At 32.9% G+C, this 72,089-nt stretch overlaps 1 protein-coding gene and 1 pseudogene across 1 annotated transcript; one reads left to right on the top strand and one right to left on the bottom strand.

The window, feature by feature from the left end:
* Positions 1 to 6,903: 6,903 nt before the first annotated feature.
* On the top strand, positions 6,904 to 7,761 carry LOC108462215 (protein argonaute 4-like; annotated as a pseudogene).
* A 28,894-nt stretch (positions 7,762 to 36,655) lies between these two features.
* Positions 36,656 to 38,386, bottom strand: LOC108463688 (protein VAPYRIN-like). The gene has a single exon (XM_017763582.2). The coding sequence runs from the start codon at positions 38,384 to 38,386 to the stop codon at positions 36,764 to 36,766; it is 1,623 nt and encodes a 540-aa protein (XP_017619071.1). The 3' UTR covers positions 36,656 to 36,763.
* Positions 38,387 to 72,089: the final 33,703 nt, after the last annotated feature.

The raw sequence follows: 72,089 nt of genomic DNA, 5'->3' as shown, positions 1-72,089 counted from the left end.
CTTGAGGAAGAGGGATGATTTTGAAAACTTTTGACTTATTTTTCTTGAAAGTTGATTTGGAAAAGGAAGAACTTTGAGGGTGCTTTTCTTGAAAATTTGCTAGGTGAAAATTCTAGGGTTTGCATAAAATTGGCCATTTGTAATATTTCTTTCCCTAATTGAAATAGGTTTTAAGAATTCATGTACAATTAGGACTATTTTAAAATCAAGACTAAATTGAAAAGAAAAAGAGGGTTGGGTTAATTTGAAAATTCAGCACTTCCATAGGGTGAAAATAGAAAAATAAAAATATTTTGGCTAAATGCACATACAAGGTTTTGAACTTGGAAGCTATGGGTAAGCTAAAATTTTATCACTAAACCAACAAACTCATTTTTATTAATTAATTAACAAAATTAAATAAGAATTAACAAAATAATTTTGAAAGCATTCTAAATTCTCTTACTTTATGCTTACAAAATTTAAAAGCTAAAATTTATTCTTATTTCTCCTAGGCTCAATTTTAGGATGTAATATATATTCTTTTTTGGACTTTTATAATTTATATATTTCTATTTTTAACAAATTTTAATTTTAATTTCTTTTTAAGAATGGTTAAAGATGAATTCATGTGTCGTCTTCTTATTTCTCCACGTGTCAGCTTCATGCTTGTCCATATCAACAAATTCTTTAAAAAAAACAGACCTATGTAACAAATGCCAACTTTAAGGATCAATATGATTAAAAAAAGAAATAGGAGCCTTTTAAAAATAAATGCCATGAATGGAAAAAAACCTTATATTTAAAATTACTAAAATCAAGTTTAACCCACTGCTTTCAACCAAAGCATTCGCGTGATTTCTTAGTACATAAATTTGGTAATTTTTAAATTTAGTCTCTGAAATTTATTTTGTTCATATGATTCTTAAAATTTGGCAATTTTTTTAATTTAATCCATAAATTTGATCTATTAAAGTTTGATGATGTGTCATTTTCAGATTCCATCACATAAAATTAAAAAAAACTAAAAAATACAAAAGTATTAAAAACATTAAATATTATAAAGAAATTACATTTTATTAAAGGTATAATGAGTTATTCGGTCCTTCAATTTTATAAAAAGTCATTTTAGTCTTCCATTTAATTTTTCATCTCTTTTAGTCCTTAAACTTACATTATTTGTCAAATCACCTTAAAATGAATAAAAAATTAATGTTATTAACTTTGGTGATGTGACATCCATACAAGAATCCACATGTATGTTACGATAGCAAGAAATTATTTTGAAAAAAATATATAACTTTTTGAATTTTAAAATTTTAAAAATTAATTAATTGTTAATGTGCACACTATATTAACAAAGTTAACAAACATTAACTTTTTATCTATTTTTGGCTGATTTGACAAATAACACAAAGTTAAAAAAAGCAAAAAAATAAATGGAAGGCTAAAATAAATTTTTTATTTATAAAATTAGAGGCCAGATAAATCATTATACCTTTGTTGAAAGAATTTTAAGTGATAAGGCACGTCATGATATTCGAATTCGTTAACTAAATTTAAAAAAAAAACTGTGAAATTCTGAATTTAATATGAATAAAAAATTAAGAAAACAATATACAAAAGTAAAAATTAAAAAATCATTGCAAATTTAAAAGTATTATTAGGAAGTTGGTTTAGACTAAGATTTGTGTATAATAGAATGTAATATGACCAACCCCGTCATTGTTGAAGTCATAGGTGTACTTCACCAATCACCACCAACCCCTAATCTTTCTTTTCTTCCCATACCCCCAACAACCACCCAAGTGTTGCGTTTTCGGTTCTCCTATCTAAAAAGGAAATTTCCTTTCCTTAACTTCACTTCTTATTTTCCTTTTTCTAATAATACAACTGTAAAAACTAAGGAATAAATGTATGCAAATGTCATGCCAAGATTTTTTTCTTACAAGCTTTTATGAGTTTAAGTTTCACTTGTATCTGTTTATGAGCCAAATTATTTGTTCAGGCTGAAAGTTATATTTAAAATTTGAAAGGATTTATGTAAAAACATTACATTTAAAACTAAATTTTGAGAATAAAATTAAGTCTATTTAAAATATAGATTAGGCTCAAATTTAGACATTCAAGGCTTGATTCTAACTCATCTTTTTTTTTTAAATTTGTAATGTTTTATATTATGTTATTTTTATATATTATGTAATAGACAACATGTAGACACTCAATTTTGCCTTGGCCCAGAAATAAGTTCCCAAAAAGAAAACGAAGTCCAAGTTCAGTCCAGAATTACAAATATAATTTGGCCCGATCGGAATGGCCCATTACTTGAAAAGATTTAAGGTCCATCTACAAGTTTGACTCATATGGAAATATAATCTTCAATAATATGCAATCTTAGATGTGATATGCAATCTTAGATATGATACAATCTTAGATATGATTGCAATCTTAGATATGATATACAATCTTAGAAGATATGATTTTGTAATCTTGGAGATTTAATTTGTAGATATCCTTTAATCTTAACCATTGATGTAATTGATCTATACTGTTGGATTTGGGGAGGCTCAAGTATAAATAGAGGTCTCTCCCCTCATTGTAAAAAAGACTTGACTACACTTGAGTTTTGGGAAGCAATAAGAATTCTTGAGAGCATTCACTCAAATTTGTCTCCCTCTTGCGTTCTTATTTTCTACGGTTTGTTCTTATTTATTCTTTGTTCATCTTCGTTTTCAACTTTTTTATTTAATCCCTATCTCCTTGATTTTTTAATTCTCTTTTATATTTTATTTTTAATAATTTTAGTATTATATCAAATTATTTTTTTAATTAAATTCTATATTATTCATTGTTTTAAAAAATATATTTTATTTAATTTAAAAAGTTTTTTTTCTTAAATAAGGCAATGTTTGGTGTTTAGAAATTCGGAAAATAGTGCCCTAACATGCTGGGTTGCGATTTTTTCGTTTGACTAAATAACCAAATATCCTTTTTAATAAAATTTCAAAATCATGAGATAATTTTAGTTACAAGGATTTAAAACATCGTGTCCTAACATGCTGGATGTGATGTTTGTATACTTTCGGAACAAAGGAATCTCAAGTTTCAACTTTAAATTGTTCAAGTTTCAAAATCTTTTCAAATTTTTTGACATTAAGACAAAAAATTATTCAATTTGGTACCAATTTTGGGCGTTACGAGGGTGCTAATCCTTTCTCGTATGTAACCGACTCCCGAACCTATTTTTCTCATAATTTCGTAGACCAAAATTAATGTTTTAAAACAAAATGTTTTATAAAGGTGATCCAATCACACCTAAAAAGGTTGGTGGCGACTCTCATTTTTATTTTTCAAAAAGTCGAACCCCGTTTTTCAAACCTCCCTTTAAAAAATGGTTTCGACAGCTTGGCGACTCCACTGGGGAGTATAAGAGAGTCAAGCCGAAAATTGATTATTTTCTGTAGTAATTTCGAAAATTTGGAAAATTTTTAAAATATGTCATTTTTACATGTGTTAGTTGCATATGTTTGTTATTGTTTACGCACACATTGCATTTGCATGACCGTTGTGGTCACACCCTTAAGTGGGAGTGAGAAGCTATGCTTTCGTGAGGTTTTCACCTCCGCATGGGCTAGTGGATTGCTTCCGGGATACATTCGTACCTATGTCTTCGTGAGATTTTCATCTCCGCATGGCCATAGGGAAATGTGTCCTCCTGAACTGAACTTGGTCCATATGAGCCTATAATTGGTGAGGATCGAGGAATCTGCTGGTTCAGGTACCCTTGCTTTAGAACCGAACTACATATAGTGAACTTTAAGTGCTTGCCCCAGGTAGTATGATGATGACATTTAGTGCCTACCTTTATAAGTTCTTATTTATTATATTTTTATATATGTGACACTGACTTGTTTTTCTTATTTTGCTATCATTGCATGTCATTTATCATTAAAAGGTGTCAATTCAAGGTTCGATTTCTGAGTTAGAAAGTTTTGTAATGGGGAACAAATATCTTAATAAAGTGGAGGACAACTCTTTCGTTTGTGCTTGGTCAGAGAAAACCCAGATAGAAAAAGGAAATAGTGTCATCGAAGGATACACATCAGAATTATGGGACTACACTCTCATTAGTTTGATACAAAATAACCTCCAAGAGTTAAAGGAAATATGGGATTAATGGAGTAACGAAGTCAATCAGTTGTTCTACAACAGTTATGGGGAATTGCAGTATTTGCTTGACATAAAGATAGATGAATAATTCAATGTGATAGATGAATAATTCAATGTGAGCATGGGGAGTACTGATGGACACTTCTACCATTACAGATGAAGATAGTCACCTCATGGATGATAAGGGTTTAAGACCTACAAAATTGAATTGGATGGAAAGAATTTTGCTTATGATGGTAGAAAGGCTCACTTACTATAGGACCGCTACCAAACAACAAGCTGGAATTTACTGTGGTACTTTAGGATGTTGTACTTATCAGAAATAATGGAAATGCAAGTCCTGATGACTGGGACAACCCAAATGAGAATGAAAGAAAGAGATTAAAGAAGATCGTATCGTTTAAAGACATTTAAAGTGGAGATTAGCTATGCTGTGAAGATACCCATGCAAGCAATTCGAAATGTTCTGTGGAGGCAGAAATTTAAAGACTCTCAAGAAGCACTGAGGATGTTTGATATCATTTTAAGGCAGTATGCTGCGAAGCTGGAAATCTTACTTGTTCGCTAATCTTTCTTTCAAGGTAATCAGAGCAACTTCACAGACATTGGAGGAGGTGTCTTTGGCTGTAGAGCTTACTTCATAGGTGAAGCTGTAATTCAAATTCAAGAGATAGCTGATCATTTACAGATACTGGTAGAAAGGGCAAGCACGTTGAGCACCAATATGAGCTACAGTTCAGATAGAGGTCGAGAGTTAGCTTTGTTATTGGATAGGGTTAAGACTCTGAGCCTACGAGCGAAAGCGTATTTTTAATCCATTTTATGAAAAGATTTTTGTTCCTTAAATAACGTTTTCTAAAATGAAACTGAATCGAGATCGATACCTTTTTGTATTCATGCATTTGCATTACATTACATAAAAAAAAAAGGTGTTGATTCAAAATTCGACCCCTAAATAGAATAGTTTGTCATAAGGAAACAAATTTCTTGATAAAGTAGATTATAGTGCGGTTGTCTGAATATAGTCCAAGTAAACACGACGAGAGAAAGCTGGTAGTCCATGGAGGAATACATGATGTAATTGCCAGAGATTCAAGCCAACGAAGGTTATCCAAGAGCATGACGAGAGAAAGCCGGAAGTCCACGAAGGAATAAATGACTTGATTTAATTGCCAACGAAGATTATCCAAGAGCCGGTACTTTTTGATGAGTATCATGGAGATAAGCGAGCAAGAGATCGAGGCTCAGATTAAGCAGCAAGGAGCTAGCAAAGGCATCTTTTGGAGAATTTACAAGATTCGACCATGAAGAAAAGATCAGCGTTTACTTGGACTATGAAGGGCAAGATCGCATATGTAATCTATTTTCATGTAAAGAAATCTGTTTTCTAGAAAAGTTATTCTAATGGAATTGAATTCAAGATCAATATCTCCTTTTCTTTTGCATTCATGCATTTGCATTGCATCACATCAAATGCATTTAAATCCATAAAAAGACCTTAATTAGTTAAAGTTATTAAAAGAGAAAGAAAAAGAGAGAGAGAGAAGAGGGTAGCGACTGAGTGAAAAAGAAGTTGAATGAGAATTAACGACATTCCCTTATATATCCTCGACTTTTGTGTCAGGAGGGATAGCTTACCCGGAGAAGAGGGTGTTTGGAAATGAAAATCATCCCATCAATGTCATACATGAGGAAGGGACTGAACAAAGAAACCTTGAGGGCATTCGCCTTTACGAACCAGGAATTTCTTTAAACAATTGGACTGCAGAAGAACTTCCTGTAATCTTTAGGAATTTTACGGAGTAATATTCAGAACACTCTTGTTGCTCTAAAGCTTAGGAGTAATGTGATTCCTTTTGAGAAGTGGGCTCATGTTCAGACATTTTTATTTTCAATAAAACATACTTTTATTATTCATCCGAGTAAATATTCTTTCATTCTGATTCTTTTGACCTTTGACATTCTTTATAAATTTTCATTTCATGTAAATAGTCATTTTTGAATTCATTCCTTGTATATTCTTTTGTGTGCCTATCATAAATCCCTAGATATCAATGACACGAGCAACGATACTACAGATTCAGAGTTCCTTTTGAGTGCGATATGTGTTTAGAGGAATCTCAGTACTTTGAAGGTGATAGAAATTGTGACTTGTTTCTGAATTTGTTGAAAATGGTTTTTACCCCATGAAGTGGTGGTAGGAAATATAGCCTTAGAGGAAGGAAAGATTCTGAAATTGGAATTAGCTGAGGAGACAAGACAAGACCTTTTTGAGACACTATTATGGGAATTCAAAAATGTGGTCCAAAAACACATACAGGAGGATATGCAATTGCCAGAATAAACATGAGGTTCTGGGGCACTGTTGGTCCACCATGAAAAGGGATCGCATCAGTTTTACAATGAATGCCAAATTTAAGGGAGTCAAGACTTATGGGGCATGTATGTTATGGGCCCGAGCTCGTCAAAAGTTTCAAGCTGACAATGACTCATTTTTGTGGACATCAACTGCTCCATTAGGAGGGGAGATAGCTTCATATGCCAATATTACAAAGTCAAAAGTCATCCATTTTAAAAAAAAAGAAAAAAATATTATATATAACTGCACAATGCCAAAAGTTTGCAGTTTTTTCAAAGGTAATGCGTCATACCACAGTACATCAAAGGTTGCTAGAAGAAAAGAAAAAGAAAAAAAATTATAGAAGATGACCGAGACTGGTAAAAATTGGCATAAGAAACTACCACCTACTCTCTATGCTTACGCTGGGGCAAACAACTTCAATTCCAGTTGTTTCAAAGGTTCCAACCATCATCCTTAGAATTGGTGCATTGTTTGGCTTTCCTGAGCAGTCTGATGTACCGTCAATAGTTGCGATGGTTAGCTCCAGGTGGTGGCCATTGATTTCCAACTATGGAGCATCAGGCCGTACACAGTCTCTGAAGCTTAAAATGATAGATTCTTTCTTCAAAACCAGTTTCTGACAAAGTGGATGACGGTATCATGAAGGAAGCTCTCTTAGACTTCTATACAAGTTCAGGGAAGAGGAAACCTGATCAAATCATTATTTTCAGGGATGGGGTTAGTGAGTCTCAATTCAATCAAGTTTTGATCAAGTTATTGAGGCTTGCAAGTTCCTTGACGAGAAGTGGAACCCTAAAGATTGTGGTTATTGTTGTAGGAAAAACCATCATACCAAGTTTTTTCAGCAGGGATCTCCTGACAATGTGCTACATGGTACTGTCATTGACAACAAAGTATGCCATCCAAAGAATAATGATTTTTACCTTGGTACCCATGATGGAATGATTGGAATCACGAGGCAGACCCACTATCATGTTCTCTTAGACCAGGCTGGGTTTTCAGCTGATGATCTGCAAGAGTTTGTTCATTCTCTATCCTATATGTATCAAAGGAGCACCACGACCATATTTTTGTGGCTCTATTTGCTACGCTCATTTGGCGACTTCACAGGTTGGGGGCAATTTATGAAGATTAGGGATGCTTCAGAAACATCATCGAGTTATGGTGGGATGTATGCTCCGGGAGTAATCTCTGTACCTCAGCTTTCCAGGTTGAAGGATAAAGTCAGCAATTTCATTATTGTCTGCTGAGAATCATTGAACCATCTTTTTGTAGGGTTTGGCAAACAACAGCCAGGACTGTTGCTGGGGCAATCCCTTTCATGGGTTTATGAATCAAGATTTTTCCTCCAAGCTTTGATGGAGTCAAGAATTGAATACCTCTAGTAAACTTAACTTGAAAGTATTCATCCTAAGCAAATGTACCAAAAATGGATGACACAGACTGATGACAAAGAAAGTTCGTCCAAAAAGATTTCATAAAGGAAACCTTGTGCTGAAAGAGATCCTTCTCATGCAAAAGGATGTCGAATTGGGAAGGGCCATATGTTGCGAAGAGGGTTTTCTCTAGAGGTGCACTGATTTTGAAAAGAAATGGATAGGAAGAATTTATCTGATCCAGTGAATTCGGACTCGGTCAAGGAGTACTTTGTCTGAAGGAGAAGGGAAACCAAGGTGAAAACCCGTAAAGGGCACTTTGGGACTTCTATTTCAAAAAATAAAAATAAAAAAGTAGAAAAAAAGAAAAAAAGAAAAGAAAAAGAAAAAAAGAGAAAAAAAGAAAAAAAAAAAGAAAAATGGAGAGGCCAAGGTGAAAACCCGTAAAGGGCGCCTTAAGACCAAAGGGGTTTTGAGTTGAAAACCCGAAAGGGCAGCTCAAATTTGGAAAGTCATGCAGTGACCTTGCTATACTGGATTCGACGAGAAGTGAAGTATGTTACATATCGAGGCATCAACGAATTACTTTGGATCTTTTAAACACATGTTGAACTCAAAAAGTCTTCATGGAGCTGGTGTATAGACACTCAAGCGGCGATATCTGGGGCATCTGATTTCTGTCCTATTTACTATCTTTGAATTCTTTTTCTTTGCAAATATATGTTCTCAGGTTAATCTTTTCACATTCTTTCCAATAATTTGTCCAAATCTAATTATCCTCAAGATCCATTTATTTGTCTCCCATTATTCATAAAGCATGTTGCATTGAAATAATAATAGATGAACTAAAATATCTTCACAAACGAAGTTTTGCATATTACTCTGGAAATTTCTAGATAATACAAGAAACTGAAACAAGATAATTGTTTCAGGAATTCTCATATGTATGGGTTGGAGATACTCGAGAGATTTTCTTCTTCAGTCCAAAAGGTGGTTGGACGTTTTAAGCAATATTGATCTTAAGAAAGGATTATTTCATAAACATCTTCAGTGGGTCATAACATTTGGGGAATGGTACGGTAGACCAAATTGATGGAGAAGATTCGAGGCATACAAGCAGAGTATGATTGATATGTCGAGAAGAATGAGGTGGAAAGCTCGATAGATGAATGAGTGATGACGTCCGAAATAGGAGTTATTTTCATAAACATTTTGCATCATAATATGTCTAATTAGGAGCATTTGACTCATTTCGATCATGGCATCTTAATTATTTGGCATAAGCATAAATTCCAGGAAATCAATTCTACAGGTGGATTCCCTAGTGGATAATGTAGCAAGATTGATTGAAAATTACAAAATTCAGTGCCTTAATCCCCTAAGCAGTAGGGTAACAGGTTCACAGATCTTATCTCCTTAAGCAGTAGCGGAGTAGATCGACGACGACTCGCCTTAACCCCCTAAGCAGTAGGGTAATAGGCTAAAATTACAGATCTTATCTCCCTAAGCAGTAGCGGAACAGATCAACGACGACTCGCCTTAATTCCCTAAGCAGTAGGGCAACAGGTTAAAGTATAGCAAATCTGGCCTTCAGGTGTTCATGCTGAAGCAGATCCAAGATGATTTGGCGTCTCTGTATTGTCAGAGAACAAATCAAAGAAACAGATTTGGCATCTCTATATTCGACGGAGAGCAGATCGAAGACATAGCTGATTTGGCTTTCACGTGCTTATGATGAAGCAAATCTAAGATGATTTGGCATTTCTGTATTGTCAAAGAACAAATCGAAGTTTGACGTCTCTATATTCGATGGAGGGCAGACATATAGTAGATTTGGCCTTCAGATGTTTATACTGAAGCAAGATCCAAGATGGTTTGGCATCCTTGTGCTTACAAGGAACAAATCGAAGACATAGCTGATTTGGCTTTCACGTGTTTACGTTGAAGCAAGTCTAAGATGATTTGGCATCTCTGTATTGTCAGAGAACAAATCGAAGTTTGGCGTCTCCATATTCGACGGAGGCCAGACACATAGCAGATCTGGCCTTCAGATGTTTATATTGAAGCAAGATCCAAGATGGTTTGGCATCCTTGTGCTTACAAGGAACAAATCGAAGACATAGCTGATTTGGCTTTCACGTGTTTACGTTGAAGCAAGTCTAAGATGATTTGGCATATTTGTATTATCAGAGAACAAATCGAAGTTTAGCGTCTTCATATTCGACGGAGGGCAGACACATAGCAGATTTGGCCTTCAGATGTTTATACTGAAGCAAGATCCAAGATGGTTTGGCATCCTTGTGCTTACAAGGAACAAATCGAAGACATAGCTGATTTAGTTTTCACGTGTTTACGTTGAAGCAAGTCTAAGATGATTTGGCATCTCTGTATTGTCAGAGAACAAATCGAAGTTTGGCGTCTCCATATTCGACGAAGGACAGACATATAGCAGATCTAACCTTCAGATGATTAGACTGAAGCAGATCCAAGATGGTTTGGCATCCTTGTGCTTACAAAGAGCAAATCGAAGACATAGCTGATTTGGCTTTCGCGTGTTTATGCTGAAGCAAATCTAAGATGATTTGGCATCTCTGTATTGTCAGGGAACAAATTGAAGAAGCAGATTTGGCGTCTTTGTGTTCGATGGAGAGCAGATCGAAGATATCAACATGACAGTTATAAGTTTGTAAGAAGCAGATTGAAGCCGTCAAAAGGCCATTTAAAGAAGATCAAGAACTCAAGACTCGGTAAGACCGGGCAAAATTGGTCTTTTTATAGTCTTTGCTCTATTCTGTTACGTTAATAAGCAAAGAGGGCAACATGAGACACTCAATTTTGCCCGGGCCCAGAAATAAGTCCAAAAAAAAATGAAGTCCAAGTTCAGTCCAGAATTACAAATATAATTTGGCCCGATCGGAATGTCCCATTACTTGAAAAGATTTAAGGTCCATCTACAAGTTTGACTCATATGGAAATATAATCTTCAATGATATGCAATCTTAGATGTGATATGCAATCTTAGATATGATTGCAATCTTAGATATGATACAATCTTAGATATGATTGCAATCTTGGATATGATATACAATCTTAGAAGATATGATTTTGTAATCTTGGGGATTTAATTTGTAGATATCCTTTAATCTTAACCGTTGATGTAATTGATCTGTACCGTTGGATTTGGGGAGGCTCAACTATAAATAGAGGCCTCTCCCCTCATTGTAAAAAAGACTTGACTACACTTGAGTTTTGGGAAGCAATAAGAATTCTTGAGAGCATTCACTCAAATTTGTCTCCCTCTTGTGTTCATATTTTCTACGGTTTGTTCTTATTTATTCTTTGTTCATCTTCGTTTTCAACTTTTTTATTTAATCCCTATCTCCTTGATTTTTTAATTCTCTTTTATATTTTATTTTTAATAATTTTAGTATTATATCAAATTATTTTTTTATTAAATTCTATATTATTCATTGTTTAAAAAATATATTTTATTTAATTGAAAAAGTTTTTTTCTTAAATAAGGCAATGTTTAGTGTTTAGAAATTCGGAAAATAGTGCCTTAACATGTTGGGTTGCAATTTTTTCGTTTGACTAAATAACCAAATATCCTTTTTAATAAAATTTCAAAATCATGAGATAATTTTAGTTACGAGGATTTAAAACATCGTGTCCTAACATACTGGATGTGATGTTTGTATACTTTCAGAACAAAGGAATCTCAAGTTTCAACTTTAAATTGTTCAAGTTTTAAAATCTTTTCAAATTTTTTGACATTAAGACAAAAAATTATTCAATTTGGTACCAATTTTGGGCGTTACGAGGGTGCTAATCATTCCTCATATGTAACCGACTCCCGAGCCTATTTTTCTCATAATTTCGTAGACCAATTAATGTTTTAAAACAAAATGTTTTATAAAGGTGATCCAATCACACCTAAAAAGGTTGGTGGCGACTCCCATTTTTATTTTTCAAAAAGTCAAACCCCGTTTTTCAAACCCCTTTAAGAAAAATGGTTTCGACACAACACATAAAAATTAAATATATAGTAAAATATAATACTACTATAATGTGAACATTAAATAATTTTAAGATCACTATATATAAAATTATAATAAATAAATATTTAAATAAAATAAATATAAATGTATTTTTAAAATTATGAAAAGAATAATATGGGTGGGCTTAAAATAGATTTGGGTTATCCTTTTACAAATATGGATAGATTTAGGCAAAATTTTAGGCCTATATTTAAGGTTTAGCCGAGCTTGCGTAAACCTAAAATGTGCTAATATCATACTTAGGCTCGACCCGACCCAAGAACACCTCTATCATAGGTAGGTTTTGTCTAATTTTATTTTGGTCTATGTTAAAAAAAAAATTCCAGTTCATATTAAATTTATCTTAGTTTTAGTTGATTTTACATATATTATTTGTGATTTTGTATTCATAAGATCCTTAGAAAAAACTAATGAAGAAATAATTAGACAATAAATATTGATTTGTTATAATTTTAACTAGTACAGTTCTCGACTTACATTTCGCGTTAGGTAAATTTTTTTCTTAGACCAAATAATAGAACAAAAATTGGATGTCAAAATATGCACCAACTCTGTATACTTTTTATATATTTGAAATTTAATCCTGTGCATTTATTTTTAGGAATTTAGTTCATTTATATTTTATTTTACAATTTTAGGTATTGTTGTGAACACCATTAAAATTCTTTTGCTAAACTTGTTGGTGTAGCATATTTGAATTTTAAAAAAAAACTCACTTGATAATCATACAAAAAAAAAAAAAAGTTATAGTACAATGGACCCGAAATTAACAAATAATATGGTTTTAATAATTCATAAAATTTCAAATATACTTTTTAATTGAAATAAAGTACATCTAACTAATAAAATTAAAATTGAGAAAAAAATCAAAATGTAGAAATTAAATTTTAAATTTGAGCATATTATAGGGATCAAAAATAAAATTTGATCATTTTATATAATAAGAAAAGAAATTAAAAGATTGTTTATTCGGACATAAAATAAAGTGTCAAATTAGCTAATAATATTATAAAAGTTGATGAATCAAATTATGTCAGCCATTACAATATAGTTGTTAAATTTAAAATTTAAAATTTTAAGTATAATATATAATTAAAATTTAAAATTTATTTAAAAATTTTTCTTTCTTTTTTTTTGTTGGTAAAACTGGTTTTAATCAAGGTTGCTAAGGATATATGATAATCAGATAGCTATCAATTTTTATTCAATTAATTCAACAAGTCTATGAGATTAGATTAAATTTTGGTTAATGTAATTTTTGCAATTACATTAATTTTGATATTTACAATTATTTTCTTCTGTTTTTTATATTTGAATTTAATAACTAAATTATTTTACTCATTAAATTTGAATTCCTTTAATGTATGATGATGTGACACCATAAGATTATGGCATATCATGATTTAAAAATTTAAAATTTATAGTTTATATAATTTTATATTTTTTAAAACTTTCAAATGATGATATGATACATTATCAAAGTGTTACGGAATCTAAATTCAAATATAAAATAAATTTCATTGACAAATTTAAATATCAAAATATAAAAAACATACATTAAAATTAATTTAGTTGTCAAGTTCAAACAGAAAAAATTATATTAACGATTAGATTTTTTTATCATTCCGTTAAAGTATGTTTTAATAGATGTGTTAAAGTTATTTTTAATAGATATGTTTAGTTATTTTATTTATAATAATTATAAAAGAAACTAAAAATATTTTTATAATATTATTTATTAATTTATTGAAAATCAGTTTCTAAGTCAGGTTTCCATTTCATTGGTGTTACTAAATTCAACGAGAATTTATATATGCTAAATAGCTTCACCCAATAGATTATTGTTGGTAAGTCAATCACTAGAAAAAACAAGTTGTTGAATACAATTAAATATCTCATTCCATGTCAATTTGTTGAGTAAAAATAATTTTGGAGAAATATTTTTGTATTTTTGGATATATAGCAACTTTTATTTTTAATAATTTTAGAAATATTATTATTTTGGTAAATAAAATAATAAAGCTTTAAGTTAGGATTATAGGAGAATTAGTCACCATCAAACAATGGATATGCGCAATGGATATAATCATCTAATAAATCCCTCACACTCTTTGATGGTTCTTCATGAGTAATTAAGTGCTCTATTTTGCCTCAAGTCTCTCTGGTGATACAATCTGTCGCTCTATTACTCTCTCTCAGTATCTGTCAAAATTTTACTTTTCAATCCTTAAAGACACCAGTCTTGTATGAGCTTAACTTCACCTTAGTTATTGTTTTCTACTAGTCCATTTTGTATAATGGCTACCAAAACCGAATTATCACTTTCAATCTCCACTGTATAGTACCCCTTAGCCCAAGCAAACTTTAGGCCTTCAAGTAATGTTCAAGCTTCAATATGAAAAATATTAGCTAATCTCAGCACCATTTCGAAGCCCCCTATCCAACTACCATTTAGTCCTCTCACCACTCCACCTATGGTTGCTCTTGGTTTAAAAGTTGACACTGAACCATCAACGTTCACCTTCACCCATCCATGATTTGAACCAATCCTTTTTCATGGAGTTACAAGCCCAATTTCCAACCACTCTTTAATAAATATAGGCCTCATCCAAGCTCTAGTAGAAGTTACAAGTGTAACATCCCAAAAACCGTGTTAAAAGAAATTGGATTTTGAAACCAAGAGTGGTCACCCCACGATTATGAGTTTAGATCTTGGAAATTTTTGATAAGGAAATTGATTTGGTTTAGCGGTTAAGTGTTCTGGGTAAGTGTGTGAGGTTTTAGGTTTGAATATTATTTTTGGAAATTTTATTATTTTGCTTAAACCTTTACCTTTGAACATTTGGTTTACAAGTTAAATCCAGTTAATTGATGACAAGAATGAGCCTATTGGTTTAATGGTTAAGCATCTGTTTGTGTTAGTGGTCTTGTGTTTGAGCCTATGTGTAGGCGATGGGGAAATATTTTGTGCTTTTCCGTAATTCAGTTTGTTTTGTCTAATTTAAAAGAAAATAAGTTAAGTAACTTCCCTTCTTTTCATCTTGGGAAGGATGTTCTTTCTTCTTTAATTTTACTTTTTGTTTTGCTTTTGTTCGGACTAAATATACTTTCCTTTTTGTTAGAATTAAGTGACCCGAATCCTTGTTTAAATAAAATACAGTGATAAAATAAAATAAAAGAAGAATCCATATAGAATTACACTTCTTTTATTTTATTTTAGAATAAGGTTTTTTAAACCTTATTAAATTCTATCTATTTGATATTGATTAGAATAAGGTACTTCAGTTTTACTAGAATATGGCTTTACAAGCCTATAAATAACATAGTCTATTCCTCTTGTAATAATTCGAATTCGACATAGTGAATTTTCTTCTCCTCTACCCGTGGTCTTTTCCCGAAAGGGTTTCCATGAAAAAATCTTTATGTGTTCTTTATTTTATTTTTTTATTTTATTTTTCACAAATTGGTATCAGAGCTTCCGGGTTGTTCATCTAGATCACGGTAATGGCATCTTTGAAGTATGAAATTCTGCTGTTGGATCGCAACACTAAATTTGCATTGTGGCAGATTAATATGCAAGCAGTTCTTACGCAGATGGATCTGGAGGATGCCCTGCTAGGGATAGATAAAATGCCTTCGACATTAACAGATGAAGAGAAGAAGCGTAAGGATCGAAAGGCGTTAACACAATTACATTTGCATTTGTCCAACAAAATTTTGCAGGACGTGATGAAAGAGAAGACCGTTGCTGCATTATGGAAGAGGCTAGAACAAATATGTATGTCAAAAACTCTAATAAGCAAGTTGCATATGAAGCAGCGTCTTTATGCTCATCGTTTGGAGGAAGGTGCATTTGTACACGAACACTTAACAGTGTTTAAAGAAATTCTCTTAAACTTGGAGGCCATGGAGGTTCAGTATGATAAGGAAGATTTAGGGTTGATTCTACTTTGTTCGTTGCTCACATCATATTCAACCTTTAAAGACACGATTTTATATAGCCGCGAGTCTCTCACAGTTGATGAGATTTATAATTCTTTGACCTCGTATGATAAGATGAAGCATCTTGTGGTTAAACCCGACTCTCAAGGAGAGGGTCTTATTATTCGTGGCAGACAAGATCGGAATGTTGATGATGATCGTGGAAGGACACAGGAACGGAATCCTCGCGGTAAATTTAAGGGTAGATCAAAGTCTTCAAACAGAGGTAAAACTTGCAAATTCTGCAAGAAGAAAAGGGTACATTAAATCTGAGTGCTATAAGCTACAGAATAAGATTAAAAGGGAGGCTGCGAATCAAAAGGGAAAACAACCAGAAAATTCTGGTGAAGCTGATGTTTTAGAAGACTACAGCGATGGTGAACTTCTAGTCGCTTCTGTCAATGATTCTAAAGTAAGTGAGGAGTGGATACTTGATTCAGGCTGTACCTTCCACATGAGTCCCAATCGGGATTGGTTTACAACTTACGAAACAGTGTCTGAAGGTGTTGTTTTGACGGAAAATGATGCTTCGTGCAAAATCGCAGGTGTTGGAACAATTAAAGTTAAGATGTTTGATGGAGTTTTCAGAACACTTAGTGACGTACGACATGTTCCAGAATTGAAAAGAAATTTAATTTCGTTGAGTACTCTTGATTCAAAAGGGTACAGATACACAGCTGAAAGTAGGGCTTTAAAGATTTCCAAAGGTTCCCTTGTTATGATGAAAGAGTAGAGAAAGACTGCCAAGTTATATGTTTTGCAAGGTTCTACTGTTACTAGTGATGCAACTATTGCTTCCTCTTCCTTGTCAGATAATGATGTTACTAAAATTTGGCATATACGCCTAGGGCATATGAGTGAGAATGACATGACAAAATTAAGCAAAAGAGGACTTCTTGATGGGCAAGGAATTTGCAAACTAAATTTTTGTGAGTACTGTGTTTTTGGGAAGAAAAAGTGTAACATCCCGAAATAGGGCCTAAACGGAATAGTGGTTGCGAAACCACAAATCTGAGGTAGAAAAATTTATTTTATTATTATTTTGAGGTTCATGATATGATTACATGATTGTGTGAAAATTTTGTGATGAAATTCTATGCATAAAGTGCTTAAGTTGAGATTAGGGACTAAATCGAATAATTTGCAAAACTTGCATTCTAGAAGTTTTTAGTATGAAATTGCTTTGGAATATTAATTAGGAGGGTTTAAATAACAATTTGACCAATTTCTAAGTTCATGGACAAAATAGGACATGGATGGAATTTTGAAAGTTTAATAAGAAAGGGCATTTTGGTCATTTGGATATTAAATGAAATAAAAGGAAAAATAACACAAAATTCATCATCTTCTTCATTAGCACGAAATTTCAAGGGTTCTCCATAGCTAGGGTTTGTTTCAAGCTTTCAAGCTCTATAGTAAGTGATTCCAAGCCCCGTTTTTAATGTTCTTTACATTTTCGGAGTCCCGGTAGCTCGATAAAGCTTATGCTAGCAATAATTTAAGTTAGGGTTCATATTTGGAAAAATACCCATAGGTGAAAAGTGTTTATTTTGATGTTTTATGATAGAATATGAGGTTTTAAATTATGTTAGACAACTTGTGCTACTCGGTTTTAAGTGAAAACAAGTAAAAGGGCTTAATCGGTAAAAATACCTAATAGTCATAAGTACATGTTAGAGTGTGAATTTGATGTTGTCATAGAAGGGAAAAATGATCAGCATGTCATAAAACATAATAAAATAGGATGAAGTTTAAATTACGAGCCTTGGGGCAAAAGTGCAAATATGTGAAAGTTTAGGGGCAAAAATGTAATTTTGCCAAATTTTGGGTCAAGGACTGTTTTGATAAATGTGAATATTAAATAAGTTAAATTTTCTATTATAGATCAAGAAGAGCGAAATTCGGGAGTAGATCAGGGAAAAGAAAAAGTAAAGAACTAAATTGTAAAGTTTAGTCACATTTTGTATCGAGGTAAGTTTACAGTAAATAAATGCAATATTCTTTTATTTTACATTATTATTGCCAATTTCAAGCATTTATATACTTATTTTTTGAGAATATTTAAAGTCGAATTAAAGGCGAAGTGACAGAGAAAAAGCATTAGGAAACCCCGTTTGAACCTTAGGAATGTTAGGATATTGGGGTTGATAGGACAGGACAGGACAGAAATGAGCCATGTAAGTCCATATTAGATATATGGCTTTAGAGACAGGAATGAGCCATGTAAGCCCATATTATATATATATATATATATATATATATATGGCATTGGGGACGGGAATAATTCATGTAAGTCCATGTCGAAGACATGGCATTGGCAGGATATTGATAGACAGGAACGACCCTAGTATCCTTAGTATTCCAAGTGGTTCAACGGGAAGGTAGATTATATTTATGAATAGTGAAAGGTCAGGTAAGAAAGAAGGTAAGTGAGTAAAGAAGAAGGTAGAAAATGAGAAGTAAAGAAAGTTTATGAGGCTAGGTGACATTATGAATAATTAATCATTATGTTGAATGTTGTAATTTATTTCCTTGTAAGCTTACTAAGCCTAGTGCTTACTCTCTTTATTTTCTTTTTCTTATAGTTTTTATCAAGCCACTCGGGGATCGAAGGAAACGTCGAAAACCGATCACACTATCGAAGAAATCACATTGGTATAGTTAGACGTTTCGTTTTGTGTATGGCATGTATAGGAACTTGGTTTCTTTTGATATGATATGATCAATTAATGATGTGTAAATACTTGCTAGTGATTAACTAATAGAGTGGCTGATGATATACATGTTTAATAGTATATATGATTAAGTAGTAACTATCACATGAAAACTAAGAAAAATGTGAAAGTAACTAAAAAACAGATTCAAGTATCAGAAATAATGGGATTTTGAAAAATCACAAAAAATTGTAGAGACATGGGTTGATGGTGAATAATATATGAAATTAAATCTCGTTGTGTCTATTTTCATATGAAATAAGCTAAACAGGTAAAGGTTTTGTATTTTATAAGATATCTGAGTTTTAGTGAAATAGGGCCAGAGCGATTTCTGGATCCCCTGTTCCAACTTTAGAAATTCACCATAAATTTTTAAAAAATAATTAGGTGGTGTACTTTATATGGTTATAATCCTTATTGAATCTAGTTTTAATAGAAATAAACGGTATAGTCATATGATTTTTGTACAGAGAGAAAAGTGGTTCGTAGTAAGTAGAGGCTAGTGCAGTCAAATTCTGAAATAGGGGTAACTTTAACTAATAAACTGTACTAATTGGCTAAGTCAAAAATTCTAGAAAAAAATTAGTAGATATATATATGAGTCTAGTTTCAGTAAAAAATTACGGATCTTAATTTCGAGTTTTGAAACTCAAGAAATGAATTTTTAAGCAACCATGACGCAGAAAAACAGTTTATTCCAAAAATTAAAATAAGTGGTTTAGAGTTGTTTAAAAGGTAAGATAAGTTTAGTAACACCTCAAGCTTGACTCCGGTGACAGTTTCGGGTATGGGGGCGTTAAAAAAAGAGAGTTCGATTCACCAGAGGTATCCATAACACAAAGGGAACTTTGAAGTATATTCATTCTGATCTGTAGGGGCCGTCCAGAGTGCCTTCGATAGGTGGAGCTAATTATATGCTAACCTTTATTGATAATTTTTCCAGAAAAGTTTGGGCGTTCTTCTTGAAGCAGAAAAGCGATGTGTTTTCCACATTTAAGTCTTGGAAAATTATGATTGAAAAACATACGGGAAAATAAATAAAATACCTCCGCACAGACAATGACTTAGAGTTCTGTTCTAATGGGTTTAATAGATTGTGCAAGTCAAAAGGGATCGTGAGACACTTGACAGTTCGCCATACTTCATAGCAAAATAGCATTGCAGAACGAATGAACAGAACGATCATGGAGAAGGTTTGATGTATGTTGTCAAATGCGAACTTACCAAAGTCATTTTAGGCCGAAGCAACCTCTACTGCATGTTTTTTGATCAACCGATCTCTATCTATTGCCATTGAGAAAAAGACTCCACAAGAGGTATGGTCTGGTAATCCTGCTAATTATTCTGACTTAAAGATCTTTGGGTGTCCTGTGTATGCTTATGTTGATAATGGAAAATTGGAACCGAGATCCATTAAATGTGTCTTTCTTGGTTATAAAGCTGGTATAAAAGGGTAAAAGTTATGGTGTCCTGAAAATAGAAAAGTTGTGATTAGCAGAGATGTTGTTTTTGATGAAACTGCTATGTTGCCTAACTTATCTCTTAAAGACTATTCCAATAAAAAAATCAAAAGTAGGTGAAGCATCAGATTAATACAGAGTCGACTCCTCAACCCAGTACAAAAATTGAGAATAGAGTTGCTTCTTCACCTCAATACTCTATCGCCAAAAACAGAACTAGAAGAGAAATTAAACCTCCAAAGAAGTATGCTGAGGCTGATCTAGTTGCTTATGCTTTACATGTGGCTGAAGATATAGATGCAAATCAAGAGCCATTTAATTATTCTGAGGCGGTTAGCTGTAAAGACTCAGAAAAGTGGATGTTTGTTATGCAAGAGGAGATGGAATCACTCCACAAAAACAAAACATGGGATCTTGTGAAACTTCCTAAAGGTAAAAAGGCTGTCCGTTGTAAATGGGTGTTTAAAAAGAAAGAAGGGACTCCAAGAGTTGAAGAACCCAGATATAAAGCAAGGCTTATTGCAAAGGGTTATAGTCAAATTCCAAGAGTGGACTTCACAGATGTGTTCTCCCCAGTTGTTAAGAATAGTTCGATTCGAGCTTTGCTTGGTATTGTGGCCATGCATGATTTGGAGCTTGAGCAGTTAGATGTAAAAATTGCATTTCTACATGGAGAACTTGAGGAGGATATTTATATGCAACAACTAGAGTGTTTTACAGTCTCAGAAAAAGAAGACTATGTTTGCTTGCTGAAAAAGTCCCTTTACAGTTTGAAACAGTCACCAATACAGTGGTACAAGAGGTTTGATTCCTTTATGACTTCTCATGATTTCAAAAGAAGTAGTTTTGATAGTTGTGTTTACTTGAAGAAAAATAATGATGGTTTTTTTGTGTATCTACTTCTTTATGTTAATAACATGTTGATAGCAGCAAAAGATAAATGAGAGATAAGAAAGGTCAAAGCCCAACTAAGTAAAGAATTTGAGATGAAACATTTAGGACCAACAAAGAAGATACTTGGTATGGAGATTCTTAGAGATAGAAAAGCAAGTAAATTGTATCTAAGTCAGAAGGGGTACATTGAGAAAGTTCTTTGCAGGTTCAATATGCAGAGTGCTAAGCCTGTTAGTACTCCTTTAGCAGCCTATTTCAGACTTTCATCGATTTTGTCTCTACAATCAGATGATGAGATTGAGTACATGTCACATGTTCCATACTCTAGTGCAGTGGGATCTTTCATGTATGCTATGGTTTGTTCACGCCTAGATTTATTATATGCAGTCAGTGCAGTTAGCAGATACATGGCGAATCCCGGTAAAGAACATTGGAAAGTAGTTCAGTGGATTTTAAGATACTTACGAGGTACTACTGATGTTTGCTTACAGTTTGGAAGAACTAGAGATAGAGTCATTCGGTATGTTCATGCTGATTTTACTGGAGACCTCGATAGAAGAAGATCTCTCACAGGTTATGTCTTTATAATCAGAGGTTATGCAATCAGTTGGAAATCCACTTTGCAATCTACAGTCACTTTGTCTACCACTGAAGCTGAGTATATGGCGATTACTGAGGCTTGTAAAGAAGCTACTTGGTTGAAGGGACTCTTTAGTGAACTCAATGAAGACCTTCAAATCAGCACAGTATTTTGTGACAGCCAGAGTGCCATCTTTCTTACAAAAGATCAAATGTTTCATGAGAGAACAAAACACATTGATGTTCGGTATCATTTTGTTCACGATATTATTGCTCGTGGTGATATTGTTGTGAGCAAAATTAGTACTCATGAAAATCTTGCAGATATGATGACTAAGTCATTTCCTATAACCAAGTTTGAGCATTGCTTAGACTTGGTTGGTGTTCATTGTTGAAGTTAAACCCTTAAGGGGTTTTATGGAAGAGGTGGAGAACTTGTTCGTTGAGAGTTCGCGATGAAGAACTTGTTCATTGAGAATTCGCTTCAAGGTGGATATTATTAGAATTAAGTGACCCGAATCCTTATTTAAATAAAATACAGTGATAAAATAAAATAAAAGAACCCATATAGAATTACACTTCTTTTATTTTATTTTAGAATAAGGTTTTTTAAACCTTATTAAATTCCATCTATTTGATATTGATTAGAATAAGGTATTTTAGTCTTACTAGAATATGGCTTTACAAGCCTATAAATAGACATAGTCTATTCGTCTTGTAATAATTCGAATTCGATATAGTGAATTTTCTTCTCCTCTACCCGTGGTTTTTTCCCGAAAGGGATCCGACGAAAAAATCTGTGTGTTCTTTATTTTATTTTATTTTTCACACTTTTCTTTTGCTTTAATGTTTTGTCATTGAGCCTTTCTGTGTTCGTTATGCCTAGTTCCTTTGTGCCTTTAATCTGCAAGTAGTTTGTAAGTGGTCTTGACTTAGTTTTATTTACTTGAGTTCGAGAATGGTTGAAGTCAAGTTCTTTTTGGCCGAACTATGATTTGTGTAAGTCCTTATTAGACAAAGTTCTTAAGAGTAACGTTCTTCCAACATTCTAGGTTTATAGTATTGATTTTGTGCAAATGTAAGCATTAGTTTTTGATTTCAGATTTCGTGTTAAAGTCCGTTGATATAACTTCACTTTTGGATGCTAACCTTAGCGGTTTGTTTCGACTAAGTCATTTGATTTGTTGTTGTAATTTTGTTTTAGGGGCAATAATTCATTCTTGTTGCTCTTGCATCGAATCCGTATCAGGTGGGTGCCGAAACCCCTCTTTTTCTACATATTCGATAGTCAAAAAATGGGACTGTCGGTGCCACACAACCAGGGACATGTGCATGTGACCAAGCCATGCGAGCCACACGGGTAAGGACATGAGTGTGTGTCTAGGCCGTGTAACTCATTCTTTAAGCTTTAGAACCACATGGCAAGGGACATGGGCATGTGCCTAAGCCATGTGAGCCACATGGGTAAGGACATGGACGTGTGCCTAGACTGTTTGAGCCATACAGGCAAGGACATGGGCGTAGGCCCAGGCTATGTAACTCATTGTTTATGATTTAGAATCACACGACCAAGGACATGGGTGTGTGCCCAGGCTGGGCGTGTGTCCAAGCCGTGTGGCATATGAATAGAGTTCGAATCTTATTCTAAGGCCATAAGTGTTGCCCAACACGAGTACTGATCTCCACAATGTATTTATTATCTGAATTTGGTCGTAAGAGGACTATCTGATGCTCTAAGATTGATATATGGATGATATATACGATATCTAAACGTGTTAGACTGATGATGAACAACTTGTGATCTATATGTGTTTCTGTTATGTTTGAACCTAAGTGAGTAGGATCTGTCAGAACGTAATGTGCTATTGTCTATGTGTGCCAATTATCCAGGTACGATATGTATTCTGTTCAATTTGTTGGTACGCCTCTGTGTTACTTTGTTGATGAAAAATATACGATATTTGAACATGTTAGACTGATTGTTACTGATTCTGATTTATAATCGTGCATGTGACTTCATGGCAAATCTGGTATAGTCTGTTGAGGTTTGATAAGCCTGTTTTACAAAACATGGACTCTCATATTTACTGATTCTGTTACTGAGAGATAGCATGACTTACATGTTCATTACTCTGATTCTACATATGTATGCCATGACATATTGCGTGGGACTTGGGTTGATGTGAAAGGAGGAAGTTTCTAGCAGTTTAATGATCTACATTATCTGATGATTTATCCATAATTCTATTCCGACAGTTCGACTGTACTATAGTGGCTTGACCATATATATTTGATTGCCAGTTTAACTGCATATTGATAAGTCATCATTGCCGAGAAACCCGGGATGACTTTATTGGTGTGTTTTGGATGGACGAGTTCAGGGGAGAACTCTATTTTGGTGTGTAACGAAGTTTGGGAAGACTGTTTCTGATAAATCTACATTCTGATCTGTTTAAAAATGCTACATCTACATAAACATACATGCTTTGTTCTGTTCTGTTTAGTATTACTCTGCTCTGTTCCATTTTGTTTTGTTCTGCTCTATTTGGTTTTGTTCTGTTTGAATTGTATTGTTCTACTCTGTTCTGTTTTGCTTTGTTTTGCTGTACTACCTCTATTGAAACCCTTGTGATATTCTAGATATGTTCCGTATTGGTTATAAAACTATCCTAAGTTCCTTGTGTGACTAATTTATATATCAAGAATTGTTACTTGTATTTGAGTTTGGTTACACGATGCTTGGTAGCTCACCCTTTGTCTTAACTTATTCTGTTCAGGTGGACATCTAACTTAGGATTGGACAACATTCGGGAGCTCAGATTGTCTTGCACTGTAATAACTGTGATTTGATCTTTTGGGATTGTAAATGGTCTTTGGACCTTTGCCTTGCTTTCCTTTTGATAATCTCGTCTGTATTGGTCAAGTTCTAACACGAAACTATAAAATCACCTAAATCGATAAAAATGAATTTCTGGTTTTCAAAGTTAAAATTTTCAAAAAGAAATCAGTTTTCAATGCGTTGGTGTAACTCGTCCAAGTTCAGCTTAAACTTCCAGGCCGGGTTTAAGATGTTACAACAAGTGCACGACTGCTACTACTCACTTGATTGAAAATAAATTCATTATGACTCTTCCAAAGAAATATTATTATTTTCACAACAATACAAATTTCTCATGAAATAATCAATGTTGTTTAAATTGGATTGGATTGACCGGTTGGATTGGAAATCAATTAAAGTATCGGTCAGTAGAAAAGAATTAGACTAATTGGCTCATGAAACGCTCGAAATTGGTTGAACTAGAATAAAAAAAACCCGGTTAAATCATCGGTTGAATCAATTTTAAAATTTTTTTATGAATTTTTAATAATTTATTTAATTAATTTGAATGAAGTGGTCGGATCCAATGAATCAAACACCGGTGATCTAATTGGTTTGACCACTGATCTGCTTTTGAAAACATTGAAGATAACCTTACAACGAAAGATATTTTAACAATATTTGAATAAAATAACATTACTATTCAAAAATCAATTTCCACGAAAATAAATGGACTTGTATAGGAAAAAAGCAGATTTTATGATGAGTTTAAATTATATTAGGATGATCCTAAAAGTCACTTTTAGCCATCCAAAGAAAATGTGTTACTTCATTTAAAAAATTCTAATTAATATCATACACTTTCTAACAATAAATTAATTCTATTTAATAGTATTTTAATCTTAATTAGTGTTGATTAGTTAAATAAAATTAATTTTAAAAATTAAATAAAATTAGCAAATAGTAATAGTAATGTAGGGTTTGTGGTTTTTTTATTCAACTAGATGTTTTATTTATGGTATGGTGGGTTAGATTTAAAATTTTAAGAATTATTGTTAGAATTAAGTGACCCAAATTCTTATTTAAATAAAATACGATGGAAAATAAAATAAAAGTAAAATCCATATAGAACTAGACTTCTTTTATTTTATTTTAGAATAAGGTTTTAAACCTTATTAAACTCCATCTATTTTATATTGATTAGGATAAGGTGTTTCAATCCTACTAGAATATGGCTTTGCAAGCCTATAAATAGACATAGTCTATTCCTCTTGTATTTGAGTAAAAATTTTTCGACATAGTGAATTTTCTTCTCCTCTCCTGTGGTTTTTTTCCGAAAGGGTTTCCACGTAAAATTTATGTGTTCTTTATTTTTATTTATTTTATTCTATTTTATTTTTCACAAATTGGTATCGAGCTTCCGGGTTATTCATCTCGATCACGGTAATGGCGTCTTTGAAGTATGAAATTCATTGTTGGATCGCAAGACCAGATTTGCGTTGTGGCAAATTAAGATGCAAGCGCTCTTGCACGATGGATCTAGAGGATGCCCTGCTAGGATAGATAAGATGCCTTCGACATTAACAGATGAAGAGAAGAAGCGTAAGGATCGAAAGGCATTAACACAATTACATCTGCATTTGTCCAACGAAATTTTGCGGATGTGATGAAAGAGAAAACTGCCACGCATTATGGAAGAGGCTAGAACAAATATGTATGTCGAAAACTCTAACAAGCAAGTTGCATATGAAGCGGCGTCTTTATGCTCATCGCTTGGAGGAAGGTGCGTCAGACATGAACACTTAATGTTGTTTAAAGAAATTCTCTCAAACTTGGAGGCCATGGAGGTTCAAGATGATAAGGAAGATCTAGGGTTGATTCTACTTTGTTCGTTGTTCCCCGCCTTATTCAACCTTTAGAGACACGATTTTATATAGCCGCGAGTCTCTCACAGTTGATGAGGTTTATGATTCTTTAACCTCGTATGATAAGATGAAGCATCTTGTGGTTAAACCCAACTCTCGGGAGAGGGTCTCATTGTTCGTGGGAGACAAGACCGGAATGTTGATGATGATCGTGGTAGAACACAGAACGGAATCCTCGTGGTAAATCTAAGGGTAGATCAAATCTTCAAACAGAGGTAAAACTTGCAACTTCGCAAGAAGAAAGGGCACATTAAATCGAGTGCTATAAGCTACAAAATAAGATTAAAAGGAGGTGCGAATCAAAAGGAAAACAAATTAAAATTCCGGTGAAGCGATGTTGTAGAAGACTACAACGATGGTGAACTTCTAGTTGCTTCATCAATGATTCTAAAGTAAGCGAGAGTGGATACTTGATTCAGTTGCACCTTCCACATGAGTCCCAATCGGGATTGGTTTACAACTTATGAAACAAGATTCAAGGTGTTGTTTTGATGGGAAATAATGCTTCATGTAAAATCGCAGTGTTGGAACAATTAAAGTTAAGATGTTTGATGGAGTTGTCGAACACTTAGTGACGTCGGCATGTTCCGAATTGAAAAGAAATTTAATTTCGTTGAGTACTCTTGATTCAAAAGGGTATAGATACACATTGAAAGTGGGCTTTTAAAGATTTCAAAGGGTCCTTTGTTGTGATGAAAGGGCAAAGAAAGATTGCCAAGTTATATGTTTTATGTGGTTCTATCATATCGGTGATGCAATTGCCGCTTCCTCTTCCTTGTCGATGATGAAATTACTAAACTTTGGCATATGCGCCTAGGGCATATGAGTGAGAATGGCATGGCGAATTAAGCAAAAGAGGACTTCTTAATGGGCAAGGAATTTGCAAACCGAATTTCGTGAGCACTGTGTTTTGGGAAGCAAAAGAGAGTTCGATTCACTAGAGGAATCCATAACACGAAGGAAACGTTGGAGTATATCCATTCGATCTGTGGGGCCGCCCGAGTGCCTTCGAGAGGTGGAGCTAATTATATGCTAACCTTTATTGATGATTTTCCGAAAAGTTTGGGCGTTCTTCCGAAGCGAAAAGCGATGTGTTTTCCACATTTAAGTCTTGGAAAATTATGATTGAAAAACAGACGGAAAACAGATAAAATACCTCCGCATGCACAATGGCTTAGAGTTCTGCTCGATGAGTTTAATAGATTGTGCAAGTCGAAGGATCATGAGACACTTGACGATTCATCATACTCCACAAAAAACGGCGTTGCGAACGAATGAACGAACGATCATGGAGAAGGTTCGATGTATGTTGTCAAATGCCAACTTACCAAGTCATTTTGGGCGTAAGCGACCTCATCGCATGTTTTTGATCAACCGATCTCCATCCGCTGCCATTGAGAAAAGACTCCACAAGAGGTATGGTCCGGTAATCCCGCTAATTATTCGATTTAAAGATTTTTGGGTGTCCTGCGATGCTCATGTTGATAATGGAAAATTGGAACCGAGATCCATTAAATGCGTTTTCTTGGTTATAAAGTGGTGTAAAAGGCTATAAGTTATGGTGTCTTGAAAATAGAAAAGTTGTGATTAGCAGAGATGTTGTTTTTGATGAAACGCTATGCTACCTAACTTATCTCTTAAAGACTCTTCCAATAAAGAAAACCAAAAGCGGTGGAGCATCGATTAATACGTAATCAACTCCTCAAGCCAAGACAAAATTGAGAATAGAGTTGCTTCTTCACCGCAATACTCTATCGCCAAAAACAGGATAAGAAGAGAAATTAAACCTCCAAAGAAGTATGCCGAGGTTGATCTAGTTGCTTATGCTTTAAATGTGGTGAAGATATAGATGCGAATCAAGAGCCATTTAATTATTCTCGAGGCGATTAGTGTGAAGACTCGAAAAAGTGGATGTTTGCTATGCAAGAGGAGATGGAATCACTCCACAAAAACAGAACATGGGATCTTGTAAAACTTCCTAAAGGTAAAAAGGTCATTCGTTGTAAATGGGTGTTTAAAAGAAAGAAGGACTCAGGAGTTGAAGAACCCGGATATAAAGCAAGGCTTGTTGCAAAGGGTTACATCAAATTCCGAGAGTGGACTTCATGATGTGTTCTCTCCAGGTTGTTAAGCATAGTTCGATTCGAGCTTTGCTTGGTATTGTTGCCATGCATGATTTGGAGCTTGAGCGTTAGATGTAAAACTGCATTTTTGCATGGAGAACTTGAGGAAGATATTTACATGCAACAACCAGAGGGTTTTATAGTCTCAAAAAGAGGACTATGTTTGCTTGTGAAAAAGTCCCTTTACGGTTTGAAACAATACCAAGACAAAGGGTACAAGAGGTTTGATTCCTTTATGACTTCTCATGATTTCAAAAGAAGTAGTTTTGACAGTTGTGTCTACTTTAAGAAAAACAGTGATGGTTCTTTTGTGTATCTACTTCTTTATGTTGATGACATGTTGATAGCAAAGAAAAGATAAAGAGAGATAAGAAAGGTTAAAGCCCAACTAAGTGAAGAATTTGAGATGAAAGATTTAGGACCAGCAAAGAAGATACTTGGTATGGAGATTCTCGAGATAGAAAAGCAAGTAAATTGTACCTAAGTCGGAAGGGTACATTGAGAAAGTTCTTTGCGTTCAATATGCAGAGTGCTAAGCCCGTTAGTACTCCTTTAGCACCCATTTCGCACTTTCATCGGCCTTATCTCCTCAATCGATAATGAGATTGAGTACATGTCACATGTTCCATACTCTAGTGCAGAGGATCTCTCATGTATGCTATGGTTTGTTCACGCCCGATTTATCATATGCAATCGAAGTAGTTAGCGATACATGGCGAATCTCGGTAAAGAACACCGGAAAGCGCTTCGATGGATTTTAAGATACTTACGAGGCACTACTAATGTTTGCTTACGCTTTGGAAGAACTAAAGATGGAGTTATAGGGTATGTTGATGCTGATTTTGCTGGAGACCTTGATAGAAGAAGATCTCTCACAAAGTTACGTCTTTACAATCGGAGGTTGTGCAATTAGTTGGAAAGCCACTTTGCAAACTACATCGCTTTGTCTACCAACGAAGTCGAGTACATGGCGATTCATTGAGGCTTGTAAAGAAGCTATTTGGTTGAAGGACTATTTAGTGAAATCAATGAAGACCTTCAAATCAAGACAAGATTTTGTGACGGTCAGAGTGCCATCTTTCTTACAAAAGATCAAATGTTTCATGAGAGAACAAAACACATTGATATTCGGTATCATTTTGTTCGTGATATTATTGCTCGTGGTGATATTGTTGTGAGCAAAATTAGCACTCATGAAAATCCTGCAGATATGATGACTAAGTCATTTCCTATAACCAAGTTTGAGCATTGCTTAGACTTGGTTGGTGTTCATTGTTGAAGTTAAACCCTTAAGGGGTTTTTTTGGAAGAGGCGAAGAACTTGTTTATTGAAAGTTCGCGATGAAGAACTTGTTCATTGAGAATTTGTGTCAAGGTGGAGATTGTTAGAATTAAGTGACCCAAATTCTTATTTAAATAAAATACGATGGAAAATAAAATAAAAGTAAAATCCATATAGAACTAGACTTCTTTATTTTATTTTAGAATAAGGTTTTAAACCTTATTAAACTCCATCTATTTTATATTGATTAGGATAAGGTGTTTCAATCCTACTAGAATATGGCTTTGCAAGCCTATAAATAGACATAGTCTATTCCTCTTGTATTTGAGTAAAAATTTTTCGACATAGTGAATTTTCTTCTCCTCTGCCTGGTGGTTTTTTCCGAAAGGGTTTCACGTAAAATTTATGTGTTCTTTATTTTTATTTATTTTATTCTATTTTATTTTTCACAATTATAATTTTAGGATAAAAGGTTTGATTAAGATTTAAGGTCTAAAGAAGTCTAGGGTCTAGGGATTCAAGGTCTAGAAATTTAGAATTTAAAGTTTAAGGTTTTAAAATTTTATATAAAAAATAGATTAATTTTAGAGTGAAAAATAATAATAAAAGTTAATTTGATGTTTCTTATCCTGTTATATTATTCATACACTAAAAATTATGATGTGACATATTATTATCGGATGTTTAAAGAATATTTTTAAGATCATACTAATATAAGTTAAAGTCTTTTATAATTTGAGTTGGTTATAATAATTTCTAAGCTTAAAAGAGTTAATTATTATTATGTCATCAATACTTAGTACCTACCTATTGTTTTTACTTTCTTTAAGCCGATAAATATCCAATTTTTGTTTAGAAATGTGGATAATCAATTATCACTAGCTTTGTTGTATCAAAAAAGAAATTTTCACTTGCTTGTTATTTCTATTACTAATTTGTATGTTTGTATGAATATATAAATGGATAAATGCATAAAATCTAATTACATGTATTGTTTGGAACTACTGGGATTTGAGTAATCCTCATGTAGTGCTCTTAAGGAGCTTGTTAGCTCGAATAAACTCAATATTTTATTTTTGTTCGAGACGTTTGTTCATTCCAATAAAATTTAAGATTTACGTGTAATTTTGCAATTTGATTTTTGTTTTTGTGTGGATTGCTTAATTCGTAGTGGTGGATTAGCTATGTTTTGAAACTCTTTTGATGATATACCTATTTTCGGGTTTTCACATAATCACATTGATGCACTTGTTGAATTTGATGATGATTTTAAATGGAGATTATCAGTTTTTTTGGGATCTAGAATTGAATAACAAATGTGTTTCTTAGGATCTTTTGCATCATTTGACCTTTCTACAAAACTTTCCTTGGATGATCATTGGAGATCTTTAAAATTTATTATCTGTTAATGATAGGTTGACTACCCCATAACTTGGTTTGAAGGTTTTTAGGCTTGTGTTTCTAATTGCAATTTGAATGAGGTTCAGTTAATCAACTATCCGTTTACTTGGGAGCAAGGTAGTCGATTGAATTCACTAGTTATGTAACACCTTGATTATGTTTTTGTGAATGCTGACTAGGCTCAAAGGTACCCAGATCACAAGCTTTAGAACCTTGTTAGTACCACTTCAATTGGTGGCTATGTCGGGCTTCTCCAACCCCAAAATTTATCGTTTTAGGTTTGAGAACACTTGGTTTAGTGATGATGGCTTTTATGATGTTACTATTGGTGTGTGGGACAACAGGTTCAATGTTTTGCTTATGTGGAAGCTAGTTAAGTGCATGTCTCGTCTTTTGCAATGGAAGGCTACGCTAAGTAGTAATTTTAAGTCCAAGATCTATAAGGTGAAAGGCAATATTGCTGGTTTCTGTAGTTTGAGAAGTAGCAAGGGATTTGTTTTATCTAGTTTGCGTGTTGATTTAAATGTACTTCTTGTATAAGAAGAGGGGTTAGACATATTTATGGATGATTGTTCAGTCTATAGAGATTCCTTCACTAAATGCTTGGGAAATCTTGAAAGAGTGCTCGAAAGATGCGAAAAGATGAACTTAGTACTGAATTGGGAAAAGTGTCATTTCATTATAACGGAGGGTATCATTCTTGGACATCAAATTTCCAAAAAAAAAAGGATTAGAAGTAAACCGTGCAAAAATTAAAATTGCTGAAAATCTCCAACCTCAATCTTTGTTGCGTGGAATTCGAAATATTTTGAGACATGCTGGATTTTATCGGTGCTTCATCAAGGATTTCTCACACATCTCCAAAACAATTGAGTCATCTCTTATAGAAAAATGTTCATTTTACTTTTAACGAAGAGTGTAATCTCGCTTTTAAGACCTTGAAGGAAAAATTGGTGACTGCTCCTATTATTTGTAGCCTTAATTGGGATGAACCATTTGTAATCATGTGATGTTGGCGATTGCACCGTTAAAGTCATTTTGGGTTAAAAGAAAAACAAGATTCCATGCTATTCATTATGCTAGCAAGACTTTGAACCCAATCCAATGCAATTACACAATCATCGAAAAAGAAATGTTACCCTTAGTATTTGCGTGTGAGAAATTTCACTTGTATTTAATGGCCAACCAGTTTACTTATACACAAATCACTCAACCTTGAAGTGTGTGATGAAGAAAAAGGAGACCAAAAGTAGATCGATGAGATGGGTGCTATTACTTCAGTAGTTCGATTTGTGGGTACTAAACAGAAAGGGATCGAAAATCAAGTGGCGGACCATTTGTCTCGCTTGGAGCACTAAAGTGATTGCAAGGAGAATAGAGCCATAAATGACACCTTTATTGATGAACAATTGTTTCTTGCTGGCTGTTGCTTTATGAAGAAAAGGATATATACAATTTTCTTCTAATTCAAATGTAGTCCAGTCGAGCTTTTGTTGAGCTAGTGAAAGGACCAATCAGACATATACAATTAGGCTCGAGTAATTGCAATTATGTCTAGAAGCATCGTTTTGATACTTCACAATTTACTTAATCATGAAGTCAGTCCACAAGAAGTACCATGATTGAAAACTCCTTGTTGTATACTCATTACGAAAGTAATTCATCCAATTATTTTGTCCAATGACCTCGTCATGTGTGTGTTACCCTCATATGATATCCTCTATTCCTTTGGGCTAAATCTGTTCACTTAATACAATACTATTTTATCTCATTGTCATTATTGTGTCTTCTTAATGATTAGTATGATCACTATTAACTAATGAATATGATAAATTGCTCGTCCGAGAACAAGTAACTCGTGGCCACATTCCATATTTATCACTCCATACAATGCCAATGAGAGGATATCGTTAACTCTTTAATCGAGTTATGAATTCCATTATTGCTAGTAAAGTCATTCCATACACAAGTCATGTACCCAACATATCGACTATCGGCTCGGTCATCTTTAAAGCATAAGCCTCCACTTATATCAAAGTACATGAGTTACATATGCATGGTCAGTGCCTAACTTAGGATTTAGGTAAGTCACACCATGAACGTTAAGTGAATTAATTCACAAGCAGATTCAAAATTAATTCAACTTGGGTCCAGTCCAATATATCATTCTTCCAATGAGTATATCTATGTCTCTACTCGTGGAGTCAATTGCTCCAACAGTTAAGACTAGCCATTTCCCCAATTGAAATTGTAGACGACATAATAATCCTTCTATGTATTTGATTCAAACACTCACTTTGATTCTTTGATGGGATTACAGACTTGTTTAGATTATCTATTGAAGTAAGTTATCTTTATCGCAATGTAAACATTCTTACAGTGCCATTTATCATCAACTTGAACTTAGACAATCAATGAGCTAATATTTGCTTGTCACAATTACGCTATGTATGCAAAACATAATAGATAGAAATAGAAAATATATAATAGTGAAATGTAAAATTAACTTTATTTGTTTCTTCATTGTTCAAATACATAGAAAACAGTTACATGTTTACTACAATATAAACATATTTCCCGATAGTTTTAGAGATTGATAGCCAATGGCTTTGGTATGCACTCTCATATGGTAAGGTTGATTTTTGGAGTTCAAATTTAATTATTCAAGATTGTCTACATTTCAACTATTATTTCCATTCTTTGACCTTTTGTTGGACTTGTAGAAGCGCTAATAGAGATGCTCATACCTTGGAAAATGTGGCTTTGTTATAGGCAAACTACTAGGAACATGTTATTTGTCCTACTATAATTCCTATTGTTCTAGTTGTTCCACCAACTTAGAAGAAAGAGGAAAGTTAGGATCGAGTGTACATGGGTAAGCCTATTGGCTTGGGTTCTTAGGTACTCCTTTTATTTCTCCTACTTTTTGTTTTCTTCTCACTTTTAATGAAATTTTATCTTTACTTGAAAAATTATTAATTTTGGTAAATTTTGTAGGTTGCACCCATTTTGATTTGATACCACTTTGGTATTTTAATATATTTTGAGCTATAGTACTCTGATTTAGGTCCATAATATACCATTACTAAGGAAATTGAAATATCTAACTAGGCTTCTTTTATAATGCGAAGCTAAAAATTGTTGGAGAAGTTCTCAAAAACAGCCTAAAAGTTTGCAACAAAAAATCTGTAAAAAATTAAAAAAAACAATTTATTTCATTAAGGACAATTTTATTTTCTCACTTATGTGAATTTTTCTTTATAAATATATAGTTTAAGATTACAATTAGACATAGTTGCATTCTGTATTATTTTATTTTTGTATTTTCTTCTCTATATAAGTCGCTAAGCCCCTATAAATACAAGTTTGATATTTGCATACCATTTGTTTTGATTGCAAATATTTAAGTTTGTTTAATATAGCTATCATATTTGATAGCTTGGAATATTTGTCATATCAAAATTTGGATTTAATTGTTTAATTTGTTCCAATGCTTGCAACGAATAGCATGATTGAGTATAAGCTAGATATGCAATTCATGTTGTGTGGGTACGTGATCTAGTCACAATAAACCTTGTTTGTGTATTTGTTGGTTAGAATTGAGTCTAATTCTTAATGTTATTGGTAAATTGAATCCTAGGCATTTGTTATAGGTTATTTGTCGATAAGAGAAACCATTAATTGTGTTCATCTTGATTATTGAGAAGGTAAAGTGAGATTTGTTGCTAGGTGCTCACTAGTAACTATAACCAATTTATCATAAAATACTGAAATTATCTTTACGTTTTGATCAAATCTATGAATCAAAATCAAGATTTTGCTTTAGATTAGATTTTCATCCTATTAATTTCTTATATTCTTATTTTTTATTTCTTTGCAAAATTTTAATTTTAATTTTAGTTTTAATTCAAAACCCTTATTTATTTTTATTTCACTTGTTTTTATTTTAAAAATAAAATAATTACTACTCTCTATAAATTCGATCCTGTATATAAATTTTTATATTTTTAAATAGAAATTTATTTTTGTTGGTTTGAACTCCAACCATTAATGCTACTTAAATACATTTTACATTCATATAAAATTTGAGAAGTTATATATTTATTTAATGTTTATATATATTTATTTTAATAAAATTTTCAAGGAAGTTTGTTAAAATATATATATTTGTGGAAGAGGTAAACTATGAGTTAAATTGATAATCAAGTCTTTGTCAATGACACAACTGATAATAACAATGAACCCATACAACAACAACAACAACAAAAGAAATCCTCCTAATTCACACTAATAAAAACACAAAATAGAATCTATAATAGGACATAAAAATATAAATAGGAAATGAATACATAACCTTTTAAAAAATTATTTATAAAATATCTTTTGAAATAAAAATTTATATAAACATAAAGAAATATGATTTTAGGCGTGCATACTAAACTTGATCATGGGCTGGGTCATTTGCTCAAGCTTGGAGATTTGTTTGAAAAGTGAGAGGGTTTGGGCAAAAATATAGGCTCGAAAAATAGGCTTGGAAAAAAATAAGGTAATTTTTTTTGCCCGGGCTTGGCTCGGCCCGAATTTCCTTAAAATTTTTTCGTTGTTGTTTGCTATCATTTTGCTATTGTTTTGTTTAAATTTTGTTATTATATTGCTCCTATTTTGTTATTATTGGTTGGGTATTGTATAACTCTTATTTTATTATTAATTACTACTATTTTAGGGACATTTATTTACTAAGTTGCAACTATTAGTGTTATTTAAGAATAAAGATTTTTAAATGTATTGTCAATTTGTTGGGAATTTTTTTTAGTATATTTGATATATTATATTTTTAAATTTACTTTTATATAAAAAATAATATGGGCAGGTCGAATCGAACTTAAGTTTAGTATTTTTTAATTAGATGAGCTTGGCAAAATTTTAAACCCATTTTCGAGCCGAGCTAAACTTGAGCCTAAATTTTTGTATTAATCCAGCCCGAACTTAGCCTGTACAAATACTAATACACCAATTGTCAACTACTTTAAATCATTAAAGTGATGTCTTATTTAGTTACTAGTGTAATAATATGAGTAAAAACTCTTAAAAATAGTTATTTTTGTAGAGAATAAAACCTATTCAAAATAAATCATGATAATAGTTAAATATTAACAATTGAGTTAATTTATTACTAACTTATATACTAAAATATTAGAAAAAATAATACTCTTACCAAACATAACAACATCAATACTAAAAATTTAAACTACCTATTATATTTTTTGTGTCTTTCTCTAATATTTTCTCCAACACATATTCAAGCATAAGCATAAAAGATAATCACTTAATTATATATTTAAAAAATTTATATCCTTAATCCGTTGTGTTACAATAAAATACAACTTTATTGCTTCAACTTACACCAGGAAATTTAGATACAAATCCATGTCTTCAAGGCCACTACGGAGCAATTTACAAGCAAATTGCCAACAATTTCACTTCATTTCCCTTTGGAAACTCACATTGATTTTATATAATATTTTACGTATAAATTCAGGTCATGGAATGAACCTTTCTGATTCATAATCAGTTCTAAAATTTAATTCTTCGCCAAAAAGAATCAATTTAAAGCTCTCTAAGATATATGATCACCAAGCCACCTATATGACTGCCAATGGCAGCGATCTATCGAAGCTACCGCGGACAGCTCTTGCCTTTGTCGGTCTCCGTTTCATTGGTGCTTTCTTAGTCTCGATCTCTTTCCCGATTTTACCGTTTCCGAACGGAACTGAATCCGGCATAGCGCTGACTCGTGGCATGCCACCGGTTGTCGTTGCACCGCCATGGATCAATATCCTGCTGATGCCTACATAATGTAATGAATCCGCAATTTGCAAGGGTTTAACACCTTTGTTAGCCCTTGATTCCACATCTGCGCCTTTTTTTACCAACAATTCAACTACTTCAGCATGGCCTGATTCCACAGCACAATGCAAAGCCGTGTATCCGTCTTCGTCTCTTGAATCGATATCGATTCCTTTATCGATCAGTATCTTAACGGCATCCGTTCGTCCTTTAAACGATGCTCGATGTAATGCGGTCCATCCATGTTGATCTCTCCCGTTGATCGCTGCCCCGTTTTCGATTAGCCTCTGGATGGCCCTCACTTCACCTTTTCTAGCAGCTAAACACAAGTTGTCACCAAGCTTAAGTGCATCAAACAGTCTCATATGACCATGTTCCGCAGCAACATCGTACGCAGTTTTCCCTGTCTTGTTCCGAATATCTTTGTTCACTCCCTTTTGAAGTAACAACTTCACCATCTGCTCGTCGCCCAATCCGGCCGCGACGTGCAACGCTGTATCACCGTCCCGGGTGTTCCGAACACTGGGGTCGGCACCGTTAGCTAATAACAAACGCGTGCAATCTCTTCTTCTATTCTCAACAGCAAGGTGTAAGGCAGTGTTGCCATCTTTTGTGAGTGCATCAACGTTAGCCCCTTTAAGCAAAAGAAGCCTGAGTACCTCAAAATAGCCACCGATGGTGGCTAAATGAATCGGACCCCGACTCGAGGACTCGGATCGATCTGGGATAGCCTTATGAGCCAAAAGAAGCTCGACGATCAGCTCTTCACCGCACCCCGAAGCAGCTTCAAGTGGGGTCGAACCATACCGGCTTTGAAACTCGATATCAGGTTCGAATTCAAGCAATAATTGGACAATATCTGGTCTACTTTGAGCAATGGCGACATGAAGCAAGCTTTGACCATGGGAATCAACTGAGTCAGCTGGCCTCCATGATGGGTCACTACGCTCAAGAACTTCACGAATTTCATCCATGGAACCATCCATCACAAGCTGAACCAAAACTGGTGAGCCAACAAACATGATCTTCACACCACTGTCGATGAACACTTGCTTCTTCCGCGTGGTGAACCACTCATTGGGAACCGCATCGTAGCTCGACGTCGAGTCTTTCATCGCCGCACCGGGAACCACCACACTGTGGAGGAGGAAAGAATCGTCGGTGAAAGGGAACGAGTCCGGGAGAAACGAACCAGGAGGAAGATGATAAACAATCTCCACCGTTAACGTCCCAAGCGGTAGTATGATACCCGATTGGGGCTTGACAGTATACCGGCCCTTGTTCACCGGCTGCAACCGGAAAGCCACCGGCATGGTGAACATAACATTACGTAAAGTAAGCTCGCCGAAACATTTCTGGCCTAACTCAATACGAACTGCAACGAGGTTTGAAGGTTCCAAACTAATAAGCCTATCCATATTTTGTTGTTTGATACTTCAAATTAAGAGTGGAGGTGTTTGTGTTGGTGGGTTTGACGGAAGATCGAAAAACCCGCCGAAAGAAGCATTAATGTGATGAAGAGAAGGAAAGCAAATGAAGAGCGAAGGGGTGAGTTATAGAACTTAAAAGGGGAAGGTCATCAATGGCCGGCTATGATGAGAGAATGACAAGTGGTGGGTGTAAAAAACAATGGACGACTTGTTCTATTCGGCATTCTGGGTTGTATAACTCCTATGTCACAGTTGGGTAATGTTAAATTTCAGTGTCGTTTCTGCATATCACTTTCATTTCTGCTGTATTTTATTTTTTTTGTACATGGCAAAAAAAAGGTTTCTGCTGTATTTTATAGTTCCATTAATTGGTGTTTATTCATGAATATTATTCTTTTGTCAAGTGAATAGACATTTATTATATATTTATTTTGAAAATTTAAAATTGGAATAGTTAACTAATTCATTTTTTTTAAATAAACTTTAAACCACAACTAATAAAACGCATTAATTCCCTATATAACAAATATATAATCTGTTTGAACTAAATTCTGTATTGAATAAGGTGGTTCTTCAAACACTTGGACCTCTGTGAAACTTCTAGCCGTAACTTTAGTCATATAGTCAGTCACTGCATTATGAGCTCTCGGAATATGGCGTATACAAACCTTCCAATTTAAATGTATCATTTGATGAATAAAGCATAATTCTAACATCTTACTATCAATTGCTCCATAAGCCACAATCATCTCCACCAAAAGAGCATTATCACTGTCGAATTCTATTCTCCCATACAAAGCGAAGACCCTCTAGAATAGCTCTCACTTCGATCTTAAAAATTGCGTCTTACCTAGCAACATCAAGAAAAACCATAACCAATTAGTATCAGCATCTCTAGTCGCTCCCCCAGTGGCAGCATAAGATCCGTTTAGTGATACTACCGCATTTGTATTAAGCTTACTCCAACCTTTATCGGAGCTGACCATTGTTATGTAGTAACAATAAGATTAACATGTAACACAAGTGCAAGCATCCTTAACACCTATATCCACGATTTCCTGAGCACAACTGTGACTACTAGAAAACAAATACATATTCTGATTTTTCTATAGCAGCCAGCAAATTATAGGAAAAAAAAACTTCTCCATTCTATCTCTTGACTATCACAATATCCAATGTTTCACAAGTTCCATAAGATCCATTCATCTAGTGGTAAAGAAAAAAATCTTACCCGAGCATAGGTTGGCACAACTGACCACCAAATAGTCCTAGAGAAGCTGCAATCTTGACCAACATGGATCCCCGATATGGTGAAATTTAAAAATAAAGAAACTAAGGGTTTGTCTACTAAATTAAAAAAAAAATTAATGTTGAAAATTTAGATATTGAACTTTTGTACTAAGTTTTATAAACACTAAATTTATATTATAAAATTGTTTGATATGTTAATAAAAATTAAGCAATCGAATATAATTATTTTGTTTGATAACGGTAATTTTTATTTTGAAAATTCATGATTTCATCATTCCAATCTTATTAATATGATATTATTTGTTTTATTTTAAATAGTTTTAGATAACAATTAGAAATAAAATTTGAATATTTTAATTTTTAATAACATGAGAAAATAATTTATTTCAAAAATAAGGTTTTAAAAGACTATAAACTTAATATTTTCCACATTAAGTGATAAATAAATATTTACTTGCTTATTATATTCTGAAAATTTTATATTAAGTAAAAAGTGAATAAGTTATAAAACAAAATTAAATATTAAAATTTTCAATAAATCATTAAAATACATCCTAAATTTCGAGAAATAAAAAATAAAAGACAAATTACACTACTTGAAGAATATTTTAATTGATGAAATTATTTTGTTAACAAATTAACCAAACCTAATCGATTTCGATTGGTGACTTAACTAAAATTACTACCCAATCAATTAAACATATTTTAGAATTTTTATAAATATTTTTCATTTAATATATTACTTTTATCTGATTTAAGTAAATGCATTAATTACTCTTTTATAACATATTAACCAACAGCGCTAAATATAATCTTAATCAATGTTTTCCACAACAAAGCAATTTAATTAACATTGTTGTTAAATAAAGTTTGTTCCAAAGCATTTTAATTAGATTACAAAAGAGAATCATTATGAGGCTGCCAAAGGCTACCAAACTACAAACAATATAATATTCTCTATGCCACATATACATTTACTTTAATAAATCTCTAATTATTTTATATCACCACTTATTCCAATAATAAATCAATTGAAGATATTTTGAAATATAATTTTGAAAAATCTTAAAAGAAAACTACCTCTAAAACCCTACTTCTCTAACAGAAACCTATCCTTCCTTTTTTTTAAAATAAGATAAATTATAACAAATGTCAATTAAATTATTAACAAGTTTATATTTTGGTCATTCAATTTTAAAAATTTACAAAAATGATTATTGAACTATTCGAAAGTTTTCATTTAAAGCACTAAGTTATTAACTCTTTTTTCTAAGTTCAGCTAGCGAGCTTCAAACAATAATTCAACTGTGGATCAGTACCCATTAACAAGTAAAGCGTACCTTAGATCCAAATTAATCTGATGATCAATATTAGAAATCAGAGAAGAAAGTTGTTTGGATTTTGGTTCATAAATTCGCAATGTTCAAAGTTGTTTCATGAAAAAAATTAAACTGTAAAAGAGAAGAGAAAAATGGGCTTTCAGTCGGTGTAGACAGTGTGAACAAATAAGGTGATATAACAATGATTTTAACAATCTAGTGACTTAAATAAAAACTTTCAAATAATTTAATGGTCATTTTATAACTTTTTGAAGTTGAATGATCTAAACATAATCTTACTACTACTTTAGTCGACTTAAATATAGTTTTCCTTTAAAATATTCTTTACTTTTAAAGATATATATATATATATATATATATACTTTTTCCATAAATTTTTTGTCACATAATCTAATATTTTAATAAAAAATATTGAGAAAGAACAAGATCATTGCTTGATTTAATAAATCTTCCCAAATGTCCTCAACAATAAGTCAAATTCATAAATAAATATATATCTCCCTTTAGGTAATATATATATATATATATATATATATATATATATATATACAAATGTGTTTAAAATAAGTTAAATATTATTATTTGAGTTTTAGTTTGGTTGGTATCATTATTATTGTCGATATAGAAAGACGTGGGTTCAAATATGTTGAAACACATTATCTTTCTATTTTAAAATTAAGAAGAAATTATGAGTAATTTTATGTATTATATTAAAAGGGATATATATTAACAATGTTACAATAAGTCAAATACTTTATAAAAACATACATTGCCTTCTAGGTAATTATATATATATTTTTGTTATTGTGGATAATATATATATATATATATATATATATATATACGTTTTAGGTAAAAGATTCATGAAATAAAAAGCGGATTGATTAACTCAGGCATATTAAATTGATTTATTTGGTTAACGGGCCATAATTAAATAAATATTAACTTTTTTGAAGGAGAGTTAAACAATAATTATAGTTGTATAGATATGGTTATCGGTTCTCTTATTTATTCAGGTACTAAGGTTTGTTTAAAAAGTGAAAAGATTTAAATAAAAATATAAGTTTGAAAATGAGTTTAGATAAAAAATAATGCTTGTTTTCTAAACGGGTCTGGCCTTGAGTATATTTTTTTGCTTCAGTCGATTCGAATCAGTTGTTTTGCTGCAATTTCGCTATTATGTTACTACTATTTTGTTATTATTGTTTGAATATTATATAAATCTTGTTTTATTGTTAATTTCACTACTATTTTAGAGGCATTTACTTGCTAAGTTGTAACTATCTTAGTGTTATTTAAGTATAAAGACTTTTTTAATGTATTTTCAAAGTGTTGGGAAACATTTATTTTAATATTTTTAATTTATTAGATGTATTACATTTTAAATTTATTTTTATATAAAAATAATCTAAAATTTTTAATATGAGCAAGTCAAGTTTAACATTTTTAATTTAAGTCGAGCTTTGGCAAAATTTTAAGCCAATTTTTTAGGCCAAAACTAAAATCTAAAAAAGCACCTAAAATTTTGGATCAACTTGAACATGATAAGATTTAATGCTATTAGCATTTTTAGTCTTACTAAGTATTTTAATATTTATTTTAATGTTTAAACATTAGAACAAAAGAATTTACCAAATGGGATTGTGAATATTTTATCCGATCGGTTGACCACTAATCTAATATTTGAAATCTATTTGTTCAACATAAAATGGGTATAATTCTATAAACAAATAAAACAATTTTTAAATTTATAAGTAACATAGATTATGTCCAATATTGCACCTATTTGTGCCATTTCTTGTCAAAGTAATTAATAAATATGATTAGTTAGAACAGTGTGATTTCCATTGGTGAGAAAACTTATGGTGAGACTGCATCATAAGTTAAAGCAATTTTAAATCTTAATTTCCATGTTAAGCCCACATTTGGATTGTGAATTTTATTCATAAAGGGTCACTATAATTTGATTGGCTTTGAAAGTTTCCCCAAAAACATTGGATACATCAAATACATGACCATTTCTTTGGCTTTAATGTGCTATTGATTGTCTTCACTTGCTTCATGAATAATTGTGAGAAAATGAACATTGTTTTTGTTATCTAAGACTTTTACAAACCTGCCAATTGTTAGAAGTATAAGCAATAGAGCTTTGATAATTAACCCTTAACTTTTGAAAAGTTTACCCCCTTTAAGTAGTTGTTTGGCCCTCCTTCCAATTTTAAACAACAAAAAATATTTCTTTTTTTGTTTTTCGTTTCATATCACGTATGTTATTTTTTTAGTTTTAAATATTTATATAATATATTACAACTTTCTTTATTTGGATGATAATTTGCCACTTTTTAATTTTACATTAAATATGAATTTAGATTAAAATTCAATTTGTTAACTAGTGAAAAGAACTCTTTTACTATTGCTACTAACAACTATTGTTATCAATGTTTGTCCTTCAAATACAGCATCAAGTTCATTTTCAAAGATTTTTTTTCATCTTTTTATAATTTTACTATTGCTTTTATTGTGTTTTAAAGTTTATAGTTTAATTTTAATTTATAGTTTTTAATGTTTTGATCTTTTAAGATATTGTAGTTATGAAGTTGAAAACAATTTATTTGTTTTTTAAATAGAAAAGTACAGAGACAACACACTCACATTCAAAAGCGTCAAAAATTGAGTTATCACCTTCATCATTTGCTCCTTTGAACTCTGATGTCCGTCCTTCTAAAATTCTTAAAGTTGAAGATGCAGCACTTGATTTGTCTAACTTGGAATGTGAACCTGGGTTACTAGAAACACAAAAATATATAGACTTTTTCAACACCTTTTGAGCTCTAATTCATGTAGTTTCATAGTATTTTTTGTCGAAATTCATGTTTTAATTATAAAATAATTAAATTGCACACAAATTATCAACATATTGATAAGCGTCGTTTTGCCTATCAAAATAAAATAAACCTCTTCAAAAATAAAATAAATAAATAAAAAGGTAGAATAGTGGAAGAGGGTCGATCCACAGGGAGTTTAATGGAATTCTTGATTAAATTTCTTGTTCTCGACCTAGGAGCTGAAATAGAAAATAAAAAAAGGTGGTTTGAGAAGTAACAAGAAAATAAAATAAACAAGTAAAATTGCAAAGAAAGATGTATTAAAATAGAAGCAATAAAATAAAGAAGATGAAAGATTAAGTTGAATAAACACAAGTATAAGAATCGCCTCGAGCTAGTTTCGTCAATTCCCACGATCATTGAAATAGATTTTTGCTCTGGGATTCATGTCGGTTACAGTCTATGAGTTCCAACCCATCGTAACTTGCTTTTCTATCATGTAACCGATCTTCCCAAGTCTATCTTCGAAAGTCGATTCTTAAGTAAATCAACCACGTCTATTGCCGTTAAAATATTTAGTTTTAAAACAGGAAAAGCCCAACTCGGAAGTTGAATTATCGAGAATCATCTCCGATCTCATCTTTCCTTAGCGGACCGCCGCTAAGAGTGTTCATAGGAAGTTGAAATGCCACATGCCGATCCTTCCTCCCAACTATAAAATTAAACGATTCCAGACCAACGGATCCTTTTTGATTTGAAAAACGTTTAAAAATTTTAGTAAGGCCGATTGCCAAACTATCTAAGATGAAAGACGAAAATGTATCCCAAAGGGATTTAAGCAATATTCAATTCTCACGTGAGGAATTGATTCGTACTACTCTTGGCTTGAGAAAAATTAGCCAAGCATGATATTGATTATCATGCTTAACATGTTTTGATAATGTAAAAACATAAAATAAAATAAAATAAAGTAGAAATAAAACAAAAGAAGAAAATTTTATTAAAAATGAAAATAAAGTAGCAATAAGAACAAAAGACCAGAGATCCCCTTAGCCTTACCCAAAGGTGGGTATTTATAGGCTTCTAATTCCCAAATCAACAAGGAAAACTAATCAAAAAAAGATAAGATAATATCTTTAAAATTATGAAAATGAAATCCAAAATCCCCCAAATCACGTCAATAGATCAAGATAAGTTGTTTCCAGAATATTCCCCGTGTTGACTTCTGATTTGCCACATCAGATCCGCGTCGTGTCCACGACTCCAGTCGTGACAGAATGAAAAGAAAGAAAACTGCAGATTACGTCTTTTTGTTGCCATTTCCAGTATTGGGTTCACTACACAAGAAATAAATCAAATACAACCAATTAAGTAGTGAAAAATTCATAAGACAAAGGAATTAACAAGCAAAAAGTGTCAAATATAAGAGTACATCACATATTTAATTTTAATTATTTTTTATAATAAATTTACACAAATTTGATTTATTTTCGACAGTTTTGCACAAAGGATGAAAACCGGCTTGACAGTCACCTTAAAAAGCTTGAACCGTTGAGGCAAATTTTGTATCAAGTGACCCAAGAGTAAAGCTAATTATTTTTTCAGCCATGGACATCCAATAATAATTATTGAATATATTTTATAATTACTTTTGATCCAACACAAATTGGGTTAAATTTAATTACAAGCTTGATAAAGAGAAATGGGGTCCAATTGTGCTAGGTGAAGAGGACTGATCCACCAAGAAATTGACAGCCCAAACTGTCCCACTGTAGTTGACCCAATCAGCTTATTTTAGCTGATTTTTATGATTGCAAATCGGTCATTGAACTTGTCCTTAATTATGTTCAAACCACTCCTCTTTTCAAGGCTAAAAATAACAAATTCAAATCAAATCATCCCTCCTACCATGCATGGCCGGCCAAGGGAAGGGAGATTGGCTGTTATTTTTAGCAGCCATCACCACCTATAAAAAGCCCCCTTCACTTCCTCGTTTTTCATCCCTCACTTCACACGTCTCTCAATCACATATTTTCTCTCCTTTTCTCTTCTAGTTGCTTTCCAAATTTCTTATTTCCTTTTCTGATTTCCCCTATTGAAAAAGAGCTTACATGCCTCTAGGAGTAGCAATAATCAAGTGTTCGTGAAGGCCTTGGATCAATAGAACGAGCAAAGAATACAGCAACGCACTAATCTGGCTTCAGAAAACCACCGAGACTTGTTTTTCTAGTTTCCTTCTCTTAGTCTTTGTTTTAATTTTCATTTGTTCATGAACATGAATATTTTTATTGTTGTTCTTGAATTAATTAAAATAACTTAAATTCCTTTCCTGTTAGATTAATTGCATTCTGTCTACTTATGATTATTAAAATTGTATTTGTGTTATTATTAGGTCTCGAGAAATTATTCAATTAAAAAAATCATGCTTACGTTATCATTGCATTTTAATTGTAAGATAACAATTGAATTAATTATTTAAAAGTATTGAAATTGTAATTAATGGACACAATACTTAATTGGTGCATGTTTTATCTTTTAAGGTAGCTGAGGGTTAAATTAGCTACAGTATTAAACAATTCATTAGTCTTGCATAACTTGCAATATTATTGTGATTAAATTGTTTCAATATAGAAATATTCGATTAATCATTTGAATTAACATAGAGATATGGTCAAGAGATTATTGAGTTTTCGTAGGTAAGTATGTGCATTAGTTAGCAAGTTATTGAGTTGTCGTGAAATTATTCGTAACAACATGAACACGATTCTAATAATTCTAAGTTAAAGAATAAAATTAATCTAACACATTTATGTCATATTGATTAAACTCATTTTTAGAATTCGTGCATTGGAATTTTACTTTTTATTTTCTTAGTTAGCACTTAGTTAATTTTTTAGTTTTTATATCACTACTTCAAATCAACATATTTTCCATCACCAAATTGTTTAAATTTACATTTCATAAATATTCTCTTTTACAGTCCTTATGGGTACGATAACTTGACATTACTTGTCACTTTATTACTTGTTCCGATTATGTACACTTGCACATTTCCGTCATTCTAATTGTCTAAGAAAATATATGAGTATCCACTTAATATGTGTGATGAAATTCGAAGAGCTTATACTAACTTAGGACCATATCAACCTATTATTTCAGAATATCCTGCTTCTAATTCAAAAAATCATCCCCGTTATTTTCAACCATCATTGTTTAAACATTTTTCCTGGTTAGAATATTCACTTTTTAAAGATGCATTATTTTGTTTGATTTTTTTTCTTTTTAATAGATATCCAAGTAGTTGTTTTGGATCAACTGCATTTATTCATAGTGGCTTTAATAATTGGAAAAAGGTAAATAATGGATGCAATTGTGCTTTTTTGAAACATTTAGGAAAAGATCTGAATTCACTGCATAACAATGCACAATGAGCTTATGTAGATTTAATGAATCAAGCTCAACATATTGAAGTATCACTTGATAGACAAACAACATAGCAAATTGCAACTAATCATCTACGTTTGAAAACTAGTATAGGTGTAGTTTGATGGTTGTCATTTCAAGGGTGTGCTTTTAGAGGCCATGATGAAAGCTTAGGATAAAAAAATTGTGGGAACTTTCTTAAATTGTTATCATTATTAGCATCTTATGATGAAAAAGTTGAAGATGTTTTCAACAGTGTCCACAAAATGCTAGCTATACTTATTCAACAATACAAAAAGAGATACTGAAAATTTATGCCAGTAGAGTTCGTAATGTAATTCATGAAGAAATTGGTAACAGAAAGTTCAACATTATTGTGCATTAAGCGAGAGGCGATTCAAAAAAAGAGCGAATGGAAATTGTTTTAAGATTTTTTGATAAACAAGGACTGGTAAAAAAACGATTTTTTGATATAGTCCATGTTAAAGATATTGTATCATTGAATTTGACGAATGAGATTTTTAATGTTCTCTTGCAAGATAGTTTTGACATACAAAATATCTGAAGTCAAGGTTATGATGGAGCAAGCAATATGCGTGGGGAATTTAACGGCTTGCAAGCTTTGATTTTGAATGATTATCAATATGCTTATTATGTTCACTATTTTTCTCATTGTATTCAGTTACCGTTGGCTGCAGAAGCTAGAGAACTGGTTGAAGTGCATCAATTTTTTAAAGACTTGTATTGTTAGTATTGCTTCTGCTTCTTCCAAGAGACACGATGAATTACAAAAAGCTCAAGTAGTTGAAATAACTCGTGTGGTATCCATTGATGAATTAGCAACTGGAACAGGAATGAATCATATTAGCACTTTACAATGTCCTGGTAAGACTTTATGGAGTTCTCATTTAAATTCAGTTACTAGTTTACTAACAATGTACAATGCTACTAGCACAATTCTTGAAAATCTAAAAAATATCGCTCCTAACTATTCTCAGTGAAGAGATGCTCATAACACATATAATAGATTGAGATCTTTTGAGTTTATTTTTATTTTGCATATGATGAAGGAAATTTTAAGTGTTATTGATAATCTTTTTCAAGCTTTGCAACGTTGTTCTCAAGATATATTAAATGCCATGATTTTAGTTTTGACAACAGAATACTTAATTCAAAAGTTGAAAGATGATGGATGGGATGAATTATTGAAAAATGTGATATCTTTTTTGTGAAACTTAGGAGTTGGATTTTCAAGATATGAATGCTCAATACATTGTGGGTCATAGCCGTAACAAGAAAGAAGATGTTACAATAGAGCATCATTATCAAGTGGATATATTTTTTGCTACAATAGATACTCTGCTATAAAAATTAAAGAGAAGATTTAATGAACATGTTGCCGAGCTTCTTACTCTTACTACAGCTTTAGATCCCAAGTAATTTTTTAAGTTATTTGATATTGATAAAATTTTCATTCTTGTAAACAAGTTCTGTAACGATCCGAAAGTCAGTGGTCTCGAAAAATGTAGTTTCAAGACTTTGTTTCTGTAAAATAGACCCGTAAATATTTTTATTAGATATTTAAGAAGTTATATAATAGGTGAATTGAATTTTTGGAATGACAATTTTGTTGAATTAGAGTTTAATTATGGTACAATGAATAAATCATAAAAGAGGTAAAAGTTTGAACACTAAGGAATTTAATAATTAGAAATAAGGATAGAGACTATTACAGTAAATATACCATCTAAGTATTATTGTGGGTGGCTTTTAACTAAGGTATACATTTATATTGTAGTTTAATTAAAATTATAAATAAAATATAGATTAAAAAGGAATAAAATAGAAAAAAATGGAGAAACAAAACATTTCCTATTCATTTTTATTTATGCAACCCTAAAATAAGAAGAAGAAAGAAAGAAGTTCGGCCTTAGGGATTTCAATTTAAAGCTTCAAATTGATTAGTGCAATTTAGTCATTTTCTTGTACTTCTTTTGTTTTTGGAATCCCGAGAGCTTAAACTAGTTGACCCATGTGTTATTTTTCAAAACTATTAAAGTTTTAGAATGATGTCATTGATGAATCATTGAAGTTTTGGTATTAAATGGATAGATTTTAAGCTGATGAGTGAAAAAGAACTAAAATATGAAGCTAATTTGTAGTTTTGTGAAATAGAGACTAAAATGCATAAATTCCATAATTTGTGGTAGAAATTAGAAATATAAGGTCTTAAAAGGACTAGAGTGGAATTGGCTTGAATATTTGAGTTCTAAATTGAATATTTTGTTAGTCTCGATTTTAGGGACTAAACTGAATAAATTCCAAAATATGTATGACTTTACAATTGAGTTGGAAAGTAATGTTATGCATGGTTGCATAATATTCATCACTAAAGACGACATGGGTGCATCAAAAAAAAGAGGAAAGAAAAAATCGACAATGCGTAGTTTGAGTTTCAGTAAGTGTTTCTATGATTTAACACTTATTTAATTTCTGTATTTTCTATGATATCAAACATTGTTTACTATTACAATAAAATGTGAATGATGACTAAAGTGATTCGGAACAATTGAAATTGAATGTTAAGATAAATACCAAAATGAATAGATGTATCATTATGGGATTGAATTATAATTGCTATTGGGTACGGTTTGGTTAGAAGTGTGAAAATGAATGGACCTAAGCCATTCGTTAAAAGATGGAGATGATCAATGTGCTAGTGACTAGACTTGATATTGTCATCGTCACTGAGCAACCCGGGGTGGAAATTCATCGTTGTTAGGCAATCTGGGATGACATAAATGAAATAAGAAATGATCATTGTCGGGCAATCCAGAGTGGTAAGCCATCATCGCCGGGCAACCCTAGGTGGCAAGTAATCATTGTTGGGCAACCCGGGATGACATAAATAAATCAATGAACCATCATTGCCAAGCAACCCGGGATGGTAAGTCATTGTTTCCAGATAATTTGAGGTGGCAAGTCATCGTTGTCGGGCAATCCGGGATAATAGATTGAAAGGAGTTAAATCTAATTCAAATGTTTAGAATTTCGATGGCGATATTATAAAGTATGAGGTTTAAAAAGGAAATGATAGGTGACCAAAGATTCACATTGAAACTTAGTAGCATGAATTTTAAATCTTAATCCAATTTAATGTTCTCCACACTATTCCGATTTTAATAGAAGTACGTTGAATTACTTGTTCATCATGTAATTCACTTTCTATATGCAGAATAGGTTTTAACTACGTTCCAAACTCCTTAAAGTTTGTACTCCTTCTTCTATATAACTTGGCGTGTACCTAGAGATGTTATTTTGGACTCTGTGCTGTTTATGCATTTTGAAGTTCTCAATATGAGTTTTAGTGAATGGTTACACTTAGTTAAGTAATGTAGTGTTAGTTTGAAAAAAGTAAATGAAATGGGGAAATGATTATGTTCAAGATATGTGTTTATGAAATTGTATGCATATATTTCTTGAAACAGTGTTTTGACTATGTTTTGTTTGTGAAATGGTGCCACTATTTGATATATTGGTTAGAAGATTAGGGATGTATTAAATGGCATATTGTTAGCATGTTTTTGACAGGGTTTTTAGCAGGAACTTAATGGCCAAAATTTTCATTTAGGTTCATTTTTAAAGGTAGGATTGTATCATGCATAAATGACATATTTTTGCATTACATGGTTTATAACACGGTCGTATGTCACAGATGCGTGTGTCACAGACGGACAAGTGACATGGTCATGTGAGCTCTGTAAATAATGAACCAATTGTATACACTGTCTCCGATTGTCACATGGCTGGCCACATGCCCGTGTGATTATTATAACTTTGGTCATTTGGGTTTCTACACAGTTTCAGTTTATTACATGGCCCATCCACACAGCCGTGTGAATTTATTTGAAGGCTTGCAAATTCGACCCACAGGGCTATAGTAAGTTATACGATTAGGTCACATGGCTGTGTGACTCTAGTTTTACACGATTACAGTTTGATTCACTGTAACACCCCTTACCCGTATCCGACATCGGAATAGGGTCCGAGGTGTTACCGGACTCAAACATAAACAAACATACAAAACCAGGACATAAAATTTTTCCCAAATTAAAACCATTCATTAACATACTTATCATTCCTTATATAGGCCCATGGGGCCCAAAACATACATTATGCGTGGATCGGGACTAAACCGAGAACTTTTGAAACTTTTATAGCACTTAGAAAAATTTCTTATTTTGGAGGGTCCGTGTGGTCACACACACCTGTGTGGCTTGGGACATGCCAGTGTCCTCAGCCCGTGTAAATCTCTATTTATGATGTCATCAACACAATTAGGGTCACACGGCCAAGTCATACGCCCGTGTGCTTAGGCCGTGTGGTGAATTAAATTCCAAAAATCAGGTGCAGACTTTATACAGCCTGGGCATACGCCCATGTCCTAAGGTCATGTCCTTCACACAACTGAGACACACGGTCGTGTCTTTGCCCGTGTGTTTACTACTTAGCATTCTGTTCTGCATTAATTAGGGTGCAGGGGACACACAGCCAGATCACATGCCTATGGGGCAGACCGTGTGCAACACAAGGCCTAGACACACGCCCGTATGTCTACCCGTGTGGACAACATTGAAGCCATTTTCCAAGCCTTTTGTCACCCTCAATGACATATGCACACTTACACATCTCAATCACATCCTACATGGCATAAATGAGCACTTACACATTCATAAACATGGCTCATGCATATCAACTTCTGATCGATTTATACTTGCTTAAGGCTCCATGTTTTATTTAGACTAAGCTTACCAAATCACATGCAATATGTAACATCAATTTACTTCCATTTTACACACTCATGCTCTAATTGTTATTATGTCATTTACTCACAATTCCATCATCAAACATTCATGACCATATCCACAATTCATCCAAGTCAAATGTGTAACACCCCTACCCCATATCTGTTGCCGAAATAGGGTTATGAGACATTACCGAACAAATGTGCAAATACAAATATTAATAAAACTTTACCCAAGTCCAACCCATTATGTATACAAAAAGAAAAAAATATATAGTTAACTTACATTTCCGTACATATACTATTTAGAACATTGAAAATAGATATCATATCAATTTCAAACTAACACTTACTGCATATAATGCGCATATAAATATGTTTATATAGCAATAATCGTCGACAACATGGTCAAACGTAATATTAAATCAATTATGAAATAATGCATACACCACCAATTATCATATGCATATTCATGTAATTTATTAAGCCATAATACATATAAATAAAATTACTATCATATGCAACTTAAGTTAGATCAATTTTGAAACTTGCATGTTTTGCACTTATGTTCAAATTAGTATATTCATTCGGCACAAACCACACATTATCACACACTCCATTTAAGATATTAATCATTAAAGACTTTAAATATTTATTTTAAATCATTAAATCATATACATTTGGTCTTAGTAATTTAATCATTTTATAAATACACATCACCTAAAAGTCCTCCTATTACCTATGCCAACCAACATGTCTAAGAGCACACACTCAATAACAGAATAATGGTTACCATTCGAACAACTTACACTTGGATTTATTTATTGACGTTTGAGATCAAACTTATTTAGCACATTCATGATATCTAAATTTAAGCATGGATCCGCAATCTACTAAGTCTGACCGAATACACTTGTCAACTAAGGAGATTATATTTATCATGACAAGGCACAAATCACATATAAATACACTCAAACATAAATCTTGCATATCATGTGTGAAACAAATTAAGTCAAATTATCATATGCATAAATATTTATATAAACATATGACAAATTACAAGTTAGTCATAACCATCCTATATACCTTTATCTTTTATGCGAATTTATAATACATTAGATTATAATTTTCAACTAACTCATATTTCAATTTATACTTCGAAATAATAAGGCATTGACCACAAATGGACGTATAAACAAATCATGAATTTTACTGCCATGAAACAACCAAACTAAATCTACTTATGTTAGGTTAAGACTCAGCCAACATGTATTGCCGAATTACACATATTACATTGAACACATACGCCCATCACATACACATATACCTTATTCTACGTTTACCCTAGCCGAATCATCTATATAATCGACCAAAAATCATTGATCATTTCCATAACATGATACACCTATCATGAACATCATTTCTTCATAGCACATAACACTATTACCAAAACGAACTCAAACCACAACCAAGCATAACCAAAGTAAATCTTAGAAATTAAGCCATTTTCGCATGGCCTTAATACAAAACCAAAGTTCATTATTTCAAAACAACATCCAACCTATACATGCCATAATACGAGATTGATTATTTAAATACCATAGCTATAGATAGTGTGATAGACTTTACTAACGATCCCCGAGCTTGTAACTCGAATCCAAAATCTATAAAACAAAGACAAATGTACACACAATAAGCTATTTAAGCTTAGTAAGTCATAAGCAAACAAACAAACCGATGACATAATCAACTTATTTTAACCAACCGAATTACAATATCCATATCAAGCTTATTCTCAACTTTCAACTTCAATAATAATATACCTGAACACATATATCCATTACCTTAGCCGAATGTTCTCAAGATTAAGTCATCAAATCATTGTTCAATTTTCAAAAGCCAAATTATTAATATAAAACCTAATATACATACCTTTGTATAAATAAGCTTTTAAATCAGGATAAAATTTATATACACATATTAACTAAGTAACCGAATATGCAAGACCATTATATATATATGCAAAAATAAAATCATACCAACAAGGGTCATACTTCTTGCCCATAAGGCCGAATACACATGACATTTTTACACATATATTTTTCATTCATGTTACACATGCTTGTAACTAATATCATAACACTCACTTACCTTGTTGCAAATAAATATTAAACCAATACATACCTGATCACTTAGCTAATTTAACATATTTGTTCCCAACTTATCAATGCCTGATGAACCATTCGGAATTGGGTAGGACACTCGGATAATCGCACATGTATCGTACAATGCCAACGTCCCAGACGTGGTCTTACATGTAATCACATATCGATGCCACTGTCCCAGACAGGGTCTTAGTCGTACATATATATCGGAATCACATATCGATGCCATGGTCTTACTCGCACACATATATCGGGATCCTATGTCATGACATATGTATCCTAACTATTCCTAAGGTTCATACGGGGCTTTCGGACGTCGTAACTCGGTCGAAACGAACTCGGAATGTAATAACCAAGCTTATTCATATTCGGCCATAGTGTATATAATTTCATAAATTTCGTTCCAGCATACATATTTCATATTAAACTACAATTAAACACGTCTATTTGCTTATAAACTTACCTCGGACAATGAAAAACCGGTACGGATCGACTAGTCGACAACTTTCGTTTCCCCCCGATCCAAATCCGATTTCTTTGGTTCTTGATCTAAACATATTCAAATTAAGCTCATTAAAACATATTTTCATTCAATTTAGTCCAAAAACATGTAAATGGGAAAATTACCATTTTACCCCTGACATTTATAATTTTTACAATTTAGTCCCTATTACACAAAACACAAAATATGCAAAGTTTCAAAGTACTCATGTTTGGCCGAATCTTACCCATTACCATACAGGTCCATATATTTCATTTATTTCACATTTTAGTCCCTCAAATTATTATTTTTGTAATTTAGTCCTAATTACTCAAAATCATCAAAAACTCCAATACAAAACATGTTAATCTAAAACATATCTTTCATTTTTCATCATCAAACAAAAAAAATCACAAGTTATCCACAATGACACAACTCAAAATATTCATCAAAATAAAAAATTAAAGCATGGGTCTTGAAGATTACTAAGCAATGATCTCAAAAACGTAGAAATTATCAAAAACCGAGCTGAACTCTTACCTTGATTGAGCTTGAATGAAGCCGAACCCTAGGTTTCTCTTTTTCTTTTCTTTTGTTTTTTAGTTTCGGTGCAAGAAATAAAAATAACATGAATATGGCTTATTTTTTTATGATATGTTTATGTTATAATAACTTATTTTATTAGTTTACCATATTAACCTTAGTTTACCATATTAACCTTAGTTTAAAACTTGATATTATCATATTTTAATGTCCTTTGCCGTCCACTTATTTTACTAATGACTTTTTTATCTCATATAGGCTTCCATTTAAAAAGCCAAGTGCACTTTAGCCCCTTTTAGAAATAACCACCTAATTTACATTTTACGCGATTAAATCCTTTATTTAATCAAACACCTAAACAATAAAATTAAATCACGAAAATTTCACACATATAAATTCACACAAAATAAGCATAGAAAATAATTTTAAAATATTTTTCTGACTCGGATTCGTGGTCCCAAAACCACCGTTTCAATTAGGGTCTAAATCGGGCTGTTACAAAATAAATTTAACCACATCATGAGTGGCCTTGGCACATGCATGCATATATGAATAGGATTACATCCCCATAATTAATATGAGCTATATCTCATGACCATATACAAAATGAAACATCAAATCATTATAAGCCAACACATTTGGCTAAACCAATATGACATATAACAAAAAGACCAAGTCCCTATACATGACATACTCAAAATGTTGAGACTAACTATACCCAAAAGTTCAATTGATAGTGTGATCGAGTCTCCGACGTCCCTCGATCCCTGAGCTAGTTTGGCGATACTATAAGAAAATGGAAAAGAGAGGGGAGTAAGCATAAAGCTTAGTAAGTTCACATGCAAATAAATAGCAACATAAACATGAATACTATACAATTAACATAACATGATTTACAGATATGTCATCATAGTTACATAGGCATAACTTACTCATTTTCAAAACCAGCGCCCGAATTCACATAGACACATATCACATATTTCATGAGCTCAACACATATAGTTCCTAGTGACATTTCACTTGTATCCTAATCTATTCTTAAGATTCAAACGGGGTTTTCTCAATGTCTCATATTCGTCGAACTCGTTCACAATGTTATTCATACACTCTCATAACAATTAAACATAGAGACTCATACATTAATAAAACATTAAAACATGAAACAACATTTCATTATTTACACATGAACTTACCTCAATACAAAATATTGACAATTAATTCGATTTAGTCCAAAATCTTGTTCTTTCCCTTGTCTAGGTCCGGACTTCGTTTTTCTTGATCTATAATATAAAATTCAGCTCATTTAATCATCACATTATTCAAATCAGTCCAAAAACTATATTTTGAAAAAATTATAGTGTCAAAACCATCCTTCAAAATTTAAAATTTTAATTTTAATGAAAAACGGGGGGATCGACTTTTTGGAAAATAGAAATGTGGAGTCGCCACCGATCTTTTTGTTTTGGTGTGATCGGGTCACCTAAGAATGTGGTTATTTTAATAAAACATTTTCGGTTTACTAAAACATCGATTATGGTCTACAAAAATTTTAGAAAACGGGCTCGGGAGTCGGTTACGTTTGAGGAAGGATTAGCACCCTCACTACGCCCAAAGTTGGTACCAAATCGATTAAATACTGTCCTTATGTCTAAAATTATTTTTTTTTTTGAAATGTGGTCCTTTTTTAATAACATTTGAATAACCTGAGTTGATTTTCAAAAATCTTCTTGTTTCGACGTCCGAAAATTTATAATTTGAAAATCACAAAAGGATGCTCAACTATTTAGTCCAATGGAACACCGAAACCCTGCACAGTAGGGCACGTTTCCTCGAATTTCCAAACATTGACCATTGCCTTACCTTAGAAAATACGTGTGAAATTCTGAAGAGATATTCGATTATTTAGGAAAAATGAAAACGCGCAACCCAGCACAATAGGGCTCGATTCTCAAATCGCCAAACATCAAACATCGCCTTCGTTTTGAAAGATTTTTAATAAACATGAGTGAAAACCTAAAGGAATATTCGATTGTTTTGAGCAAACGAGGAATCACAACCCAGCACAATAGGGCATGATTCTCGAATTGTCAAACACAGAATGTTGCCTTCGTTTTAAAGGATTTTTAATAAACATGAGTGAAAACCTAAAGGAATATTCGATTGTTTTGAGCAAACGAGAAATCACAACCCAGCACAATAAGGCATGATTCTCGAATTGTTAAACACCGAGTATTGCCTTCGTTTTAAAGGATTTTTAGAAGACACGAGTGAAATTCTAAAGGGACCTTCGATTACTTTGAGCAAACGAGAAATTGCAACCCAACACATTAGGGCACGATTCCACGAATTACCAAGTATCGAATATCGCCTTCGTTTTGAAGAATTTTTGAAAGGTATGAGTGAAATTTTGAAGAGATATTCGATTGTTTTGAGCAAACACGAAATTGCAACCCAACACGTTAGGGCACTATTCCGCGAGTTGAATCTCGTCTTCGTTTTAAATAATTTTTAAATGGATACTTATAAAACTAGCTTAAAACGTATTAATGCATTTTTTTGAAATGAAATGAAATTAATCATAAAATTTGGATTTTATAAAACCACATTTCGAAAATCAGATGGAAAAATGATGAATGGGGTAATATGTACATACGAGATACAATGCTTAACGAATGAGAATATTAATCAACTAGTAGAACAAACAATTAAATGGAATTAATCTAAGTTATAACCTAATTTCAATTGCGTGTGAATAATAGTTGACATATCAACAGGATGAATACCATGCGATGGTAACGTATATGCTACAATATAGAACAACCAACAAAATACATGCAAAACAAAAAAGAATTTAAAAGTCAAAGTGGTATAAGATTAATAAACTCATGCTATATAAGTTGACAAGTTTGAATAAAATCGAATATATATATATATATATATATATATATATAACACTATTGAAATAGATATTAAAAATGGAAGTTGAATTAAATTGTATGTAAAATAATTTAAACACAAATTCATTTAAAAGTTAATGAATATATGATAATAAAAATATATGATACAAAAATACGTGACAAAACATAATGCCCCAAAATAGATTTATAAGGAATGTACATATAATTTTATAAAAGAATGAGATTAATGATAATGTACATATAATTTCAAGTTGGTCTAAAACCATACATCCTTATATCAAAACATTTAACTAATAGGCCATATAAAACACAAAAACAACGTAATATAAAGAAACATTCAAAAAGATAATAATTTCATAATTAAAAAGTTTCAAATTATTTCATATATACATAAAGAAAATATTTGATAAATCACAAAGTAAAAGGTGTTTTAAAATAAAAAATCTATTAAAGTAATAATTGTATTAATATACATATATAAATTTAAAAGCTGGTACATACAAATTTATATAGAAATGATAGTGTGCATAAGGCTAAATTAATTTTATTATAAATTAAACAATAGATTTAAAAACATGCTTACGAGTGAAATATATATATATATATATAATGTATATGTATATAAATAAAATCTAATTAAAATAGATTTAGGAATATATATCAAATACGTGTACTAATATAAATGAGTATAAAAATAATGTAAACTTTATGCAAAACATATGTACAAAACATGTTAAAATAACAAAAAACATATATACCAAAATACATGGATTGAGTCGAAAATCATTATAGACATGCAAATACATTAACTTTGTTATAACAATATGTATATGTATAATAATATAAAAGAAATAAATATTTAAAGAGTGAGAAATATGATAATAATATTATAACAAAAACGAATCTACAAGAATGAAGAAGTATTTATCAAGATTAATTAAAATGCACAAATAAAATAAAATAAAAAGAGGTATAAGATAAAAGGACTCGATTAAAATTAAACTAAAATACATGGGGTAATTAAAAAATAAAATATTAATGATAATAGGACTAACATCCAACGCGCAAAAACACCTAGGGACTAAAGCTGGTAATATACCAGATCCCAAAACGTTACGTTTAGGGGCGGGTTAGATTGCAAACGGATGTAAGTTACAGGGCCAAATTAAAAATAAACAAGACAAGAACATGGGCTGATTTAAATATGGCGCAAAAGGGGAGGGACCTGCTACCTAAATAACCCAATTTAGGCGCACAAGGGTGGAGTCGGGTCTCCAATTGGGTGGACGCGCGGACCCCTCCCTTCCTGACACGGCACCGTTTCAAAATTAGGTCATTTAAGACCATTTTTTCTCTGCTTCTTCCCCAAAACACAGCCCCACTTGTAGCCGAAAAACACAGCCTAGGAACTAAGTTTCTAGGGTTTCTTTTTAGCAGCCGAATCACCATTATTTTGGTGACCATCTGCATGTAAAAAGCACCTGCTTCCCCCGTTGAAGACACTTGAACAAGTTTTAAAAGGATTTAGTAAGTATCTTTCTCCTCTCCTTCTTTGTTTGAATGAAATACTCGAATCTCACATTATTTTTAAAAGAAAAAAAATAGAAATAGATTTGTAAAGTAAATACTGCTACTTGACCTCTCGCCATTATATCCGCATAGCAGAAATATTTATGGCTTTCATCGGCTTTAAGTTGTATATAATAACAATGAGTAAACTAAGAAGAAAATAAAATAAAAAAATCGGCAAAGAAAAAAAGAAAAGTATGAAATCACCTCTGCTCTTTGCATTCAATATGTGTATCTTCCTAACCTTACAACCGATTCACAACTTGGCTTTTATAGCTGAAGAGAAAAAAGAAAAAGGAAAATAAATTCCAAATAAAATTTTCGTTCCCTTCTATTTGCTGTTCTGCCATTTTTTGTTTGTATTTGCCGTTGTGTTTGTCCTTCTTGCAGGTACAGGATGCGTTGGCATCGTACGGAGACTGTGCTGGCGTACGAGGGCTATTGACGTGGTTGCTGGAGGCGTTGTACGACGCCTGGAGGTTGCAAGGGCTGCTGCGGCGCAAGTGGAAAGCTGCTAGGGTTTCTCGGTTTAGACATTGGGCTTATTGGGCCTATTTTTGGGTCATGGTTAATGGGCCATTGTATTTGGTTTTGGGTCTAAACAATGGGTTTGGGCTATTGTAATATTAGGTTTAGGTTTTAAATTTGGGTCATGTAATTTGGACTGTGGAATATTGTAATGATTTGAACTGTAAATGGACATTATATGGGCTGTTAATTATTTTTGTTTTTTCTTGGTTTATTCTTGTGGTCTGGGCCCGGGTAGAATTTGGGCCTTACATATAGTTTTACCCCTAAACTTTCACATTTTTACAAATTAACCCCTAGGCTCGTAAAATGAAATGTGTCCATTTTCTTTGTCACCCAAGCCTAGCCGAACTTAACACATGCGCATATCAGCCCACATTTCCCATTAAAACACACATCTTACTACTCATTATAGACTTTTACAAAAAGGTCCTTTTTAGGTGTTTTCATCAAAAATCACTTAACAAAAAGTGCTTATCACACATCAAAATTTCATATTCCTCCATTAAACATCAAAGTACATGCATGTCACACATGGGTAAGTTTTTGAACATGAACCCTAGCTCAAAATAATGGTAGAAATAGCTAGACCGGTTGATGACAACTTCAAAATGTAAAGAATATTAAAAAGGGGGATAGATGCACTTACTATTAAGCTTGAAAGTTGAAGAAACCCTAGCTATAGTGAGCATGGAAATTTTGGCCAAGGTAGATGAAGATGGACAAGATTTTTTACTTATTTTCCCTTTTAATTCTTTTATTAACCAAATGACCAAAATGCCCTTTTTACTAAACTTTCAAATTTTACCTACTCATGCCCATTTTTGTCCATAAAAATAGAAATTGGGCAAATTTCTATTTAAGGACCCCTAATTAATAATTCAAAGCTATTTCATACTTAAAGCTTCTAGAATCTCATATTTTGTAACTTTTTCAATTTAGTCCTAAAGTTAAATTGAACACTTTATCAATAAAATTTCTACATGAAATTTTCATATAAGCATGCAAGCATATCATAGGCCTTATAATAATCATAAAACAATTATTTCTACTTCGAATTTGTGGTCTCAAAATTACTGTTCTGACTAAACCCTAATTCGGGATGTTACATTCACGATCCTATCACACACTGTGCAACATTTGTTGAAATTTTGTATCTTGATGCACATGGCTTAAGAGAGTTACACGGTCTTGATACACAACTGTGTAACCCGTATTTTTACATGTTTGCCTTTATCTTTTGGAAATGTTCCAATTTAATCCCTGTTTGTTTTTGAGTCAACTTTAAAGCTTTCGTAATCTCGGTTAAGGCTTGAATTAATTGTAATTTATATTGTGCATGGGGTATGCAATGTTTTATCGTTTAATTAAATTTTAAAGCCTGAAATGTATGTGTACTACTCTGTTAATTGTTGTAGCACGTTATAGCTCAAGTTCGACGACTAAACCAGGTGAGGGGTGCTACAAGTTCTATCTAGATGAGTTGAAGTGATATTGGCATGTAAGTCAGCATCCTAACTTGAGAAAAAAATAAACACTTTTTGAACTTTGTAGAAGTTTAGTTGAGAATGGAAATTCAGTCATGTACCCACTCATTGATAGATTGATTCGTCTTATATTGACTCTTCCTGTTTCAATTGCATCCACAGAATGTGCTTTTTTTTACTACGAAGATTATGAAGACTCGACTTTGTAGTAAGATGGAAGATGATTTTTTGAGAAGTTCTTTAGTTGATTGAGAAAGAAATTGCAAAAAATAAAAAAAAATAATGTAAAACGAAAGACTTGATGATTTTAGTGAGATTGAGGGTCAAAGAGTGCAATTCAAATAAATTTTAAAATTTCTTCTAGCTTATTTTTATTTATTAAATTATTTCTCTTTAATTAATTTTTATTTTAAAATATTATCATTGCTCATTATATTGGCCCTTTTAAAAATTTCCAACTTCACCCCTGTTATAGAGTTTATAAATATTAATATAAAAATAATTTTAGTATTTTATGTTTTCGTTTATAATATATCTAATTTATCCACTTACCTAGGCAATTATTTATATTTTAGACTTGCTATACTAAATTTAATAATTATTTAAAAATAAGATGAATTTTAGATTATTTTAAAAAGTAGGTCGTTAGGTTAGATAACAAGTTTATTGTGCATGTAATGCATGTCACACTTGTTTTTACAAAAAAAAAAAAAAGGAAATATTAGTTTATCACATATAAACTTCATATGAAACTATCACTTGACATAGCCTATTCATAAGAGGTTGACACATGACAATTCTATTCCTTTTAAGAAACATGGTGACACGTGTCACATATATTGTACTATTAAAATACGTTTGTTTTATTAAACTCATACACCCCTATAAGCTCATTCTACTAATAGATCTATCAAACTATTGACATCAAGTACACACAACAACGAATTCAAATAACCTACTAAAAGATACTCGAAAATGAGTTTGAACTAACATCAATTACAAATAAATAACACAAAATATAAACTAAACATAAATAAAAAAATTTAAAATCCTAATAAAATAAAAAGCCAAATATCTTTGAAGCTATTAGAATCATCACTTGTTACTGATTCCACTCAAATAGACAGCAGTTTTGGAGATGTTGAGATTGATGTGGTGATTACAATTCTTAAACCTCGGTGATCGTACTGCTCTATATAGATCTCTTCCTTTTGATGCTTTTTTATGGTATTAAAGATGAGAATAACAGTTGGATTGGGATGTGCAATGAGTTGAGTTGTAGGCGAGAAATTGGCTTTCCAAAGGTGCTGATTGAAAATCATAATCTTTCAACTATAGAGAAAATAATGTTTAATTTGGTTTCAACAAACAAAACTATTCGTTTACGGTTTTTAATGGAAAACATTGAAGAAAATATGTTTACTATAAAATTTTAAAATTGTTTCTTAAAAAGTTAAAATGAAAATATGTGAAAAATGAGAAAACAATGTTTTCACTAAAAATGTTTTATAAAAATAAAAATAACGAAAATGAAGGTTTAAATCCATATAAATGCAAAAAAAATGTTCCTTTTAAACAATTTTTCAAAATTTAAATATAAAAAAATTCCTAAAATAAAAATATAAAATATTTTCAAAAACTAAACAGAACAAAAGTTTGACTAGTTTCCTGATAAGATTTACTACATACCATATACTAGTGTCACGGGCCAGAGTTCAAAGCCCGTGACCATCGAACCAAATGCATCCGATGGAGGTCTATTACTTAGATGGGGATCATTTGGCCCACGAGAGCTGGCCCGATTCAAGGAACTATTGGAGAAGCCTGTCAGATTGAAGCCTGGTTGGCCCAATAGCGAAGATATGGCAACTTAGGCAACTATGGTAACTAATCTTTAAAGATAAAGGGAATCATATCTTGTAAAGATTAGATAGGATTTGATATGGCAATATCTTGTAAAATCCCTTAAATCATGGGATTGGTTAATCTCGTCCGTCGATGTAATTGTATCTTGACCGTCAGTTTTGGGGGAGCTCAAGTATAAATAGAGAGCCTCCCCCTCATTTGTACTCACTCCATTCATTGTTTCATTATTCTTTGTGAATAAGAGAATAGAGAGCATTTACTCAAACATTTTGCGAGCGTCCCTTTCTGTTGTTCTTTTTAAGCTTCTTTTGGCATAAGTTTGCTTCCGCTGTACGAGTTTGTGCCTTGGAGGAGTTCTTAAGGAACCCTCATTCGAGTAAAGGCTGACTTGGGCGAGTTTGGACGAGCGAATTGCCTAAGGCCGCACGGATTGCGAGACGAAAGGTCTAGCCCCGTGACAAGTGGTATCAGAGCTGTTGGTTCGAAGGCACTGTTGGGATATCGAAAGAAGAGTGCAAACAAAGGAGGGCAAGAAAAGGTTTGAGGGAGATGCTGTCGGCAGTAGAGGAACGTGTGGGTAAACTCGAAGGAGTAAAGGAGGCACTCGATGGGTTCGAGGGTCACATAGACAACTGGAAGGAACAGTCCAGAGACTATGTAAAGATGTCTCTTGATTCGACCATGGATAAGGTAAACGAGTTATTTGATTCACATAAAGATAAACTGTCGGACATGAATGATGCTCTTGAGGCCATGTTGATGGATTTGAAGGAGGAAACAATGGCCACGACGCTGGCTTTGAACACAAGAATAGAGGAGCTCGAGGGAGAGCTGGCCTTGTGTCGAGCAGCTGTGGGGGAAGGAGTGTCAAGTCAAGACTCAAGATGCAGTATGTCCCAAGCCGAAAGAGTTTGTAGGGACAAGGTCTGCATGTGATGTGGACAATTTCTTGTGGAGGATGGAAAACTACTTCCGTGCCAAAGGCATCGTGGATGATGCGGGTAAGGTACAAACTGCTTTATTATTTCTTACTGATATTGCGCTTTTATGGTGGCGAGGTAAGACCACAGATAAAAGGCAAGGTGAGATTGGAACATGGGAGAAGTTCTAATGCGAGTTGAAGGGACAGTTTTACCCGGAGTTTGCCGAGGAAGAAGCTCGGGCAAAGTTGCAAGGGATAACGCAACGGGGCACAGTGGAGGAGTATGTTCGTGAGTTCAAGGAACTCATACTCCAAGTTTTGGATGTGACCGAGAGAGAAGCAATGCTTGCTTTTCAAGAGGGATTGAAGCCGTGGGTCAGACAGGAGGTGGAACAAAGAGGTGTCTAAAAGTCATGCAAGCCATGAAGGTAGCGGTATCGTGGTTAAGCTTGGTCTAGGGAAAGACAAGCTTGGATCTTCCAAGTCCGAGGAAAGGGGCGTATGTGAAGGGAATCACAAGGAAGATACGGATGAGTATGGCAATGGCAACAGCGACAATTGTGGTAATGGGAAACCACGAGTTGGGAAGAAGAAACCCAAGAAGAAAAGGGACAAGCTGAAATGCTTTCTCTGCGACGGTCTACACATGTTAAAGAAATGTCCGATGAAATCCGCGCTTAAGAAAAAACCGGTGGGTAAGGCCTTGGGACTTGGTTCGAGCACAAGGGGTGTCGAAGCCAAGGAGGCCGAAAGTGGGAAGAAGCCAGTCGAGTGCTTCTTATGTCATGGTCCGCATAGGTTGCTGAAGTGTCCGAGGAAGTCTATTATCGATGGGAATGATCTAGCAGATACGGAGCCCAAGAAGCTTGGTTCGAGCAAGGGAAAAGCCAAAGCCAAGAGGGCAAAGAGGAGCAAGTCTGTCATCGAAGGGAACGATGGAGCAGACAAGGAGCCCAAGAAGCTTGGTTCGAGCAAGGGTAAAGCCGAAGCCAAGAGGGCTAAGAGGAGCAAAAAGAAGCAAGTAAAATGCTTCTTATGCCGTGGTCCGCACGAGTTGCGGAACTGTCCAAAGCAAGCCGTAATCAAAGGAAAGGCAACGTCCGAGCATGGTGAGTCGTCGGAGGGGCTTCCACCCAAGGAAGAGGTGAGTTTGTCATCGGACTTAGAGGAAGAAGTTGCGATGAAAACAGTGAAGCTGGAACCAATGAGGCTCGAATCGAGTGAAGCGTCAGAGTTGGCCGAGTCATCGACAAGGTTTCCACCTATGGGAGAGGTGGTGGTGCATCGGACTTCAAGGAAAAAAAAGAGATGCATGTGGGACAGTTGACCCGAGTAAATGCAAAGGTACATTCGAAACACTCTGATAGTGTTTTGCATTCTAACTTGTGTACTTGGAGAGAACGTAGGGGCCCTTTTGAAGTTCTTGAGCAAGGAGGCCAAGAGACTGTGGGCAAAGCGAAGCCAAGTGTTGTGAATCACGAGGATTCTATTCGAGGGAAGTTAGAATGTGGGCAAGGGAGTGACATAACTCCTTGTCGTCGAGATGTACAAACGAGTAGGACGGCTCGAGTTAAGAAGCGACGAAAGTCGAGGCAAAAGTCCCGAAGGAAGGGAAGAGCTAAGGCAAAGAGTGGGATCCAAGGTAAATCAAGTCAGTGCCATTCGGGAGTCGCAACGAGGATGTTGCGAGAACAGGTGAGGGAGAATGTCACGGGCCAGAGTTCAAAGCCCGTGACCATCGAACCAAATGCATCCGATGGAGGTCTATTACTTAGATGGGGATCATTTGGCCCACGAGAGCTGGCCCGATTCAAGGAACTATTGGAAAAGCCTGTCAGATTGAAGCCTGGTTGGCCCGATAGCGAAGATATGGCAACTTAGGCAACTATGGTAACTAATCTTTAAAGATAAAGGGAATCATATCTTGTAAAGATTAGATAGGATTTGATATGGCAATATCTTGTAAAATCCCTTAAATCATGGGATTGGTTAATCTCGCATCGATGTAATTGTATCTTGACCGTCGGTTTTAGGGGAGCTCAAGTATAAATAGAGAGCCTCCCCCTCATTTGTACTCACTCCATTCATTGTTTCATTATTCTTTGTGAATAAGAGAATAGAGAGCATTTACTCAAACACTTTGCGAGCGTCCCTTTCTGTTGTTCTTTTTAAGCTTCTTTTGGCATAAGTTTGCTTCTGCTATACGAGTTTGTACCTTGGAGGAGTTCTTAAGGAACCCTCATTCGAGTAAAGGCTGACTTGGGCGAGTTTGGACGAGCGAATCGTCTAAGGCCGCACGGATTGCGAGACAAAAGGTCTAGCCCCGTGACACTAGACCTACGTAATTTTGAGGCTCCACCGACAAGAATCACTTCCATTTTGCTAGGAGACCCTTAAAGTTGATTAGAAATTGAAGCAGAAGAAACGGAAGAAGGATCCTATTCAAGTTATTTGACTTAAGAATAAAATATTTGGATCTTACTTAAAAATAAGAAATAAAAAAATTTAGTAATAAAGAAAACAAAAACAATAAAAGAAGAAATTTGATAACAAAGAGCAAATAAAAGTCATAAATAAATAAGAAAAAAATATAAATATAATGAAAGATGGAATGAGTAAATCAACGATATGATGGATAAAAGGATAAGTTTTAAATTGAACTCTTTGAGACATAAATACCAGTAAACTAAATTAATGGCTCTAATTAACCCTCCAAGAAATAATCCTTGGCAAATTGAAGGATGAAGAATGAATTCCGACGACTCCTTGAAAAAAAATCGAGAAAAAACTATTTCTAAATATCACAAGAAAGAAATCTTGCACAAAAAAAACTAACTCTCGAAGTTGAAAACTTTATTAATGAAAATAATAATTATATTAATAAACAATGAAAAAGCCTTTATATAGGCTAGCTAAGTACAGCCAAATGAAACTTTCTTGTTTTGCTAAAAAACAAAAACTCCTAAACAACTTAAAATACTTAAACAATATTCAAAATTTGGAATAAATAAATAATAAAATAATAAAACCTAATAAATACAGTATTTGGCTCATACAAAAATTAAGCCTAAAAATTAAACCCAATATGATTTAAACTCAAATTAAAAGTCTGAAACTCATAATTTTCGTCATAATCCCATCCAGAAATTCTGCTTGCACAGTCTTCACCAAAATGATCATAACTTAAGCTCTTGAACTCAAAATCCAGTGATTCAAAATGCTTTTCAAAGTTAAGAGATAGATCTTCAAAATTTATGCAGACATCGAAGCCCATAAATACCTAGATACCATCAAAAAATTTGTCACAAGTTGACTAATCTTTTTAGTTTAAAAATTGACAGCTTGGTTGAGTTGACTTTGATAAATTTCACCCAACTCGTGCATGCATCATTACTCGTTTCCTTAAAAAGATTCATCCTCACATATTGTCTTTGATCGAATCTTGGTTTGATTTCCTTGGCCTTTAACCTTGTTGGGCTTTGAGGTAATGTAAGCTCGTCACATCTATGGGTCTGAAATTGGGCCTTAAGACTCGCATCGTAAGAAGTGTGTTATTTTAGATGTACAATGCAATAAGCTTCATTGAATGGTGTAGCTTCCTTTTTTCAACAATAAAAGAAAAGTAAGGTTAATGTGTAAATTTATCATTATATTGCAATAATTTATTTTGATTGATTTTTATTATTGTACTTTTAAATTAAAGGTAGATGTTTTTTTAACGGAAATACTGATTTAAACATTAAATTTTTAAACATGATAGCTTTGTAATCCACTTGTATTTCATGTTATTTTTTTTAATTTTTTTATGAACATTTATATTTTTTGAATATTTTTATAATTTTTAAATTATTCTGCAGTATATCTCATACAAAGACGTTGAGTGGAGTATCTCCAAGTGAAAGACTTTTTGGTCAAAAACCTAAATATCAACTGCTTCGAGTTTTAAGGTGTCTCTGCTTTCCTTTGCTGAGACCATACAATCGACTCAAACTTCAATACAGATCCACACCTTGTACATTTTTGGGGTATGCACCTAATCACAAAGGCTATAAATGCTTGGATCAAACTGGTCGTGTGTACATCTCTCAGCATGTGGTCCAGCTCAAAGTAATAGTCATCCTATGATAACTCGAAGCAAAGTTGGCACTTACAAGCCAAAAGCTTACACTGCCACAATTAGCTCTATTGAACCAGTTGACATCCATGAGGTTATGGTTATTCCCTCATGGAGGAATGCTATCCATGATGAGCTACAGGCACTAGTCAAGAACAAAACTTGGGATTTAGTGTCTCCACCAGCTAATAGGTAACTCGTTGGTTGCAAGTGGTTATTCAATATAAAAAAAATCCAGATGGCAATGTTGCTCGTAACAAAGTTCACCTTATTGCTCAAGGTTTTTCTCAAGCTCCTGGATTGGATTATCATGAGACGTCCAGTCCAGATTTCAAAGCTAACACAATTCGAACAATTCTTGCTTTCGTCATGTCGAGGAAACGAAAATTGCGTCATGTTGGTGTAACAATGCATTCTTAAATGGTGGTTTGGTTGAAGACATATACATGAAACAACCACCTGGGTTCAAGGTTTTTGATGCTAATAGGAATCCTCTAGCTTGTAGACTGAACAATGCTCTATATGGTCTCAAGCAAGCGACGAGAGCATGGTTTTAGAAATTAACGGGCTCTATCTGGTTGTCTTTCTTCTTGTATATGTAAATGATATAATTGTAACTGGTGACATTTGTTCTTAGCTAGATGAAGTGATTCATTGTCTTGATCAGAAATTCTCTTTAAAAAACTTAGGAGAGCTGAGTTATTTTCTTGGTCTTGATGTCACTCAAAATGGGGATTGTATGCATGTATCCCAACAAAAGTAAGCTCGAAAACTATTGGAACATGCTATCATGGCCAACGTCAAACCTGTAAACACTCCTATGGTAAGTTCTCCTACTCTCACTTCTTTGGTTGGTTCACCTCTTGTGGATGGTACCAAATATAAGCAATTTTTTGGTAGTTTGCAATATTTGTGCTTGACCAAACCCGACATAGCATTTGTTGTTGACAACACCAATACATGCATCTTCCTCATGATGTTCATGGATGGCTGTCAAACAAATCCTACGATATATTCAAGGTACAATTACTCATGGTCCGGTGTTTCAACCTTCAAATGTGTCCTTAATAGGTTTTTTTAATGTCGATTGGGCTAGCTCTCTTGAGGACCGTAAGTCAACCTTAGGATTTTATCTGTATCTTGGCAACAATCTCATTGGTTAGACTCCAAGAAGCAGAGTGTTGTGTCTCAATCCACCTTAGAAGTTGAGTATAGAAGTCTAGCAAATGCAACATCCGGATTAACATGGTTTCGCTCTCTACTTGATGAAATAGGAGTAAAGCTTAAAGGCACTTTAGTGATTTGGTGCGATAATTCCAGAACGATGTCCTTGGCAGCCAACCCTATGCTACATGCTCGTGTCAAGCATGTTGAACTTTACTTACATTTTGTTCAAGACAAGGTTCTTAGTGGACAGCTTCAGGTCAATTACATGCATGGGAATGATTAGATAGCTGATGCGCTTATCAAGCCATTAACCACAGAAGCAGTTTCTCATTATTGCAACGACTTAAATATGGCATTATTGTGATTTTTGATTTTATAGATTTTATTAATTGGTCAATTATTCAAGGTACAAGTGGTTCGTACAGAAAGCCAGTCATTTTGGAAAAGGAGGTACCAAGACCTCATTTTCATAAAACAAACTCGTAAATTACTTTTTTTTTATTTCTTAAGGTATCTACTGGAGTGAGCCCAATAACTAATCATCTGCATTCTATAGGCCCATTAAGGGGTAGATGCTGGCCACGAGTTTTAAAGTTGCTCCATACCCAGGACGAGGATCGAACCCTCGACCACTAGTTAAGTTAGGAGAAACCCTTTCCATCTCACCTAACTCTCGTGGTTAACCCGTAAATTATATTATTGAATATTTATGGAGTTACTATATTGGTGAATTAAAGTTTAGTCCAAAACTTTTTGAGTTTGGATGGTTAATAAAGATACAATGACTAAATCGTAAAAACTATAAAAATTGGATTTCATAGATTTTATTAGTAATTGGGTTAATTATGAAATGTTTTACGTTTGAAATGGAAATTTGGCCATTGTAAGATATGTTGGACGGTTGGCACTTATCTTTCTAGTGAAATGGGAGTTAAAAATTATATTTTAATTAGAAGTTTCAGATTTTTACATTTTTACCAGAGTATTTAAGTATTTTTAATGGATAAACAAATCAATTTCCTATTCACTTTCTTCTTCATGCTGTCCAACCTAATTAAAACATAAGAAGCCCCATTGTTGAATGCTCCAAACGGTCATCTCTTGTATAGTAAGGTAATTTTAGTTTGTTCTTCGTAAATTTTATATTTTTGTGATCGTTGTAACTCGATTTAGTTAACTCGAACCTCCGTTTTCAAAATTGAAAAAGTTTAGAAAAGTTTCTATTGATGTTAATTGAAGTTTTTGAATGTTAATGGCATATTTTAAAGCTTATAAATGAAATAAGGCTAGTTTGTAAAAGGAATTTTGCTAGTTTTAAATTTAAGGACTAAAATGAAAATATTTTGAATTTGGCATGAGATTTCTATAAATATAGATTGTAGAGGGGCTGTATAATGATTGAATTGAAATCAGATTGAAAATCGAAGCTTATGATAGTTTTGATTTTATGGACTAAATTAAATAAAATGAAAAAGTCTAGAGGTATTCGAATAATAAAATTGAGCTGATATATGTTGATAATTGAATGAAATAAGAGGGTTGGAATTGATAAATTGAGTTGAATAATTGTATAGGTCTAAAAGTGAACCAAATCAGAATTAATTGGGGAAAAAGGCAATTTTATTGATTAGTCCTTAGAGAATTAATCATTTGTTGTTTTGACCAGGTGAGTTCATACAATATGTTTGTGTTAAATTTTTATATTTTTAAAATTATAATTGTTAATATGCTTAATTGAAATTTTGATTTTTACAATCCGGTACAAAAAGGTGAGTTATAGATTAAATCATAAAGAAATAAAAAATTGACTGATAAATTGAATACAATGAATTGCAATATGAGATTGATTAGTTGAATTGAATTAAATTGATATAATTATGTTTGATCTTTGAAATAGAGAACTAAATTGAATAGATATGGAAATATTGTATATTGTAGTAATTGCAAAATTGGCTTTATGATAAGTTGAATTATAATATTATGCATACAAATTTATAATTGGTTGATAAAATGAAAGCATTAAATTGAGAAATTAGCTTATAAACGAAATTGAGAAACTGTTAACCTATTAACTGTTCGGGCAGAGTTGGATATAGTTGGCATGCCATAGGATAGGAAGAGTTTAGGGTTATTACAACTACGTGTCGAGGAGTGCTAGGCACACCTATTTGTCAGTTATACCAACCAGTGCTTGGCATATCTATTTGTCAGTTTTACCGACCAATGCTAGGCGAAACTTGCGATTTTAGATTTATCCAATTGGTACTAGGTGCCAAATTGATGTGATT

Source organism: Gossypium arboreum, chromosome 13 (genome assembly GCF_025698485.1).
Source record: "Gossypium arboreum isolate Shixiya-1 chromosome 13, ASM2569848v2, whole genome shotgun sequence".
NCBI lineage: Eukaryota > Viridiplantae > Streptophyta > Magnoliopsida > Malvales > Malvaceae > Gossypium > Gossypium arboreum.
This window is presented reverse-complemented; position numbering and strand designations above follow the sequence as displayed.

Coding starts and splice junctions, on each gene's coding strand:
- LOC108463688 (XM_017763582.2), bottom strand. CDS start 38,386: ATGGATAGGCTTATTAGTTTGGAACCTTCAAACCTCGTTGCAGTTCGT.